General features: G+C 38.3%; 1 protein-coding gene and 1 non-coding gene across 2 annotated transcripts; both read left to right on the top strand.

Annotated features, from left to right (window-relative positions):
- Positions 1-3590: 3590 nt before the first annotated feature.
- LOC120515975 (polyadenylate-binding protein 1) lies at positions 3591-29526 on the top strand. Its single transcript, XM_039737377.1, has 15 exons — positions 3591-4300; positions 12172-12365; positions 16379-16494; positions 17114-17253; positions 17339-17433; positions 18124-18261; positions 18335-18430; positions 18522-18794; positions 19353-19443; positions 19551-19664; positions 20787-20935; positions 22370-22454; positions 22716-22846; positions 22991-23089; positions 29341-29526. Exons 1-14 carry the CDS (start codon positions 4108-4110, stop codon positions 23081-23083), a joined length of 1908 nt encoding a protein of 635 aa, XP_039593311.1. The 5' UTR covers positions 3591-4107; the 3' UTR covers positions 23084-23089; positions 29341-29526.
- LOC120516213 lies at positions 16524-16655 on the top strand. The gene has a single exon (XR_005630804.1). It is a non-coding gene; the product is annotated as a small nucleolar RNA SNORA5 (small nucleolar RNA).
- Positions 29527-72089: the final 42563 nt, after the last annotated feature.

Below are 72089 nucleotides of genomic sequence, written 5' to 3' on the forward strand. Positions count from 1 at the left end.
CTTCCAGCATTTGGTGCATAAAATGCCATGATCCCACAATTTCTTTTTTTTTTTTTTTACATTTTATTGATCTCTTTTAAAAGCAAGTAACATTTCGTACAAGCCAGTCAAACTTGACAAAACAAAATTAAAGTTTACCCCCACCCATAAGAAAGACAACAAGATCAACAGCTAGAGCAAAACTTAAAGAGTAGAAAGGGGGGGGGATTCTTTTCCTTAATTTAATTGCTTATTCTAAAATGTTATTGATTAGATACTGACAAGTTTTAAAAAGTATTGAACAGATCCTCTAAGTGAGAGTTTGATTTTTTCCAATTTCAAATAGTATATAACATCAGTTGCCTAATGACTTAAAAGTGGTGGGTTAGGATTCTTCCAGTTGAGTAAGATAAGTCTAAGTACTGTGACAGATAGGGGGCGCTATCGCTCCCTTGAACCCCTGTCCACGACTCCAGACACCAAGTAAAAGTCCAAACTTTGACTTTATTAAATCACCACAGTGCACAAAGCACCCTCTCCTCCACTATATTCATAAACCAATAACAAATACACAATAAATCAATCCTCCAACTTCCAGATGCATTGCCACCCTTCCACCCAGCTCAGCTTACCGTCTGGGAGCTCTCATAGTCCTTTTATATATCCTGACCCGGAAGTGTTCCAATCCCCTGTCCATGTGACTCTCAATCACTTCCGGGTCAGGTACAAGTCCTTTTCTTCTCACCCCGGAAGCACGTTGCTCATCCTCTGATGCACTTCCGGGTTATATGGCACAAAGGAATCTTCGGTCCTCCCTGCAGCTCCCTCTTGCAGCCCCTGTGGTATCCAGCAGGGCTGAGGATTAAAACTACAAAGTCCATGACCCCCTGCTGGTCTTCGGGGCACCTCCATACTGCAGGGAGGGCTCCATCTGGCGGCCTGGGGGTATTGGCCGGGATGACAAACCGGCCAGATACCACAGTACCAATAGTGAAGTAAAGGCAATTGCAATTTGTTTGTCTTTCTCCAATTTAAGCACATGTGGGAGTACAGCAAACACAGCTGTTAATGGATTAGGAGAGATTGTGACACCAAGGCTGTCTGAAAGGCATTTAAAGATTTTGGTCAAGAATTATGTTAATTTGGTGCATGCCCAAAATATATGGCCCAATGAGGCTGGAGCTCGATTGTAACATTCACAGGTTGGATCTTGCCCTGGAAACATTTTGGACAATTTTAAATGATACAAATGTACTTGATAAAAGATTTTAAGTTTATTAATTGAATGCTTTGCACATATGGAGCTTGAGTGAATTCTGTGCAAGGCTGCCTTCCACTCCTTTTCTGAAATGTTGAATAAGAGATACTTTCCCACTATACTCTGGGATCTTTGAAAGGAAGGGACTTTAAAATGTTTTTATATGTTACAGAAATTCCTCTAGACTGAGCGATACTTCTTCTGGAGTATCAAACACTCAATCTATCAAACACTCAAAAGTAACAGGCTTGTTTCATAAAATTAAAACACCACCATCTTTTAATGATTGTAAAGGCAGTTTTCTCCTTGGAGTCTGATGCAAGTGCCACCTGCCAGAAGCCACTCCACCAATCCAATGAGGTGAACCAGTCTGAGCCACGAATTGAGTTCAGTTTGTTGTCAACCCTGAGCATTGAATATGAATTGGGTTTTATGACTAAACTTAATTTAGAATTCTAAACAGAATTTCCTGCCTCTGTTCTTTTTTTAACGAGAATTGATGGTACCACTCTCATAATGCTTTCTGCTACTCTGGCATCTGCCATTTCCTTAATCTTCTGCTCAACAAATTGGTGTTTAGAAAGGGGTAGACAGATAGGTAGAGTGGCACGGTGGCGCAGTGGGTACAGCTGCCTCGCAGTTAGGAGACCCGGGTTCGCTTCCCGGGTCCTTCCTGCATGGAGTTTGCATGTTCTCCCTGTGTCTGTGTGGGTTTCCTCCCACACTCCAAAGACATGCAGGTTAGGTGCATTGGCAATTCTAAATTGTCCCGAGTGTGTGCTTGGTGTGTGAGTGCGCCCTGCGGTGGGATGGCGCCCAGCCCGGTTTTTGTTTTCTGCCTTGCACCCTGTTTTGGCTGGGATTGGCTCTAGCAGACCCCCGTGACCCTTTAGTTAGAATATAGTGGGCTGAATAATGGATGGATGGCTGGCTAGACAGAAAGGATTCAGGGGAATGGGAACAGTGTCCCTTATGTTGATGTTGTGTTTTTTTACCTCAGTTCTTAGTTCAGCTGGCCACAAAAACATCCATTAAGTCTTTTGAGTACAAGTACTGACTTTGTAATTCAGATTGACTCACAGATCTGTGTTACTTCAAACCATTACAGCAGTCGAGGTCGCATCCAACAGAGGCCATGCAAGAGTTGTTTCTTGAATTGCTGCCAAGCGCACTTTGATAGAGACAGACATGACAGATAACGCTGGCTACAAACTTCCTACTTTGGCGGATTGGTTTTGTAATTGTCTCCCGCCACTGCAGCTGGTTACACCCTCTCTTGCTACTGACACTGTTAACTATACGGAATTGCGTTTAGTGGTGTACACTGGTTGGCCCTTTTTTATAAAGTGCATTGCACTTCACCAGGAGGCAAGTGTACCATATCCAGAAAAGGTTGGGGGGAGGGGTTGAAGAAATGAAAACTTTAAAAGCATAGCTTATGTAAAATGCGTACAATTATTTAAATAACATTGTTATGTTGAAAGGAAAAAAACTGGTTGAAAACATGTCCGGTTTGCTTTGAGTTTCTATATATTACAATCATTGGTGCACTAAAAATGGAACAGTTTAAATAACACTTTAATAAGAGTGTTGATGCCTTAAGAAGGAGGTGAGTGACAAACCCATCCCAGTCTTGATTTGTTAGGTAAGAGTATTACAACTTTTCTTTAATACAACTATTTACCCGATTTGAATTTTCATGTCAGTTATCCTTTCAAAAGTAATCTGTATTTTTGGTGTCCTGAAAGCTTTGCATTATTTTGCAGTAATGTATCACGGCGCTACCTGTTCAGATTCATACAAATATTATGCTTTTCCGGTGTTTTAAATACCTGTATACAGAGTTTTAAACGTTTGCTATAGGTTTACAACGGTTTAATAACAAAGCACATATATATTCGAAATTGCAAATTTGAGCGGAATGATGTTGAATTTGGTCCTGTGACATCTTGTTTCAGTCTAGGGATCTGTAAAGTTATTTTCTTTTACGTGTGTTTTTTTTGTCTGTTACTCCGTGTAAGTGCATTCAACTTGAAATGAAAGCACCCGCAAAGTCTCTCGGTGCCCACTGGAAAAAGAAGGTTCAGAATGTGGCTCCCAAATGTAGTATTATATGTTGATTAATTCGCTTTCATTATGCATTTTATAACATAATGATAGCATTATTTAAAGACTTAGTTTAAACTTTTTTTTTTTTTTAGGTGTCACCCAACCAACCCTAAACATCTGCGCATTTCTGCGCTTCAAGAACGTCCTTGGTGGTATATTCCTTTCCACCCTCCTTTTTTTCCCGTTGGTAAGCAATGGTTCATTCGATGACGCAAGCGGAGTATAAATTAAGACGTATTTGAATGTACACCTCCCCTAAACCCCGGCTGTTAGTGCTGTGTGTGTGAGTGTGTGCTCCTGAGGTAGCCTCGGCACACATCTTATTTAAAAAAATAAAAAAAAATAAAAAAATTAATAAAAACAATAAAAACACAAAAATATTTCCTTTTTATTTTTTTAATAAAAAAAAATACGGTGAAGCATTTCCATCGACTGGTCAAGAAAGTAAAAAAGGAAAAAATCGCAGAAGAAAAACCCTGGTGACGGAAAGGCCTACCATTTTTGCATTTGATTTTTCATCTTCTCTTTTGATTTTACTCCAGTCGTTCAATTTGAAGACACAACTTGAGAAAGATTTTTAGTTTGACCATCTTATTTTTTCACTACTTTTGTCTATTAAGAAGTTGAGAATTACGACGCTAAAGACGCAGCATTGATCTACACGTTTAATTGGGACTCTTAAACAACTTAACGAATTCCGACGTCGTCGTATTTTTCATTTTTATTTATTTTTTTTGTTTTTGTTTTCGTGAATTACCGAGATGAATCCCAGCGCTCCGAGTTACCCGATGGCTTCCCTCTATGTTGGCGATCTGCACCCGGATGTCACCGAGGCCATGCTGTATGAGAAATTCAGTCCAGCAGGGCCTATCTTGTCGATCAGGGTGTGCAGGGATATGATTACACGTCGTTCTCTCGGTTACGCCTATGTCAACTTCCAGCAACCCGCCGATGGTGAGTATTAACCGGTCGTCTTGCTAGATATTTCCCCAAACATCTTAATTTAAGTGTGCGGGTTGTTGAAATATTCACTTAAACTCGTGATATTTTCAGGGTATGGTACTGAGTAGATATTAATATCCGGTAGCAGTGCTTCACACGAATTGCTTTTTAAAATGAAGCTTTGCCTTTGATTGAATTAAATTATAGACACACAATGTTTGCCTCCTTTAATTTTGGTGGGAAGGTGATTTGTGTGCCATTATGGCGTCGTGATATATAGGCCCTTCAACCACGCTTTAATGACGTTTCAGTGGGGTGGGCTGTATTTTGCGACAACAGTGACATCGGCTTAATTTTTTTCTGATATACGTATAAAAGTTTTAAGAGCAGTGTTAAGTTTGTTTCGAAGTGACTTTCGCGTTTGACTACAATGCATGGACTTTGTTGTAACTTTCTAATTAATTGTAATTCAGTAAAGATGGTGGCCATTGGGCGAAACCTAAATGCACGTGGATTTCGTCTTCCCATAGTTCTAAAGTGCTTGCGCAACTTGTTGCTAATGTGGGCGGGCTTATTCGACAACTAAAACGCAAGGTTTGCCTGCTGCAGGCTTGTTAGCGGTCCTGGTTCTCCCCACCTGGAGAAAACTGCTTAGGGCGGTTGATTTTCCGCCTATTGCAGTCACAGTCGTAGTTTTAGTTGCCCTTTAAATCAACCTTACATTGTCATGTCGTTCTTTTTGTAATTTACGGAGTACTTTTAAACTTAGGGGTTCCTTTAAGTGTAACGTTTTAAGCAGTATTGCAGTGTAAGTGTCTCCTCCCCCCATTTGATTTTTGTTTCATCTGCAAATCTGGATTTTTAAATAACATGGTTGGAAGAAAATTAATTGGCTTCATTTTGTTGGGACATTAAAGAAGTCGGGCAGATGTGCACTTTTCCTGGTTTCTATTATAGGGTGGTAGTTATCGGGCCAGTTGCCGTTGTGTAATGTTACAATAACTTGTCTTGAAATAGAAAAATCTCGTCGTTCTCCAAAAATAGTTTGTTTTCCTCTGATTTTAGTTTATATTTGAAGCAAGATTTACACCTGAATTATGGTAAATGTGTGCAAAGAGTTGCCCTGCCTTGCATTTTCACTTGCTGAAGGTAGTTTTTTTGCGCTTTTGTAAAATTTTGCAACTCTGGCGTTTTTTGGTTTAAGACGGTTTGGTTTTATATATTCATTTGTTACAGAATTCCCGTTTGATCCGTTATGACCCATGTTGTCTCATTTACAATAGCTACCAGATGGAGGAATATTTACATGACAGTGAATTGAAAGCAGCTTTCCTCCATAGTGCAAAAGCTCTATCGCATAGCATTTGCTATGTATTTTGCACATATTAAGTAATTTAAAATTTTTAGTTTTTGCTCAAGGGTAGGGTAATGGGGCCTCATGCATAACTCCGTGCGTAGACTTCACACTAAAACATGGCGTACGGACAAAAGTTGAAATGTACGTACCCACTAAAAAATTCAGGTGCATTAAACCAGTTCGTAAGCCTTCCGCTACGTAAATTCCGATCTGCGTGAAATGTAACAATCGTGCCCCCCGGATTCCTCCCAAAGTTAACGCTTCTTTGAATATGTAAATCAATATAAATTTAAATTTAGCATTATTAAAAAAACAATGGCAAAAGCACGGGGAAATATACGTTAATGCCAAGTGGGGGCAAGGAAGAACGTACTATTTGATGGTTTAAGCAGTTGTATAAACAACAAAAGGAAGTTTATCGAAAGTTCATAGTCGCAGAGTGCCCTAAATAAAGTTGTCAGATATCTAGCTGTGAAAAGGCCAGTCCTAGCCCAACAGTCTGAGTGTCATATGGAAGCTTAGAGTACAGAGGGAAAAAAGGGTTACCGTGGAGTAAAGGCTCATTTTCCAATTTAATCACGTGGTTTATTTTGTCATTAAGGTAGAACATCAGAAACTTAATCTAAAATCTTTTAATTTACTAGTTTCTCAAATCCTATCATATCTAAAGTAGCTCATTAAATTCTCCGTATTGTGCGTCGTTCTTTGTACTCTGTGTGAGTCACTACTAGCTTAAACGATAGAACACAATACATTACATATTACAGCACTCTGAACAATTCAAGTACTAAGATTTATACTTGATATCATTTTCATGATGAAGTAAATCAAAGCATGTATTAAACATGGGGCCATATTGGTGCAATGTTAGTGACAAGCTGTTGCCCCATCCAGAGATTGTTCCTGCCTCCCTCAAGATGCTTTCTTGTGCCTTTTGCAACTCTCGAAGAAATAAATTTATGCCATTCTGTCTCTTTCAAACGTTCCAATTTTTGTCCATCCTCTTCTTTCTCCAAGTAACCAATTGCTACACTATCAGCTCTGTAATAAATGTCAAGCCATCCGTAAGCTTGGAATGCAGATTCTTAAACTTGCAAGGACCATTGAAAAATCTTCGTAGTACATGTTTAATTATTCCATCCATCTCTCCATCCAGGGTTGCGCAGGTCCTAGGAAGCATGCAGTGCAAGGCAGGAACAAGTCACTGAACGGGCACTGTCCATTGTGTACATATGTTTAACAGTATACATTTTTTTAAACAAAGTTAATTTATCTGTATAATGTAATATACTTTTATTGCGTTTCATCTGAAAAGTGATAAGTGCATCAAGAAGATTGTGCCTGGAAATCTAAATCGTCTTAGAAGCCAGTTGTCATCTATTAGTACGTGCTCTCTTCTGTTGAATTAATTTCTTTTGGTTTTTGTATGGTACAGTGAAATTCAGTATACATATCCTCTATAAGCTTATTTTCCTATAAAATGGTAAAATAACAAATATGGATAAAATTCCATTAAAACAACTTTCATTACAACAAAGTGTTTTTATGGTCCCGACTGCTGTAGAAATCTCGTTACTAAGAAGTACATTCAGCAGATACATTCATTACAACAAAGTGCACAAAAGACCTTGAAATGCCTGAATGAGTCATCCACAGAGCAGTCAGTTCTGTGGCCGCCGCTCAGTTGTGCACAATGATCACCAAACAAATTTTTTTCCTTCGAACTTTAATCATACTTTTTTTTTTTCCCTTGTGGTTTTCAGTGATGCGTTTTGCTTATTACACGTAAACATTTGAAAAACATCCATTGGAATTTAACTCGCTGTCACCTTCCTATAGATACGGCATACATGATAAAATGATAACATTTCATATTAGAAAAAAACTAATTTTTTGCAGCTGTTGATTGCGGCAAAGAGAAAAAGGACATTGCCAGTGAATTCAGAATTTCGCCATTGAAACTTTCTTGAAAGACAGAACAAAAAAAGTATAAAAATCTTTGGTTGCAAACGTACATGAACTGCATTTGAAGACGTTGAAAAAGCTGTTTTTATGTGGTTCAGTGATGCTTGTTCAAGAAACATTATTGCGGCACTCATTTAAGAAAGTGTGAGGTTTGTAAACTCTCTTGCGACCTCCCCCAACTAGACAGCAAGCCGAAGAGCGTCCTGAAGTGCAATCTCCGCGTCTGTATGGAGCAACAGCATGCACAAAGATATGCTGCGTCTCTCCGCTAAAGTAAACAGAAAAGATCTCGATGGGTGATGCAGGGATAGGAGCACGTAAATTATAAATGCAGATAACCGGATTACTTAATCACTAACCTGGCCACGACCCTGCCTGACTGCTTTGTCTGTGTATAGCAGAGTGACAGATCACGCTACAATAAATATCTGCCGTTCCTGTTTCAAGCTGAATAAAGCTGGTTTTGCTAAAGTACTGAGACTAAACCTCATGTTTTGGGGTGCAAGACAGGGGCTTATATAGCACGAAAGTTCTTCTCGGCATAACTTGTAGGCAGGAGGAGATTAAAATTAATGCAAAAGAAGCTATTGAAATGATTGCAAACGCCTGGATACAAGTTGAAGAAAGCACTATAGTAACAAATACAGAATCTTATTACAAAAAAATATTTTTTAGGTCCCTGAGTTTTTTAACGGAATTTCACCTGTAATATGATTAATAAAAATGAAAAATACACAATATGAAAGCTACAACCGTAATGCAAGTTTACAGTGAGGTAATTGTACTTTATAATGATGCGCTTGATGGACTGATTGTGTGCGCTTGTATCTCTTGGGATGAAACTTGTTTGTGAACCGCTAGGTTCATGCAGGAAAGACTCTGAAGCCTTTACCAGATGGAAGAATTTCAAATAGACTGTGCACTTGGCTGAGGCAGCGTGTGCTAGAAACCGTACCCCAGCAATTCATTATGCTCTTGACTCAATCTGTGGTAGAGCTTTCCAATCAAGTGCTGTAGAGCTGATTCCACACTACGATACATGGGGTTAAAATACTCCGTGGTACACTAAGAATAACTCAAAAGCAGCTATAGTTTTTTGAATAGTTTGGCCATTCCATGCACCATTATATGGTTACATGTTGCTTACAGTCAGATGCCTTAAACTAAACAGTATGGGGTTAATGTCAGTGTATTTGATAAAGGCCATGTCAGGGATGTGATCCTAAAAAATAAAGGGAAGCCACCCAGGAACAGTAGCACTGCTTTGATGTCAGGTGCAGCCAGTTTGCAAAACTGAGCCGAAAATTTATGTACGGTATGGTTCGAGCTCATGTGCAAATGTGCCTGGCTTTACGTCAAGTTTAGTTTTCATACATCGTGATGTGAGCATGGAATCTGGCATTTTTGTGCGTACACACCATTTATGGATGAGGCCCCTGGTGTTTACCATTTGAGATATCAGTAAGATACTTGCCTTCAATTTTGTATGTTGATGGGGCAAGGTTAGTTGGATGTATTTAGCCTAATCCTACATCCAGACTTCACAAAATTGGCATATTCTTACCTAGATTGCACTTTCACACTTTCAGTCCAACCAAGCTAGCTAGTTCTCCTTTTAATTCTTCTGAAGTAACCAAAGTCAATTTTTTTTTTTATTAAACTACCTAAAGTCCTGCTGCATCACATTACTTGGTTGCTTATTCCTTGTGTCTCTGGCTGTGTAAAGACAAACCTCCTGTTTGTGTTAAATTTACCTTTGTTTCCAGCCGTGTTCCTGTGTTCTTGTTGAATTCATTTTACATTCTGTCCATGCACTTATTCTGTTCATAGTTTCTTTTGTAGCCTGTAGATTAAACATGTATGCAGTAATTCAAATGACTCCTCACCAGTGTGTCATAAAACTTGTGCTCTACACAACATGCTATATAATATAATATTCTGTTATCCTTCTTAATTGCTTCAGAACACTGTCTGGCAGTTGGTAGTTTTGAGCTAATTGCAACTTTTACATCGTTCTCCTAAGGTGTACTTTCGATACTCAGACCTCATTGTATATTCAAACCTAATATTCTTTCTTTAAATTTCATCTGTCACAAATCTGCCGAAGCCTGTATGCTGTCCAAGTCCCTCTGTAAGGATTTCACGAATTCTGCAGACTTGACCAGATTACTTGTATTCCAATCCAAATCATGAGGGTATGTGTGTGTTTTATATATTACAAACACACACTTGGTGATCAAAAGCAGAGAACAATTTATGAACACTTGGCTTTTTCTGAAATATTCATTTTCGTTGCTCAAAATTTAAAAACATTAGCTATGGATATATTGCTGCTGTTGCATATTTTACAAAATCAAGGGACTTCAACAAAAAAAACTTGAGCACAATTGCACCCGCAGGACATAACTAGTTTTTCTTGCTGATCTGGATTGATCTCGGTCTACTTTTTTCAGTTTGTTCCTCAGTTTGGTAACAGTTGTGGGTTTGTTAGCCTTCTCCCCAGACCCCCCACCCCACCGAGATTCTCTATCAGGTTTACATGTAGATCTGTATTTTGGGCTGGCCATTACAGGGTTTAATGTTTTGCATAAAATTATTGTGAACTGATTGTGAGCTGCTTGAAGGGGAGGAAATGGATGTTGCTGAAGGAGGTTCTGAGACATTTGCATTTGCTCAGCCATGTAGCTGAAATAGAGGCTTTCGGAAGTAGAAACTTTGCCACTATCAAACCATGGTACTTCCCCTTCCAAATGTAACTTTTTTTTTTTTGCACACTTTTTGGGTTCAGTCTTTACCCAGTTTTACACAGAGCATAATGTTTCCCATCAGACCCAAGGAAATAACTTGCTTTTTTCACTAAAGTGAACTCTGGACCAGTTCCCTCCTCTGTCCAAGCAACAGCAAAGGTTAGTGTAGCATTTTGATTCTTTCTGCTAATTACAGACTTGGTCACTGCAGAGTGAGCTTTCAGTTAGAATTTTAATTTGAATGGCGAGACACTGTATACTGTGACAGTCTTGGCCTGTTCAGCACTGGATGTAAGTGCAGTTCCAGCTGCAGTGTTAAAATGATTCCCAATTGAGTTTCCACATTATTGAATTAGTGTCATTTTAAGGCTGCAATATACTTGGAACAACCAAGTTCTCTTGCAGTGGTTGAAGTTTTAATGTTAAGTGTCTGATCCCTTCTGGTAGTAACAGGACTTGAACAGCAGTCTTCCTGATACCTGCACAGATACTTGTCATAAGGGCCACCACTTAAAATATGAATAAGCAGTGATTTATTTTTTTTTTTAAATTTAGGAAGTTTGAGTTCTTATTTGTATATATTTAATATCTTACTGATTGTGTGAAATTAGGCATCGTGTAGAATGCCATAATAGGAGATCAAAGTGTGAAAGCCTAGGGAAAGTATATAGCATATTAAAGTAACAGATATTTCATGGTTTGCTTAAAAAGTTGTGCATTCTATAGTTTTCCTAGGCATTATGTACAATACCTGTCTTTCACACATTGCTGGTAATGTATTTCAAATAGCAGTGGCCCTATCAATGACTCCTGTGGAATTCTCTTAACGTCTGGCAAGAAAGGGTTCATTGCACCCCTGTGACTGAGCCAATTCTGCACCCATCTACACACTACACCCTGAACTCCCACTTTTAGTTAGATGCCCACCCTCATGTGGCACATTATCCAATTAATCCAAGTCTAGACTTAGTAGAATTCTTAATTTCCTGATACTGAAGACTAGTTTGAGCTTTGCAGAAGTTTTTCTATGATTAGCAACTGAGGGCTTGTGCATCTTTTGGAATAACAAGACCCAGCTTCCAGCTGGACAACCAGACAGGTGGATAGTTTGAAGGTATAAAATACCATATATTAAATGGTTACACAGGAAAATTCAATGTGAAAAGATTAATTTTATGATACGCAGTGGTGCAGTGGGTAGCATTAGTGTTGTGGTATACAGTATATTGGGATTAAAACTTTACATCTTGCCTTTGAGTTTGTATGTTCACCCAGTGTCAGCTTTTACTCCAGTTTCTATCATCCCACTTCCCTAAAAGGGAAGTCTGGTTTGGTCCTTGGTTGAATATAGTCAGTTGTGGGAGAACATCTTTCAGAGTTGCTGCATGTTAAAAGTTGTTAAACTGAGAAATTGGTTGATATCTTGGTATATGTGAACAAGTGAATTATATCCAAGAATTCTGAAGTTGCATGTGAGGTAGTCACTTTTGGGGTATTTGTGTTAGATTCTACGTCCTTTCTACTTTTTCTGTTCTGTTTGACTAATTGTGATTAGTTACAGTTTATATTAAATGAAGTGTCTGTCAGCTTTAAGATAAGGTCACTGATTAAGCAAGTCTAAGCATACCTATTGTTTATATACAAAGTAATTGCACAATTTTCATGTACACAGCTGGGTACAGCACTTGACTAATGAAGCTAAACAAGTACAATACATAATAAAATTAACTGAAATTCATTTATGAACTGTTTTTGTTGAGCTCTTAAGAGATTGTAATCCTGCCTTAATTAGCTTTTTTTTTTTTTTTGTCTAGCTGAAAGAGCTTTAGACACTATGAACTTTGATGTGATAAAGGGAAAACCAGTTAGAATTATGTGGTCCCAGCGTGATCCCTCCTTGAGAAAGAGTGGAGTTGGTAACATCTTCATCAAGAATCTAGATAAATCGATTGACAACAAGGCTTTATATGATACATTCTCTGCTTTTGGGAATATCCTTTCTTGCAAGGTAAGTGTTAAATATTTTTTTTCGGGTAATATTTAATTACTGGTTTTGAGTTTGCAGTTTTATGTAAACAGACTAAATGGTAAGAGGGCTATGTTTAGGTAAGCTGGAATTCTAGCAGTTGATGATCTGGCCTAAAATGCATGTAACAAACTTGCCGCTTTAACCAATAAATGCATTAATCGTTACTTGTGCACAGAAGACATCCATATCACAATTTTAATGGACAACTGTTATGTTTTATTTCTTTTAGTGTCCAGGTACTTTTATGAGGTGCATTTGTGTATCAGTTTAGTTGTTATACCTTTACTGCCTTTATTCATGTTGTAGCACTCTAAAGGTGTTTTTGAAGGTAATGGATCCCTAACACCATATCATTTGCATATGTAACATGACCATCCCTTGGAGACTTGTTTGCATCTAGCTGAACAGATTATAAAGTTCTGACTTAATGGTGAAGGTATGGGTAGGAATTTATTTTTTTGCATAGATTGGATGTGTTTATCTGCAGTGTCTCTGAAGGCAGTCCAAGTGAATATTGGCGCAACAAATTTGAACAAGCTAATCCAAGTTGATTTGTACCACCAGATAATGAGGCATTACTCCATTACCTCCATTTGTTGTTTTTGGCTTTTTTAAAATTTTGAATAATGTACTGCTGAACTCAGTCAACCAGAGATGATACATGTTTAAAGGGGATCAGGGAGTTTACATTATGCTGTAGGTTTCACCAGGAACCTTGGTAAATTGTGAAGAATATTGAGTCTGATTTTAAAGTTTTCTCTTGTGTAGTTCTAGTGTTGACCTGTTGGTCAAATTAAAAACTACCAGCATCTAAATTGTACTGGGATTTTGTAGGGTACCAGAAGAAAACATTGGGTGGCCATAGCCGTCTAATTGCTTGTGAAGTATTTAAGCTTCAATGCGAGATCTAATAACATTTAAGTAGCCATGACTCTTCCAACATAACTGCAACTTTTTTTTTTTTTGGCTAAAACAATGACTTTTTTTATATTAAAAAAAAAAAAAAGATTAAACATAATAGCATGCAGTGTCTGTAGTGCAATATGGAGCCAAATGCTAATGTACTTGATGGTGCGAATCATCTGAGGCCAGCATTTTTTTGTCAGGTGTTTTTGGTTTTTCTCTTATGTACATAGGGAAATATCATTGCCACATGTTAAACTGAATACAGAAACCTCTGGTCTTTACAGTGTCCAACCTGATTTAAGTGTTTACTGGACTTTTTTTTTTCCCCATATGTAAAGTTACTGATTCACTATTGTACTATATACATTAAATTTGCATAGTACTGGACGGGTATGGCTTCATGCAATCGCCAACCTAATACTAGAGTATTTAGCAGAAAAGTTGGGGAAACTAGTCCACACTTAATAGAATTAATAACTACAATTAAGACTAGTACTTGAAGTTGACTGATCTACAGAGTGTCTTTCTCTTGTGCACTTGTACTGTTGTATTGTGCTGCGTGTTTCATCATATCCAAGAGTAGTGTGTAGCGGAACTGCAGTGAAGTTGCAAGGAAATCAAAACTGAAACTGGTGCAAAGTGTGATTTGTTTTGTTTAGTATGAAGATTTTGGATATATTGTAGAAGCCCTGCCAGTTTCCATAGAAGAAGTTATAGCACCATGACACAGTGGCGGTTTGCTGTATGGACAATTAAGCAGACTACAGCATGATACCTCTTGACACATTTTCAGTCTCCTAAAACTGTTGCAGCTTCACCCAACATTTTGCTTACTAAGAGCACTGCAATTCATGTAGTTAAATCTGTGCTCCACGTGTAAGATTTTTTTTTTTTACATAGCTTGTACATCTGGTGGCAAAGGCTGATAAGGTGAATTAGCACGATAAGATTTTTTTTTTTTTTTTGATTAACCATTTGTACTAATTCTTATCAGAACTTGCATTGATGGTGGTTTCAGTGAACAGATATCCTAAAACGTCAGCATAGGTTAAATTTTCCAAACAAAGGTAGAATTACAAGAAATAAAGTCTTAAATCATTTATCGCATATCCAAAGAAAGAAGTTTGCTTCATTGATTAGGCCAAGTGCATCAAGTCACTTTGTGAGCATGCACAGATCTAATAGATTTTTATTTTTATTGCAAATCTTTCTGAACTGTAATGTGTTCAAAGATTAGACAACTAAAACCTCAAAGTCATCAAAAATTGACTCTTAAGTGTTCCCCATCTAGTACTGTAAATCAGATGGTCAGTTATCCTGTGAAGCCTGACAAACAAACATTGAGTAAATGTGCAAGTATGCATGTGATAACCACTTACTATCTCGGGGACATATTGGAGCCAAAGAACAGAGGCAGGGTCATGGAAATTGTGTACCTTGTCAAACAACGATCAAGTGCACAAAGAGCTTATGATTTCATACTTAAGTTTGTTGAAGATGTTGCAGCATGTGCTGAATCCAGTATTCAGCTTGGGAAAATCTAGGAATTCCATCCTATTTAAATGTTGAAGGGCACTTTTCCAAATTTGGCAGAACTAGCTATGCAATGTTTGTAAGCTCAGTTGACCAGAACAGAGTTTCAGTAAGTGTAACATGGTAATTGCTGAAAATGGTTAGCATTAGGGGTGCGCCTGTGGTAAATGTCAAAACTTCATCCATGAAGACTCCTATAAGTAGAAAAGTGAACACAGGAAGTGTTTCCTTACCACTAGAATCTGTGAGAAACGTTTATTCCAGTTTACTTTTGTTGGCATAATCATGCCTCAATTGTGGAAGGTGTTTTTCTTTTAAATCCTAATTCTTTGCTGGTTCAAAGCCTCCACCTTACCATGATTGTGAAGAAAAACTTTTGACTTAAAAAATGCTTTACATATCCTTCATACTACATTTGTCTGTGTTTCCATACTTTGCCTATGTTGAGAAGCCAATAGAGGGGGTGGGTGTTCTTGAATTCTTTGCCCAGTCATGTTGCTTTTGTACCATTGTGTTGATAGAGGTAGCTTTTATTTTTGATGACTGCAGGACCTGTTACCTGCTGGGAAACTTGCAAAGCTTAGTTCTATAAATAGAACCTGCACTGTGTCTTGGGTTCACGCAAGGCCCCTTGCAAATTTGTCCAATCCAGCAGCTTGTTTTTTATATAATGTTACCCAAGATTAAACTTTAGCATGGGCAGGTTTACTAGGGAATGAAGTATTGTGGTCTAGATACCTATCCTATAAATTGCTCAATTTTAAACTTGTGGTCCATGGCCTAACACTACTATCCAATTTTTGATGCACAATCAACTTTGGCAGAATTATGTTCTGTGTTATATTTAAGTGAGTCTGTTTTGCCAGTAGTTTCTAGTGATAATTTAAATGAGAATTGAAACCTACCAAAAAAGCTCATCTTTGTGGAAATGCCACCAAATTGCTTTCAAGCTGGAAGGGATATATTGGCCCTGAATAAAAAATGCAGTGATTTTTAGGAAAGAAGTTTCCTACAGAGCCAAATTGTCCAGTCCTACATAAAAATGTAAACGGTACCTAATAAAATGTAAAGTGTCAATAAACTTGTGTTCATTGATTAAATTAGATATTTAGATGAGTAGTTACTAAGTAAAGATGTTAAACCTTTTTTAAAGCTAACAGTCCTTAGTTTAGTGCTCTTGTTTTGATTAGTTGTCTTGCTGTTAGCCAAAGTGTTTATGGGTTTTGTGTTCTAATGCATTTCTAGACAAGAGTGTTCTAATTACCCAAATTAGGGGGTGTGGGTTTCCACTACTAACATTCTTTCATGTTTATACTGTGCTAGATTTAGAGCTTCATGGGTGCAATCAAATAGTTTTACTAACTTGATATACATCAACATTTCTTGGTGAACTACCTCTTTAATTATTTGTAATATTGTCCAAAAGACTCACTACCATTAAAAATGATCAATATACAATATCTTAAAGCAACATGCCAAAATACCAGATTGGTGCCATCATTCTAAAGTGTTGCAACTGCAATTTCTAACCTGATGTTTCTCTAAACACTTAGGTGGTATGTGATGAAAATGGATCAAAGGGATATGGATTTGTGCATTTTGAAACACAGGAAGCAGCTGAAAGAGCAATTGAGAAGATGAATGGGATGCTTCTTAATGACCGTAAAGTGTAAGTCGTCTTGTTAGTTGTGGAGCTAGTGCAGCCTTGTCAAATTCAGTACAATTTTCCACAGACTGTACTGGCCAAAATGGCTGCTACATTATGTTTGTAGCACACAGTCTCCATATGCTAAAGTGCAAAATGGGGATAAAGTGGTGCCACTAACAGTTTTTTTTTTTTTTTCTTGAAACAGTGTACAGTTTGCATAATTACAAAAAATTAATACAGATCATTGTCTAGGATCAGACCCTTGGTTTGACAGGCTTATTTGACTGTTGGGACTGTGTCCTAACCCTTTGCTTGGCTATTCTTTAATTTCTAGATTAATTGGTAGATGTTTAGCTGCTGCAAAACATTTTCATTATAGAAACAATCAAATGTACTTGTGCATCTCTTACCCACTGACTGATGATGGCAGCATGTGGCGTTTGTTTCATACAGAATAGTGAGTGGCCATGGAAACAGTGTAACATTAATACTTACTTAGCCCAACCAGATTGAACCTGTGTTGCAGCAATATATAAGTGAAAAATATTCTTTACTATTTTAGTTTTAAAATTTTAATTTAGCAGTGAGTGAGTGAGTGTTCAGTTGTGATTTATGCCTTTTGGGTTTTTTTTTCTTTCAGGTTTGTAGGACGTTTTAAGTCTCGCAAAGAGCGTGAAGCAGAGCTTGGAGCTAGAGCAAAAGAGTTTACAAATGTTTATATTAAAAACTTTGGGGAAGACATGGATGATGAGAAATTAAAAGAGATATTTGGCAAATATGGTACATTTTTGTGTATGTTCTAGGTATTTTGTAGGTTGGTTTTCAGAATTTGACTGAACTATACACATTTCTCCCCCTCAATTAGGTCCTGCCCTGAGTATTCGCGTGATGACTGATGATGGTGGAAAATCTAAAGGTTTTGGTTTTGTCAGCTTCGAGAGGCATGAAGATGCCCAAAAGGTGATAACTTATTTGACCGCAGTAAATCTTTTAGTGGGTCTTTTGCTTCAAATACCTAATGTTTTCAAAACAAATTAACTTGATAAGGTGAAAAGCTCACTCATTTATGACTTTGGGTAATACCACATTTACATGTTGAAAATAAAGTACTTTATATAACTTGGAATGTGGAAGATCATGAAACGGTCAATTTCATCACAGTGGGGTGATTGCATTTCGCTAATGTTAAAAAGTAAGCAGTATGTACCTTAGATTCGAAAATGCACATTTGTTTTGTAAACAGATACTGTAGTTCTTTGCAATAAATCACTATAGAATGTTTTGCTGGTCAGAGTACTATACTAGGCTGCTATAAATTTAAAAATTACTGTGAGGGCATTGTTCAGCACATCTTTGTAGTTTGAGAAGGCATTGATAATAGTGGTTCGTAGTTTAACTACACTGTCTGGAAAAAGCCAAAATTAACTGTTACATGTTGAAACCAGGCTGATTGCCTCCTTCCATCATAACCATTTTGGGAACCAATAAGTCAAACTTGTACGTGTCCAAATTGGACCAGAGAAAATGGGACTTGCCACAGTAGAAGTCTTTGTTAAACGATTGTTCATCATGCTGGGCACACGGTGGTAAAACTTTAGTGAAGTCCTCTGAATGCTGAAGAGCCTTAATTTTTTTTCCCCCGTTTTATAGGCAGTTGATGAAATGAATGGCAAAGAGATCAATGGAAAACAGATCTATGTTGGCCGTGCACAGAAGAAAGTAGAACGCCAGACAGAACTAAAACGTAAATTTGAGCAAATGAAACAAGATAGAATGACTCGATATCAAGTAAGTTAGATGAATATCTTATATATGCACACATGCATTCTGTTTATTAATATTCAGTTTATGTTGTATGTAGGGAGTTAATTTATATGTGAAAAATCTGGATGACGGGATTGATGATGAGAGGTTACGTAAAGAATTTTCACCCTTTGGCACCATCACCAGTGCAAAAGTATGTATTTCTGGTTATCCTGCTTTTATTTTCAAATTTAAATATTTTGGCTGTTTTTAGGTTTTTCAAACAAAAATGTAATGTCTTTTAGGTAATGATGGAAGGTGGACGCAGCAAGGGTTTTGGCTTTGTTTGTTTTTCTTCACCTGAAGAAGCCACCAAAGCTGTGACTGAAATGAATGGTAGAATTGTGGCTACCAAACCTTTGTATGTTGCTTTGGCCCAACGTAAAGAGGAGCGCCAGGCCCATCTAACCAATCAGTACATGCAACGAATGGCAAGTGTCAGAGCTGTGCCCAATCCTGTCATCAACCCATACCAACCAGCACCACCTTCAGGTTACTTCATGGCAGCTATTCCTCAGGTAAATTCTATTGAGTTTTCATATTTGCATATGCTTCTAAATGCAGAATAAAGTAAAAGTTGTATATATTGAAATTTTTAGACCTTTTTTTTTCCCCCTGTATTTGCATTTAGCCTTTAGAAAGTTTCATGGAGTGTATCTGCTTAAAAGTTGTTTGCAACCTCCAAATAAGCCATTTATTTCTATAAGCTAAAGAGTTCTAGTCACTATCAGAGTGAGATCTGTGCATATTTCTCCTCTGCCATCGTGTGTTTATTTCTGGGACCCTGGCTGAGGTTACATTGGTTTAATCAATTGAATGTGGTTAGTGAAATACTGAAGTATAGGCTTACATGTCACATTTTTGGTGTAAACTTGGGTGTGGGTGTTTTCTGGGATGAGAATGTCCTATGGTTTTGTGCTGGATAAGGGGTAGAGGCATTATAAACAGCATTACCTTCATGCTAAATTATTGGGACTTAACGATTTTATCTGATTTTTCTTTATTTTGGTGTAGTTTACTAAGTGGTAAGTGCATACTTATTATGCTAAATGATTTTTAAAAATTGTCCCCTCCAGGCTCAGAATCGTGCTGCATACTATCCAACCAGTCAAATTGCTCCTTTAAGACCTAGCCCTCGTTGGACAACACAGGGAGTGAGGCCTCAGCGTGAGTATTTTTCTAGTATTTCAGCCTCCTTAGATTTAACATTAGTGTTCCTGTTCTTGGTGGTTTTTTATACAGTATATATGTTCAAAACTGTTTGCTTAATTTAGATTTCCAGAACATACCAAGCACACTCCGCCCATCTGCTCCAAGACCTCCTGCATTTGGTCCAATCAGAACAAATCCGTCCCAGGTGCCACGGGTCATGTCCACTCAGCGAGTTGGTATGTGAATTTGTCTTTCAGAGGTTTTATTACTCTTTCTCTAAGAGTTAAAATTAAGTCATGCAACCCCAAAAAGTGAAACAAATCTGCATTTAAACCACTTAACTGTCTTGTTTAAAAGTATGTCTTAGTCCAGATTTTAATGTATTCTAGTACACATAGCAACATTCATCACAGAACTGCACCTCTTGGTTTAAGGCTGGTTTGGTTTGACTGCTAAAGATGCAGAAAATTTAAGACTGTTCTTGCAGTTCTGAATAATGTGGACTTGGCAGTTTGCTGCACCAGCAGCCCTTGGGTTATGAATGCCTACAGGAACAGAATTAATGTTTCTTTGCTGCCATTGTTTGTAAACCAAGCTTGTATGCGAGTTGGAACTTGCTATATATTTAATTATTAACAAGTTTTAATCTTTAAGTGAAGCAATATTACTATGCTTTGAATTTGTGTTGTGATTTTTATTTTTTTTTTTAACTATTAAACAATGTACATACCCGTAGTTCAAGTACAAGATTAATATATTCTACATATTTCGATAATGACACAGTAACTCGGTTGGAATAGGCATAAGGATTGCATGAAAACTCACTTCTGATCCCTCGGCACAAATTCACACACTGTTAATCAAAACTTGGATGTCTGTTTGTTAAGGGACAGTTTAAGTTGTTAAAGAGGTGTATTATGACCTACCATTGTGTAGCTGTTGTCTCCCTTCCAGATCTTGTGCTTTAAAATCAATATCAATGAAAATTTCTTTGTAGAAGTTAATTCTAGTAAAATGTGATCCCACCTTAAAGTATATTTTGTCATTGTTTTAATATTTATCCTCTTATGCTCCTTGGCTGTAAAGTTCACCATATCAAATTACTTTTAACTGATCCATTGTCTGTTATCTACTTTGATAGTGTGTAGTCCCCCTGAACACTGTTTTCTTAATCTTGTTGGAGTAGACACCAGCTGCTATATCTCTGCACTGCATTAAGCTTGTTTTAGAAGTTGGTAAATGATACAATAACTCTGATTGTAACATTACAGTTTAAATAGTCTTAAGCACCAATTTAAATTGGTCTCTTTCAAAATCATCACTTTTTTAAAAAATCTTGCTCATTTTTCTCAAAACAGCTGCACAGACGATGGGCCCCCGCCCTGCCACGGCAGCAGCAACTGCAGCTGCTCCTGGGGTCCGTGGAGTACCACAGTACAAGTATGCTGCCGGAGTGCGCAATCCACAACAGCACTTGGGTGCTCAGCCCCAAGTTACCATGCAGCAGGTAGGCCTGAATCTTTTTTGCAGTTTGAATCGAAAGAAGTGTTAAGTTCTTTCCACTAGCATTCCGATTTGTTTGATCATTTCATTTAAGCTTTTATTTGTAAACACCTGGAGCATGGGAATTTTAAGAATGCTTTAAGGCTCTGTTCCATGAATATTGTCAAGCAACCAGAGTGGGAGAGGGAATAGAAATTCACTTTTTTTAGTAGTTTATTTCTTATATAAGATGGCTACAGAATACTGACCCAGCAGAGTCTGAGCAACACAAGGTTAAGGCCAAGGAGGTTAATCGATCTTGAACTTGATGGATCTTTACCGTGGTGACTACACCCACACCTTCACATAATGACTATGCCGGTACCTTTTTGTTATCTGGAGATTTTGGCTGTGCTGAATGGATGGTTAAGCTGCATACTTGTTGACACTTGTTTATAAAGCACCACTGACTATTTGTCCCATGAAACAAAATCACTGAAGATGTTCTGCTCAATGATTTCTTGATCCAATCAGTTTACTAGAATTCAAGCTGATAAAGCACCTTTCAAATACTCTGAGATAAGGGATTTTAAATTGCTTAGAAGTGTTTAGGGGCCATTTGTTACTTTTTTTTTTGTAAGCTCATTATTTGCAAATTTGATAAATATTGCACTGTTCCATTAAATGAAATTAGGAAATGTTTCTTGTATTGTTACATCAGGCCATTTATGCTATATTGCACCAAAGATTAATTTGATTAAATGAGAGGGTAATTTTTAATTTCAAAATATTAAGTTTGAATGTCATTTTATTAAGGCTTGAAGTGTGTGCTCACATTGTGGAATATTACAACGCATTCAGTTGGGGTTGAACAATTATGCCCTGTTTTTAGAATTAGGGATTGTGTTTTCATTATGCTAAAATGCTGGTGATGAGTCAAGAGCAGCTTTGATGCACTTTCATTCATGGCAGAAAGTATGGGGGGGGGAAAAAGACATTTTACAGTGAGAATGCATTTGTGGTGTTTATGGAACTGTGTCCTTGTCTTCTGTTTCGTGAAGTTTGCCATGACAAAGATGGAGCACCAGCATAGGCAGGTATTGGTGTTTTTACAGTTTGCAGAGTTCGGAACTGATCTGTTTGACTGAGAAAAGTTGGCTAATTACACATCTAGTCATTGTTTCCTGGATGCGTAGTAGAGCCATTGCCATACATGAAATGTCTGAGAGGACCATTGTGGGCCGCTTGCTACTGCCACAAATGCTTGCAAAGAAAAACATTATATAGTCTATATAACCATTTCATTTCCATGCAAAGTATCATGCAGTTGACCTCAACTAGGTAGTTCTTTGAACTCTTTATCATAGTTCTGGCAGGCCATTAAGAACATGAATTGTTTTAAAATTTCACTAAAACGGAAAAAACCTATATGGTTTTCATATACTGTTTGTATCTTCAGCCTGCTGTACATGTGCAAGGACAGGAACCTCTGACTGCCTCAATGTTGGCTGCAGCTCCTCCACAGGAACAGAAGCAAATGCTGGGTAAGGGTTTTCAGCATGTTTGAAGAAGCTTGATAGTGCATTGATCATAAACTGTATTGACATAACATGCATTTGTTTTAAAATGCATGCTCTTTCACTTATTTAAAAAAAAATGTATATGAGAGTACTTCAGGTGGTGCTCTGGCAGTTAAAGGTTTTTCTCATTCTGTATAACAATTAAAATGGCTTCATCCTTTACTGTAATTTTAAGTACATTAACAGTTGCAGATTGTACGAACATGTGACTTTTTCTTGTTTTAGGTGAGCGTTTGTTCCCTTTGATCCAAGCTATGCATCCCACTCTGGCTGGCAAGATAACTGGAATGCTTCTGGAGATAGACAACTCAGAATTACTCCACATGCTTGAATCACCAGAGTCTCTGCGTTCTAAGGTATGCTAACGTAACAGAATAGCCAGAGTAAGCACTATAATACTTGTGCATTTTTGTGTATATTGTCCTGTATGAATGCAAAGATGCATCTTGCTTCAGAATTATTGAAAAGCTCCATTTGCCAATTGTTAAATCTTGTTTCAGGTTGATGAAGCTGTAGCTGTGCTTCAAGCTCATCAAGCAAAGGAGGCTGCTCAGAAAGCTGTGACCAATTCAGCTGGTGTTCAAAGTGTCTAAGTCAAGGTAATGTGGGAGCCTTTCCTGGGAGACTGTAGTTACCCTGCCACAGTCCTCTTGTATAGAGTGCATTCTCTAGTTTTCTATGTGATTTACGTTTTCATACTTGTGCGCATTGCATGTATCTGTACCAAAAATTTCACCTCCTGCTGCTCAAGAACTATCTTGTAAATCGCTATCCGGCTCAATATGTATATTTTTGCTTATCTTTGTTTGTGGTGTCCAATCCAGTAGATGTTAGTGATGTTCCTGTTAAGACTTTCTGCTGAAAAATAACTTTACTGTCTCATATAAAATGGTGTGTCCTCTTTAACTGAAGTTGGTATCTTCAACACTTAAATCAGATATGTGAACTTAATACAGATTCAAAACGGTGCATTGGTAAAGAACTGGATAAAGGCAAAGCCTTATTGTAAGCTGTGCAACTCAGATGTTAATTGTAACACAACAAATTTGTGAAATCATTTTATCTCAATTTCACCCATAAATTTAATCTCGGTTGACATCCAAACAAGTAGAGCCTTAAACAGTCTGCACTGGTGACAGAGGGTAGTTCGAGGCTTCTTTATAATTCACCTTGTGCCCAAAAAATATTCTATAGCAGTTTGTCAAGTTTGAGACCCTACACCTTTTTTGAAAAATGGGGCTTTCGACTAAGGATACAGGTTTTTGAACTGCATTATGCTATACCAACCATAAAGCAATTGAGTGAAGTTGCTGTACCAAGGCTTTATTAAGATTTTGAACAAAGCATCATCAGATCTCTCAAGCCAGTGGGCACGGTAGTCCTAACTTGCAAAAGATGATCATCTAGGGCAGCAGGTTCCTATGTGACAATCGTACATTAAAAACTGGGCACCTGTGTCAGATGTGTTGCAGACAAGTGTTTTGCATGCTGGTCACAGATGTGTTGCAGACAAGTGTTTTGCATGCTGGTCACACCAGGAACAGCCTTGCTACCTATTTATAGAGCTGCTGAGGTGACTCACTTGTGTTCTAAGAACCTTTTCTAGCAGTTCAAATGCGATGTTCCATTGTGTGACCGCATCAATCAGAAGTTTGTGTTTCCAATTCCAATTAACATTGCTCCTCTAAGCATGCAAGCTTTTTCCACTGCAACAGTACAGCTACAATGTGCTCACTCGGTCAAGTGGGTAATTGTTGGAATTTTCAGAGCACCATGAGATGCAAAAGTGATATGTGCAGAAAAGCCTACAAAAATATTTGTAATGCCGCACCCCCTTAAATTGCCTCACACCTCTTTCACCAGTGTCTGTCTGTTATGCAAATGTGTCAATTGATGTGCATGGAAATTTAAGGTGGCCTGGTATTATTTTCGTAGGTTTCAGGGATTCTGTGGTTAATAGAGGCAATATAAGTCACAATGGCCTTTTTTTTTTTTTTTTCCCCTTTAAATGTTCCATTCATTCCATTCTGCTGTCAAGCATCCGCTGTAAATCCTGGTTTTAAAATGCTGCCTTTTATTGTCTGAGGACTGTGAGGACACATTTTCGAGACTAACGTGGCTGCCAAAAGAACTGAAGAGGTGTAATGTACAGATTCATAAAAGGACAGGAGTCTTCCAGCTGTGTAATCTTGAATGAGTTGAAATTAAATTTCTCATGTGGTAATGAATTTGGTTAACAGATGTGTGCTGAAGGGTTTCTACATGGAGAGACATAACACATGGATAGGTTATTGAATAGTGTTCATTATTCAAGAAGCAATATTTGATTATAATTGCGAGGTGATGTAGACCTTTTAAAAAGCAGATACCATTGCATTGTATTAAAACAAGGAGTTCCCCTATCTCCCAGAAAGGGTGGACAAATAACATGGGTGATTCATTTTTTTATTTTATTTTAAAGAGCAATGGTATTGTTTCATATCTTCCAAATACCAATGTTTAATTGTTCAATACAAATAAAGAATTTCTTAATGTAGATACCCTTCAAATAAGTGTTACTGGAATTTGTCACATTAATGTTCTCTATGCATTTTGAAGTGTGAGGGGTGTTCAATTTATCTACCTAAGTATGAAAGAGCATGTTGTGACATGTCTCAAGGTTACTTATGCACATAAGAAAATTCTAGATTTGTTGCAACGTTCAGTGATGATTTCTCGCAAAACAAGGGGGAAATGCTGAAGGAGACCCATGACTGCAGTTTATGGCGAGTCTTCCCCATAATCCTTCATTCAGTTGCCCTTTGTAAAGCTTAGCATCTTTAGTTTTGCCACCTCCACTTCTGTCTCTATAGCACTGACCAAAAAAATCTCCAATCCATATAAAAAGCAGGTGTCACTGCTGTCCTGTAGACCTTCCCTTTTACTCTTGGCTGATCTACCCATTTCACACTGCATGTATTTTTTTTTTTTCTTAAATCCTTTCTTCCTCAATCCCATCTACTGTTGATCCCAAGTAGTTAAACTCATCCACCTTTGTCCTGCATCATCACCATTCAACTGACCTCCCTCTTTTACACACATGTAATGTATTCTGTCTTGTTTCTACTGACCTCCTTTCCTCTCTAGTGCCGGGTCTCCTCAACCTTAGCCTGCTCCCTACTCTTCACTACAGATCACAATGTTATTAGCATACATAGTCTACAGGGACTCCTGTCTAATCTCCTCTGTCAACATAAACTGCTCGGAGCTGATCCTTGATGTAGTCCCACCTCCACGTTGAATGCATCTGTCTCCTTCTGCAGACCTCTCCACTGTCACACTTCCCTCATACATATCCTGTACAACTCCTCCTTATCTCTGCCACTCCCGACTTCCTCATTCAATACTACAATTCCTCTCGAGGCACCATGTCTTATGCTTTCTCCAGCTCCACAAAGATACAATACAACTCCTGGCCTTCTCTATACTTCAACACCCTTGGAGCAAATATCGTGTCTGTGGTGTGTTTTAAGGCGTCATGCTGCTCACTCATCGCCTCTTAACCTAGCTTCCACTACTTTTTTTCATAACTTTATGCTGTGGCTCATGAATTTTATCATCCTGTAGTTACTATAGCTCTGCACATCACCGTTATTCTTAAAATTCGGTACCAGCACACTTCTCCACTCCTCCGGCATCCTCTCACTTTACAAGATTCCATTAAACCATCTAGTTAAAAACTCTACTGCCAAAAACTCGAATGCCTCTATACTTTCACAGGTATGTCATCTGGGCCAGCAGCCTTTCCTTTCTTCATGTTGTTCTTGGCTGTCCTGGTTAACTTCTTTGTGCTTGAATATCCTAAAGAATTTATTGGGTTGCATTCGCCCGACCCTCGACTTTAACAAGGGCCCAGTCCCTGAACTAGCCACACAGCTCCACAGCATGATGGAACCTCCACCACATTTGACAATGGGTAACGAGTGTTTTTCTTGGAATGTGGTGTTCTTCCGCCATGCAAAGCGCATTTTATGACCAAATGTAATTTTTGTCTTGTCAGTCCATAGCACTTTGTTCAAAAATGAATCTGGCTTGGTAAATGAGCATTTGCATACAACAAGCGACTGTTTGTGGCGTGAGTGCAGAAAGGGCTTTCTCATCACCCTGCCGTACAGAGATTATTAATCCCAAGGCTAAATTCAGATGTTTTGTGCCAATTGCGCTGAATTGTAGAACGATGTACAGATGCACCATCTGCAGCAAGATGTTCTTGCAGGTCTTTGGAGGTGATCTGTGGGTTGTCTAACATTCTCACAATCCTGTGCATATACTGCTCCTGTATTTTTCTTGGCCTGCCAGACCTGGGTTTAACAGGAACTGTGCCTGTGGCCTTCCATTTCCTGATTACATTCCTTACAGTTGAAACTGACAGTTTAAACCTCTTGAGAGCTTTTTGTAGCCTTCCCCTAAACAATGATACTGAATCTGTTTTCAGATCTTTTGAGAGTTGCTTTGAGGATCCTATGCTGTCACTCTTCAGAGGAGAGTCAAAGGGAAGCACAACTTGCAATTGACCACCTTAAAATACCTTTTCTCACGATTGGACACATCCGTTTGAAGTTCAAGACTTAATGAGCTAATCCAACCAATTTGGTGTTGCAAGTAATCAGTATTGAGCAGTTACATGCACTCAAATCAGCAAAATTACAAGAGTACCCTAATATTTGCACAGCCAGTTTTTCACATTTGATTTTATTTCATACAACTAAATACTGCTTCACTAAAAATCCTGGTTCGGGAAAACACTCCAGTACTCTGATGTTCCTAGAAAATGAAAGACATACCACTGCTTTTTTCTTTGTTGAAAGTAAATTATTGTGTATATGTATATAAACTTTTTAAAAACAACACTTGTATTAAGTTCAGATGTGCTCTAAAAAGTAAAGTCTCATTCATCAATCAACATTCAAAAAACACTTCCTAAAATCTTAGCAAAAGCACCCATGCTTTTATTTTACGATTGATGTACGAGAGACTTAAGTTCACTAAAAAGAGTGGTTTTTAAAGTGTTTTTTTTTTTTTTTATATACGTCCCCATTCCACCACCAGGTTTCCTTTTTTTCTCTTTCCTCTGTCCAGGTATCATGCCAAGCACCCTTCTTGCAGTCACCCTTACTACTTATACTGTAGATGCCCAGTTGTCTGGTAACTCTTCACTCAGTGTCTGTCTTACCTACTACCTGAACTCAGCCTTGCAGCCTTCGTATTTCAGCTTCCACTGTCATGTTAATGTGGATTCCAGCAGCTGAGCCATCCACCCTACAGTCCTGAACCGGCTCCTTCAGAATATTTCCTGTTTTGAAGAAATCGGTAAAATTTGAAGAAATACAGTGGTTTACAAGAAATGGAGATATCAAGGCAGCTGTAATACCTTGGTTCGAAGGTCAAACAAGTCAAAAGTGGATGAAGTGTATGGTGCTATCAGGACTATTGGAAAAAAAAAAAAAATTATATATAATTTTTTATTTTTTTTAACTTTCCTACAGAGGTAGATTATTGAATGCCCCTCATAATTTCTAAAGAAGCCACCATTTCAAGTATACTGCCTGGTCAAAAAAAGTCTATTACATTGGACCCGCCATTAGCTTTGATTATGGCAAACATCCACCGTTTTTCAATAAGCTTATACAATGACACATTTATTTCCATTCAGTGTTTTTTCACTAAGATTTTATATTGATAATTGGAGATTTGGACTAGTGCAATCTAAAGATTGTCATTTGAGTAAGGTCTAAACTCTGGTTAGCCAATCCATGTGTGAAAATGTCTTGTGCTCCTTGAACCACTCTTTCACAATTTTGAGCCTGTTGAATCTTGGAAATATGCCTGTGCCATCCGGGAAGGGAAAAAAAATCTATTGAAGGAAAAACCTGGACATGTGGGCCCCATTGCAAAGAGACTTGCACACAGTAAATCTGGGAAGTATTGGTAAATATATTGTCCCAAAGATTTGCCACAGTTACATTTGGGTGGAAAGCTTTTGCATTGGCATCTTGTGACAGTTCTGTATTACCACAGTATTGATTCTCTAAAATTTAAATGTTAGCCCAGTGGTTCTCAAACTGTGGGGCGAGCCTCTCTAGGGGAGCGCAAAGTAACAAAGGGGGGCACGAAGATGTGAAAAAAGAGAACAAGAATCCAAAATATGAAAAATCTATTGAAACCAAAACAAATTAACTTAAAACTACCTTCTGATACTAGAAAAATAGATAAATGTCAAAAGTAGGCATAGTAAAATATGCATCTATGATATATATCCTTAAAGAACAAATTGGTATTGTTGGGCTCCTTTATATAAAAAAAAAAAACGTTAGGGGGGTATGATTGAAACTTATGAAAACTTGGGTCGCAAATACTTAAAGGTTGAGAAACGTTGTTAGCCCATTCTGTTCAGTTTAATCTGTAAAATTTTAGGATAAAATAACAGTTGAGTACATCAGAGGAACTAAACCTAGAGTAATGAATTGGGTGAAGTGCTAATTAAAACTTTGTAGACAAATGATGGTACATGAACTCTGGAGAATGATAAGCTCAAATCTTATAGGTATGAAGCTGTAACCAGTGAAAATAACTTGCAGTTCCAAAATAACTAGCAAGATGTGGTTTCCTTTCTATAAAAGTGCAACATAGTGTATAATATTTTCTAACAGCCATTAATATCTTATTCGTATGTTCACCTATATACAGTTGTGGCTTAAGTTGAAATTGTGTTCAGAATATTCTAGCTATGAAGATATATAACTATAGTCTTGCGTGTGTTTGCCATAATAGCATTGTTTTAGACTTGATTTTTTTTTTTTTCTTTTCACAGAGCTGAGGGAAGTTCAACAGACCAACTTGCTTCACTGAAGAAAAAAAAATTAAACATTGAAAAATGCTAAAATACTCAAAACATTGCAAAAAATAAAATTTATAAAAAGGAAAGGAACAAATCAATGCCGGGTCTAGAAAAGTTCATTCTAGTCCTAGATTAATGTTTTAAAAAAAAAAAAAAAAATGGAAAAGAGAATTAACCCGGGGTTTCAGTTTTCACCACAGTACATGAGAAAACCATTCCTTTCTTTTGTATTCCTTTACTGTGCAACTGCTCAGATTGTCAATCTTGTTGACAGTGTGATTTGGTAGCTGAGCAGTAGAAAATTTAAATGCTTGCTTTAATAAAAATGTTACATTAAGACTTGTTTCATAATTTTTTGTACAGTTTACCAGAGCTAATGCTATGTTTTTTTTGTTTTTTTTTTTCCCCATTTTATGTCATTGAAAGTAGTAATGCATAAGCTAGTGTGTCATTGCACCAATACCATAACATTTAAATGTGCCATCTTATTAGATAATTGCTGCTTTCGTCCTACGTCTGACCACTAGAGAGTAATCTCATTCCTTGTAATCTTCAGAGACCAGGCTTGAATAAATGCTACAGACATGTATGTGGTGGTCAGCCTCACTGAGCTTGCCATAGGTGGGGTGTGTGTGTGTGTGTGAAAAATGAAATGTGTATGGGCAAGACTTTATATAAACACAAGGACTTTTGTTCCTGTACTGTGAATGTTCACCACTTGAAGGAAATATGTTAAACCTACTAGGATGTGCATTGTTGAAACATTTTTTCTAGAGAGAGCATGTGGTAGGCTACTTATGAAAGAATGACGTTAGCGTCAAATCATAAGTATACTGGAAGGCGTCAATTAGGTAATTAGATGTGGAGTGTTTGCACTGAGCTGTCTTCAACCTTTGATCTTTCCATACATCCTCGAAGATGGTCGAGCAAAACTTTGTAACAGCCCTTCTGTCTAGCAGCTATTTTTAACCTCACAACTGAGAGCAAAGCAGAACATGTAGTTGATGTGTACCATGGATAGCCAGCACCACTTGGGGACCAACTTTGAGTCAATTTAAGTGCTGACCTAGAAAAAACGAAGTTGAGGGGTTTGCATGTAATGTGAAAGCAGATTTTGTACAAACCGGATTCCAAACAAGTTGGGACACTAAACAAATTGTGAATAAAAACTGAATGCAATGATGTGGAGATGGCAAATGTCAATATTTTATTTGTAATAGAAAGTAGATTGACAGATCAAACATTTAATCCGAGTAAATGTATCATTTTAAAGGAAACATATGTTGATTCAAAATTTCACGGTGTCAACAAATCCCAAAAAAGTTGGGACAAGTAGCAATAAGAGGCTGGGAAAAGTAAATTTGAGCATAACGAAGAGCTGGAAGACCAATAAAAACTAATTGGGTCAATTGGCAACATGATTGGGTATAAAGAGCTTCTCAGAGTGGCCGTGTCTCTCAGAAGCCAAGATGGGTAGAGGATCACCAATTCCCACAATGTTGCGCAGAAAGATAGTGGAGCAATATCAGAAAGGTGTTACCCAGCGAAAAATTGCAAAGACTTTGCATCTATCATCAACTGTGCATAACATCCAAAGATTCAGAGAATCTGGAACAATCTCTGTGCGTAAGGGTCAAGGCCGTAAAACCATACTGGATGCCCGTGATCTCCGGGCCCTTAAACGACACTGCACCACAAACAGGAATGCTACTGTAAAGGAAATCACAGAATGGGCTCAGGAATACTTCCAGAAACCATTGTCAGTGAACACAATCCACCGTGCCATCCGCCGTTGCCAGCTGAAACTCTACAGTGCAAAGAAGCAGCCATTTCTAAGCAAGATCCACAAGCTCAGGCGTTGTCACTGGGCCAGGGATCATTTAAAATGGAGTGTGGCAAAATGGAAGACTGTTCTGTGGTCAGATGAGTCACGATTTGAAGTTTTTTGGAAATCTGGGACGCCATGTCATCCAGACCAAAGGGGACAAGGACAACCCAAGTTATCAACGCTCAGTTCAGAAGCCTGCATCTCTGATGGTATGGGGTTGCATGAGTGCGTGTGGCATGGGCAGCTTGCATGTCTGGAAAGGCACCATCAATGCAGAAAAATATATTCAGGTTCTAGAACAACATATGCTCCCATCCAGACGTCATTTCTTTCAGGGAAGACCCTGCATTTTTCAACAAGATAATGCCAGACCACATTCTGCATCAATCACAACATCATGGCTGCGTAGGAGAAGGATCCGGGTACTGAAATGGCCAGTCTACAGTCCAGATCTTTCACCTATAGAGAACATTTGGCGCATCATAAAGAGGAAGGTGCGACAAAGAAGGCCCAAGACGATTGAACAGTTAGAGGCCTGTATTAGACAAGAATGGGAGAGCATTCCTATTTCTAAACTTGAGAAACTGGTCTCCTCGGTCCCCAGACGTCTGAGTGTTGTAAGAAGGAGGGGAGATGCCACACAGTGGTGAAAATGGCCTTGTCCCAACTTTTTTGGGATTTGTTGACACCATGAAATTCTGAATCAACATATTTTTCCCTTAAAATTATACATTTTCTCAGTTTAAACTTTTGTTCCGTGATTTATGTTCTATTCTGAATAAAATATTAGAAGTTGGCACCTCCACATCATTGCATTCAGTTTTTATTCACGATTTGTATAGTGTCCCAACTTTTTTGGAATCTGGTTTGTAGATACCACAATAGTCAGAACTCTGTTAATAAACTAATTTGTTGACTAAACTAGTCCCAAAACTAAGATTTAGTTTTCAACCAGTAGGTATGTAGTGAGAGGGCAAGCAAGCTTTCAAGGCAACTCCGGCCCCTTCAGGGAAGATGCAATCATGCCTTGATAACATCTTGCCTGAAGGAGCTGCCAGAGTTGCTGTGGAAGCTTGCTTATTGTAATCTTTTAGTTAGCCAATAAAAGGGTATTTTGCTTAAGCATACAATATAATGCCAGTTTTCATTATTTGTTTGACCTGACCTCCCCTACAGAATATCACTCAAAACTCCACATATGAAAAGTTAGCGCTTTGCATTTTTTTTTTGTTGCTTTACAAATTGTGCAGTATTAAGGATAATGAACTTTGCTGATGTTAAAGTATCTAATTGGATAGAATGTACATGTTGGGAATTGGTGAAATTTTAACATGCATCTTTAGATTTTTAACGGTGATGCACTTTTTCCTGAGTAGAGAATTGAGAGACCCAACATGCCATTGTTTTAAGTTTGTCTTGATTGAGTGTTGACTCCTGGAACCTTTCAGTTGGATTTAATTTGTGGCAGTGTTTAGATCAAAAGGGGCCAAGCCTAAAGTCCAAAAGAATGAATACATTTTTCATTGGTTGATTTCACACCTTTCATATCCTAGGAAAAAATCTGTTAACAGTGGTTTGCAAAGACTTATACTTTTACAGTGGTTTGAACCATAAATAACTTTTTTTTTTTTGAACTTGTGTGGATTCCCTCCAAAATGAGTTCAGGTATTTAATTGCCCATCATTAGGTACATGAATATCAATTGATCAATACTGCCAGTAGGAGGGTAAATGTGGCACTGTCATAGGATTCTACCATTACCACAAGTCTGTATGTGAAGTTTAAGTGCTCCTGTCTGCAAGTGAAGCTCTTGGGAGCAACAGCCATGCAAACTCTGCAAGGGGCGGAGCCCAGAAGTGCATAGTGCATAACAATAACATTGTAACATATTGCCTATGGAAGTAACATCAGCACAATAAATCTGCAGCTAGAGCTTAATGAAATAGGTTTCTATGATAGAGCAGCAACAGCACACTAGCCTAAGACCACAAATGACAAGTGTTGGCTAGAGTAGTACAAAGCATGCTGCAATTGGACCCTAATCTAGAGCAGTTCGTTCACACGCAAACTACGTTTTAGGTCCATGAAAATGAGGTTTTGGAAAAACACTACCCCAGGGAAAATGGAGTTTTTTGGTTTGTAATGTTAGTGTATGTGCCAGGTAGTGCTGGTGCAATCCTTGTTAAAACAGGACTCTTTTCATGGTTGTTTAAATGTACAATTGCTCATTTACTTTATTGAGCAACAGTTGTCAGGGTGCTACAGCAGTCACTGCTACATTGAACACTGTATAAATAAAGCATCCATTCATAAATTCCATGGATTATTTGAAAAGAACGGAGAGGTTTTCTCTTAACTTACAAGCCACCTGTGATTACAAGTGTTCATTTATTCACGTCATAGTGAAATGGACACCTGTATTTTTGTAAATTACATGTTGAATGCACATTTGGGGCAATGTATGTTAATCTAAATGAAGTTCCCTTTATCTATGCCTTTTTCATGCTCCAGACTGTGGATTTTTAGGTTTTCATGTGGATGGACATTAAGAAAAAAAATAAGAGAAATAGTACCAGGAATAGGTGACACAATGATTATTTCCAGATCCCTTTTGTTGCTTCAGAAACACAGAAGTGAAGTTTTCTTTTACTGAAGCTCAAAGAGGACGTATTTGCAAAGTTTTAAAAGATTTTACTTTCCAGTGGTGTTTTTTGTCGTATGGCCTCAATTGTAAAAGCACCAGTATGGGCAAGATATTTTTAAATGTATAGAACCAAATCTCAAAGCATATGCCAAAAAAAAAAATGTGTTTTTTAAATCCATGTAGAATGAGATATTTATAGTTTAGTCTACTAAGTATACAATTAAATTGTAGCTACAAAAATGGCAAGTTTTAAAAAGTGGGTTTTTAGGAATTTGTTTCAAATGATCCACTGTGTTAGCCTGGCATTTCTCTACTAGTAAATTATTCCAGATTTTTGTTGCATAACAGCCAAAGGCCACCTTGCCACTTCTGTTATATTTCCGTCCACCAACCATTTACCTATTTTCTTCAGGGAGAAATGTACTCGTCAGGTTTGTTACTGGGTTTGTCTGTCGCACCTTAACATTAACACACGCACACCGACCCCCAACAGTGCCCTATGAATAACACGCACAAAGCTGGTTAATCTCTAGCGTTTTAAAGCACTCAAGTGCCTTATGAATAACGCAACTTATCACTCTCTTAGCACTTCAAGAGACTTGTTAGTACGAACAAAAATTTTTTAAATATATCTCCAACCTAAATCTTTCTTTGGTCTCTAGGAATATATTCAAACATGCAAATGCTTGGCATCCTTTGGTATAGGCCGTTTATCGCCTTGCTTTATGTACTGTTTCCTACTATTGGATGGAGCTCACACCCTTGGCCCTTAATAAACCTCGGAGCATGGAGTGTATGGCAAACATCTGACTGCTCCAGGTGCCCTTAATTAAATGACCTTATTACCTCTATCATTCTAAATATGACGACAAAGTGTCAAAAGTTAAAAGCGGTTTGGTATTACATGAATAATACCAAATAGGACAAGGAATAATAGAAAATAAATCGTAAAGTCTGGATATGGTCTTTTATGTCAAGAATGAATGTCCTTGTAATCTAGCCCTCAGTGTTGTTCAATCAGATGGAAATGGCTGCACATTGCTGGCGCCCTCTTCTGACTTTGTTCTGTTCTGTTCTCCTGTTGCTCTTCACATGAGGCATGTTTTATTATAAAATTATACACGGGGGCTTTGCAACACATGATTGTTAGATATTCCAGTTGACTGGCTGTCAATGAATGAATTCACCCAAACTCTTTAATCTATTTGAGTATGTCCGTTTTCCCAATCAGCAAAGTTTTTTGTTTTACCAATCTCCTGTCTGAAGCTGTAAACTGCTTTGACAATTTCTAGTCCCACAGCATTTCCTTCAGGTTGTAAAGTAGTCAAGATACAGCTTCATAGCATGTCTTCCTTTCCCAGGCTGTAAACTAATTTAGTCCTGGAGCAACAGATGTCACTGTGCTTTGATTACTAGTACAATTCAGGATAAAAGATTGCCTTTGATGTGAACTGTCCATGTAAGTGACCTGTATTTAAGTTCATCTGCTTTGTCTTGAGCTAAATACAATGAAAATATAGCACATATTTGCAGAGTTTGCACAAAACTACTTCTAAAAGGCATCATTCAAGTCGTAAGGTAATAATGTGTCTGACTTCTATTGAAAATGCTATTTGGTGGAAAAGGCCTGTGCTTAAATTGTTTTCATAATGGCTCTGTCATGGACTGATGGTGTTTAATTTATAACTCACCAAGGGACAGGACAATATAATTAAAAATATGGTGCATGACACTGTGCCATTTCAAATACTTTTGTTACCAGGTTCTTCAGTTACTTAAGGCCACAGGTTCCCAATTTTGAATTTTTGGATTCTAAAATGTTACATCCCAGATGTCAGATTTATAAAAATTGCATAGACACAAGAAGAGGCTCAAACTGTGTGTGTTCAGTTTTCCAAGATTAGTTAAAAGAAAACTTAATGGAAAAGCTTGAAAATATTTACGACAACTCTGACTCATCTGTACTCAGCATTTTGTAAAAAATGGGAAATGATGACACCCTTGATCAAGCATAGAAATGCAGCCCAGCCATCTAAATCACCACTCACACAATATTCATATCATGAATAGAACATAGAACTATTATTAGAATGTGTGTTGACATGACAGACATGTTAAACCTCAAAAGCAAAGAATATGTATGATAAACTGACTATGTGAGTTCCATTTTAAGAGGGCCAATGCTGCTTTTTTTTTTGGTCAGTTAATATCTGCTACCTGTTGTCATATCTAAGGATTGGAAACCAAAATGCAGTAAAAGTTCTACTTTTAATTTCCTGCAGCCTATTTGTAGGCTAATGGTTTGATACTAACGTGGCAACAGGCACCTACCAGAAGGAGATATTCCTGTCTTGGTGCCCACTTCCACCAACCTTTAGGATCATCTTACTTGCTCTGCTTGGAGCTATAAAACAACTGATTAGGCACTCTACTCAGTGTCTTTATGATTTAGATGTACATGGAAACAAAAAGGAAATCTGCAGCAGTGTCAGGTTTTCCAGATGCAATCATGGTAATTAACGGCACTCGTATGGCAATAAGGGCATCTAGTGAGAATGGTGCTGCTTTTGTTAACCATAAGGAGCGACGTTCCATTAATGTGCAAGTCCTCTGTTATCCCAAGATGAGACTGACAAACATAGCGGCTCGGTTGTGTGGGTCCATCCATGAGACATTTATTTTGAGGTAAAGTGAATATTGATCTGATAACTTGCTGATGGTGCTGTACATGATGATTGTGATTTATAAAAGTAAATTGCATAAAAATGTGCACACACTAGGTTCTATAAAGCTGATTTGCACACATTTTTTAGTTTTTTTTTTGGTGTTTTGATGCTCCAAATAAAAACAAGGTTTTTATTGAGATCCCTGTAGTTTTACAGGGGTGTGGTTATTGGAAAGAAAATGCTGTGGTCAGCATTGAGTTTGGAGGGGGAAAAAAAAGCTACTCTACATTTCTTACACCTCCAAGCACCAAGCTTAAAGTGGTAAGGCGGCCTTTGCTATTATGTATAAAAGCTCAGGAATCCTTTTGTTTTTTTGTAACTTCAGTTTATTCCTACTATTAACACCCTAGAATAGAATTAACATAGATTAACAGAACTACCATTCTCTTCAGTGAATCTTCAATCAATTATTAATTTTTACTTTTCTCCATTTTATTTTCCGCTCCTAAACACCACCACCAATGGATCAAAATCCTGTGCCTGTGAAGGCTGACTGAATGCGGATACCCTAATGTGTCACAAGACATACCAAGTCGAATCCTCTAAGACGAAGCCTAAAAAAAAAAAAATAATAATAATAATGAACTTATTAAGACCAATCTCCACGGGGGGGCTGGGCCCCAGCCCTTTTGTCTGGAACCTATGGAAAATTTTTTCAACATCTTAACTGGAGTTTTTTAAAAAAATTCTGTCTGCCCTGGCCATCTGACCTTACATGTTCTAAAGCATTTTGAGTTACATCCTTTGCCTGAAAATGTACTATAGAAACAAACATTGCTGTTCATGTAGATGGGCTGCAAGTGTGCATCTGATGTCTGCAATGCACTTGAAAAGTTCTTCATTAGTGCAGTACACATTAAGTTTTTTTCCATAACACTTGGGAGTGTGGGCCCTGTCCACACTCTTAAATTATTGCAGGGCTACATAAAATGTCAATTGTATTTGTTTCATTTTTATAAGTGTGTTGTTTGACCTTTTACATGTATTAGGCTTGCATTAAGCTGACAGCTTAAGGGCCCAGTTGACCGACTCATAGCCCCTTCCCCATCCCCTGATACCATATCATACTTCACCATACACAACTTGGAATAATTAAGGCGGAGATTTCAGAAGAGGTTGGAGGTTTCAATGTTCTGACAAGCCAAATATTATAATGCCTGTTGCCGAGGGGCGGGAGACTTAGTCTGGACTAGATCCCACCATCTCTCGGATGATGCACACAAATTCTAAGTCAAGCTTGTGCCTTGTTGGGTAGGACCAGCAAAAGTAATTAAATGCAAAGGGCCAGTTAACTACTTTATTCAAAAAGGGACAGGAACAAATGTCAAAGCTGACATAACACATGTGGACAACGTCTGACCATACTATAGACCTCTCTTGTTCACAAATGGAGGTGGGAATTTGTAGCAGGGCTACATAAAATGTCAGTCGTGCTTGTTTAATGTTTATAGGTGTTGTGTTTGTCTCAACTTTTTTGTGTATAAAAACCATATACCTAAAGAAGAGTTTCCTTACTGCATCTACACGGTCATCACAAATTATGATGCTTGACCCTTTCAGAGGTGGGGTTTCCCGTTAGTTCCAGGTTGCATACATTGTAAGCTAGGACTGTGCATTTGAAGAACAAGATGGAAAGAGAAGCATTGAGAAAAGCTGTGATCCATCATATCAAACTTTATTTTTTCACCAATGGGAAGAAACCACAGATCATCGCTGTTCAGCCAGTTACATACGGCAGTAAGGGATTCAGGACTTTCCATCATCCACCTCCTAAGTCTGTCAGATTGCTATCAGAACTTGCTGTTGAGACTGTTTTGATTTATACTTCTTAATAGCCCTGTTTGAATTGTACTTTGCTGTCATAGTTGCCTATAGGACAGATGCAAATGTCCCTTTCGGCAGGCGGTTCGCCATCTTCTCCGACGAAAATTGCTGCAATATTGGTGTGTCATGTCTGGGCATTGTATTGTCGTAAATCCTGCCTAGGCTTTTCCTTGAAAAGCAGAAGCTGTTGGATTGGACTGAGTGATTTCATACATGTGTTTATATGATTTAGCGATGGGTTTGATGGTTCTGAGCATGGAATCTAGCTGGAGAAGTAAATTTTCGCTGCATGTAGAGTTTGCTTTATTTTGTAAGTGTACTTGAGAAGCTTGGCGAGAAATGCCGTGTCGGCTGCGTGTGGGCGGGACCGGTTTTGAAGAGGAGCTGCTGGCAGCATGGGGATGGGTTTGGAAGAGGACAAATAGGAATCGAGAAATGTTGTGTCGGCTGCGTGTGGGCGGGACCAGTTTTGAGGTGGAAGCAGGACAATGGTCCTAGCTTCCTAGCTCTGATGGTATGAATCAGGGTTTTGTAGACAAAGGTTTTCCCTGTTCCTTCAGGACCATCTAAGAAGAAGCATGTTTGTCGCGGATGGGAGTAGCTGTATGCAGTGTGTAAACAAGTGTTTGATGAGGTGTTGGGGGTGGGCACATTAGCAGGCAGTAAGCATGCCTCGAGATCGAGGGTAGACGTGGGAGGAGGGTTAGAGTTGGCGAGCGGGGCTCTGTCGTGCGTATCCTATGGTTGGGCGACTTAGTCAATTATATATAGAGATTTTAAGATGGTTATGAAATTTTTATATTATTTTTTTAATAATTTGGAAGAGAATTCCCATATTTCAATAAAGAAATGGCATCCCTTGCAAAGTTTAAAATATACCTAAGCAAATATATAAATAGACTTAAAATACATAAAGGTGGAGCATGATGTAGGTCTTTAGATCCATCCATCCATCCATTTTCTAACCCGCTGAATCCGAATACAGGGTCACGGGGGTCTGCTGGAGCCAATCCCAGCCAACACAGGGCACAAGGCAGGAACCAATCCAGGGCAGGGTGCCAACCCACCGCAGGACGCACACAAACACACCCACACCCACACACCAAGCACACACACTAGGGCCAATTCAGAATCGCCAATCCACCTAACCTGCATGTCTTTGGATTGTGGGAGGAAACCGGAGCGCCCGGAGGAAACCCACGCAGACACGGGAGAACATGCAAACTCCACGCAGGGAGGACCCAGGAAGCGAACCCGGGTCTCCTAACTGCGAGGCAGCAGCGCTACCACTGCGCCACCGTGCCGCCTAGGTCTTTAGATGTTTTCTATAATTGTGTTCTGCTTACATAACTGGGAATCTCACAGAACCAATCTTGAGATTTGATAACAATGTCTGAAGCATTCACTGTGCAGTGAGAAAATGCAAAAGATAAAGCCGACACATTTTTTTCTCCTGTCTGGATGAGAAGGTGCGGATGCTGGGTGAGCCCCCCAGTTGTTATTTTAAAAAAATCTCTATCTTTCTCTCCAAGTATTCTTGCTTTGCTTGAGAATACTTAAACTGCAAGAAAAGAACGCACCTGAGAGTGGAATAGCCATCAAGATATTTACTACTTTTTCCTGGACTGAATGAAGATTTAAAGCACTCAGGCTGTGCCATTCTATGTCAATACACAGTATCTGCTGTTATTGGTGTTAATGCAAACAAATGTGACTTACAAATAAAAACTTAAAATGCAATACTTTTGTCTAATTATCAGCAGCATTGCTCAGAGGCTAGACTGTCCATTTCTTGTCTAGCTGTGGCCCCATACGGGCACTTGATAATGCTTTGGTGAATCGTATTGGTGGTAAAACCGGGTTGAAGTAAAGGTTTGGCACAACATTAAAACCGCTGACAAGTAACATTGACTACCTTGTTACAATGGAACCTATCAAGGGGTGAGATATGTTAGCCAGCAAATGAACAGTTCTTGAAGGTGATATATTAGAAGTGGGAAAAATTGGCAAGTGTAAGGATCTGAGTGACCCTGACAAGAACCAAATTGTGATGGATAGATGACTGCATCAAAGCATGTCCAGAACAGCTGGTCTTGTGGGGTGTTCCCAGTATGAAATGGTTAGTACCTACCAATAGTGGTTTAAGAAAGGATAACCAGTGGACCAGTGACAGAGTCATGGGTGCCCAAGGCTTGATAATGCACATGTGGAGTGAAGGCTAGCTCATCCTGCCCGATCCCACAGAAGAGCTATTGTAGAATATATTCTAGAAAAACCTAATGCTGGCCATGAGCGAAAGATGTCAGAACATGCAGTGCATTGCAGCTTGCTGTGTAGTTACAGACCGGTCAGAGTGGCCATGCTGCCGAAAGCACCCACAATAGGCATGTAAGTGTCAGAACTAGACCATGCAACAATGGAGGAAGGTGGCCTGGTCTGATGAGTCCCAACTTATTTTTGATCATGTGGAAGGCCGGGTGCATGTGCATTGTTTACCTGTGGAAGATATGGCAGCAGTGTGCACTATGGGAAGAAAGCAAGACGGCAGAGGCAGTGTGATGGTCTGGGCAATCTTTTGGTGGGAAACTTTGACTCCTTTCATTCATGTGGATGCTACTTTCACATGTACCACCCACTTACTGTGCCTAAAGATTGTTGCAGACCACGTTCACCCCTTCATGGCAATGCCCTAATTCTGTATGATAATGCACTCTCCCCCACTACAAAATTTGTTGAGGAATTGTTTGAGGAAGGTGACAGAAAGTTTAAGGTGTTGACTTGGCCTCCAGATTCCCCAGTTCTCAATCCAATTGAGCATCTGTGAAATGATCTGGAAAAACAAGTCATACCCATGGAGGTCCCACTTTGTAACTTACAGGACTTTAAGAATCTGCTAAAAGCGTCTTGGCGCCGGATGCCACAGGACACGTTCGGAGGTCTTGTGGAGTCCATGCCTTGATGGGTCAGAGCTATTTTGGTGACACAATATTAGGCAGGTGGTTTTAATGTTTTGGGTAACTGGTGTATAATTGTGTGGCACAGGTGAATCAAAATAACAAAAAGGTGACTTTCTATAATAACTAGACTAATTTAGTAACCTAGTTAGGAGTACATAGCCCTGAAGATCGTTAAGACTCACAAGTTTCTCCCTACCATGCCATGGTCACAGTTCTAGAGAGGGCTCTGTACGTCTGTACAAAGTATTTCAGTTAATTTTACAAAATTGTTTACATAATAATTATGTTAATTAGAAATAGGATAAATTAATGAGGTGGCGCAGTGGTAGCGCTGCTACCTCGCAGTAAGGAGACCTGGGTTCGCTTCCCGGGTCCTCCCTGTGTGAAGTTTGCATGTTCTCCCTGTGTCTGCTTGGGTTTCCTCCAGTTACTCCGGTTTCCTCCCACAGTCCAAAGACATGCAGGTTAGGTGCATTGGTGATCCTAAATTGTCCCTAGTTGGTGTGAGTGTGTGTGTGTGCACCCTGTGGGGGGCTGGCGCCCTGCCTGGGGTTTGATTCCTGCCTTGCGCCCTGGGATTGGCTCCAGCAGACCCCTGTGACCCTGTAGTTAGGATATAGTGGGTTGGATAATGGATGGATGGATGGATAAATGAATCAAACTATTAACTGTAATTAGAATGTGTGTTTGAACTTGAATTAACTTGAAATTCTGTAAGTTGTTATAAATAATCAGCAATATTGTACTGCACATACAAGCCATCATTTTTACAATGATAGTGAAATTTATTTCCAGTAAAAAAAAAACAGTTTATTATATAAATATGAGTATTTCTGTAAGAAACAGTGTAACACATATGTGAAAATGTAGGCTAGTAATGAATGATAAATATGTCCCAGAGATCGTTGAACTTTCAGTTCATAGTGTTACAAATCATCCAGTATGTTCAGTAAAGAGAGCACAATCAGAAGTTTGGTATCATCTAATTCCTGGCCAGCCTATTTGGAGGCACAAAGCTAGCATCCTCAAAACAGAACTCTTCTTTGGCAAATCAATACTTTAAAGGCCAAGACTGCTTTGAGAATTTGTTGTTCCATCACTTGCTTGTGTTTTATTTTTTCTATACCTGCTCATTTACAAGTTGTTTTAAACTGGGGGTGAAATCACTAACACACTAAAGTCGTAAAAAGCCTCATTCACAATTACTCATCTTGACTCTGCCAAGTATAAATAAGCTGGAAGTTGCACAGCAATAAACCATAACTCTTAGTGTTGTGGGACTTTGAGTAAAATTTGTTTATAAGCATCACTGTGAAGGTAATATAAAGTGACTGTGAGAATTTCACAATTACTGGTCTAAATATACAGTATGAGTGCAGCTTACATTGCACTGTTCTCAGCATTTTCAGCTGATGAGGATTTTTTCTCTCACTCTTTCTCTCCACACTTCTAATGTCTGCCTGTTTTACATACCATGGCCTGGAACTTTCATTATTCTCTGGACTGCAATCACGAACGGACTTGAATCACGAGCCATGTATTCCAGCCTCTTTAACAATCAGGATGTAATATTGACAATGACAGGTGTTATCCTGTTCACAGAATGCCTTACTATCTGTAACCTTCCGCACAAAAATGGGTCAGAAAAGAGGGGGTATAAATAGCTACAGATATTAAATGACAGAGTGGAAGGGAGCCAAAATATATTTAAAAGACTACGTGAAAGGGAAATTCTGGCAATACCTACAAAAGACTGAAAGGTTTATAATTTGAGGCCTGTGTTTCAGTGTACCTAGTAATGGACTAAGGTGCCGTTCAGCACTGCTTTGTGCTTTACGGCTTTGGCCTTGAAAGGCTTGTGCTGAATAACATGATTTATGAAAATGGTAGATAAAGTTTGTTTTCAGTTCATTCTGCTCCCAACATAATCATTCCTCTACAATTAGTTACAGTTTTTCTTTTCAGAATGTTCTTGCTTGCACTTGGGCAAGGAGCACCTTCACATAAGTCACTTCATTAACTGTGTCAATAGCTCATCTCTAAGCGATTTTGCATTATTTTTATGCAACAGTCTGGAAATTAAATGAAGTACATTACTTTATGGCAAAGCAATATATTTAATTAGAGATGCCAGAGTCCCACAATGAGACTGCAATAATAAAGAAACATGAACGGGGTATTTTGTAGGAGGTGTTCTTCACAGGATGAGTTTGGTATGTTTCAATTCAAAATGATTTCTTCACAAACATAGTATATATTGGGTGGAGTGGTGGTGGCTCTGAGGCTAAGGATGTGCACTGGCAATCGGAAGGTTGCTGGTTCGAATCCCGTAAAATGCCAAAAGGGTCTCTGCTCTGTTGGGCCCTTGAGTAAGGCCCTTAACCTGCAATTGCTCCATCCTGGGTATGATGTTAATCTGCATCCATCCCTGCATGTAGGCCCATCAACCTGCAGGGAAAAACCTGGGGGTTGGTGGCAGAACTGGCGCACACAAGCCACCATAAAAAAACCTCACACTGTTCCACTACATCTGAACTAGTGTGGTGCTGAGGTGGCATGGCTGCACTCAGGTCCTAATCTGGATCCTGAGTTGGTTTGTTGTGTGGTGGGTGCGGCAATGCACTGTATCAGTGTGTGCTCCTAACCACATAGTATACACTCACCTAAAGGATTATTAGGAACACCTGTTCAATTTCTCATTAATGCAATTATCTAATCAACCAATCACATGGCAGTTGCTTCAATGCATTTAGGGGTGTGGCCCCTTAGTGCCAATTGGGCATCGTTTAAATGCCATGGGCTACCTGAACATTGTTTCTGACCATGTCCATTCCTTCATGACCACCATGTACCCATCCTCTGATGGCTACTTCCAGCAGGATAATGCACCATGTCACAAAGCTCGAATCATTTCAAATTGGTTTCTTGAACATGACAATGAGTTCACTGTACTAAAATGGCCCCCACAGTCACCAGATCTCAACCCAATAGAGCATCTTTGGGATGTGGTGGAACGGGAGCTTCGTGCCCTGGATGTGCATCCCACAAATCTCCATCAACTGCAAGATACTATCCTATCAATATGGGCCAACATTTCTAAAGAATGCTTTCAGCACCTTGTTGAATCAATGCCACGTAGAATTAAGGCCGTTCTGAAGGCGAAAGGGGGTCAAATACCGTATTAGTATGGTGTTCCTAATTATCCTTTAGGTGAGTGTATATTGTGAAATGAAACGCCAGAGCAGCCATCCGTATACTTGAATAAGGTTGCCAAAAGTGAAAACTGGTAGTGCAGTAGTGTATAGATCAAGTCCAAAACAGAACTGAATTCACAGAAGGAAGTTGTCTGGCTTTTAAGGCAGGTAGGCGGAAGTGACGTCAGCAGGTCCAGAACTGGAAGTGATGTCATCAGGCCCAGGCAGAATTTCCCATTTTTGGTCTGCAGTGAAAAAAGGGAAAGGTTTATTGTACCCTGCCACCCCCTGGCCTGGTGTGGAATTACCTTCTTTCGGCCCTTCTAGCTTCCTCCCATCCGCATGTGTGTGACAATATGCTTTTGCCACACAAAATTGTGTTATAAAGTGTTTAATATAAATTTTAAAGAATATCTTGACTAGTCTTGCGCTTTACAATGGAACATGAAACACCACCTGAAGATAAAATCCTAGAAACTTATCAAATACGTCCTCTTTGAGTTTTGACAAAAGATAAGTTGCCTTTTGTGTTTTTGACGTACATTTGTGACCACAAAACGGGTCTGGAAATGATAATTTTATTACATGTCCCTGGTACTATTTTTATTGAGGTAAGGAACGTGTTCTATTCACTTGTGTGAGTTCTCACTTAAATATGGAAATACATTAAAACCAAATCAGTCAAGCACAATCAAGCAGGATATTGCGGAAGAAGACAAGGGCTAATGTAGTGTGTACAGACAATCTTCCTTTAAAAATCTTATAATTCTGGTTTGTTTTTCTTTTTGTTCAAAAATGGTATGTATAAAAGCTGTTTTAAATGTGTATGTAGTTGCAAGATACTCAACAACTGTGTTGACTGTAAAAAATGGATGTATTCAGTATGTTTTTGCATGTCGAATATAAATGTTAGTGTTACCGCATTTGTGAAGAAATAACTTTGACTTGAAAGATACTGCAGTTATCCTTTAATGTCCTACAGCTGTTCGGTGAATGAGGGTTGGGTAGGAACCTTCAGAGACAGAGCATCTGTATACTAAATGACAAATCTGACCCCTCGGACTGGGGGCACAGGACAAATGGAGAGAGAGAGAGAGAGGGTTTTGTTCATTCCACCACTTAGCAGCCAAACTGAACATTCTTTGGTTTCATGTTCTCTCCAGTTAATGTTTAGGGTTAAGGCGCCACTGGAAATGCTGACCAGTCGAAATAGGGCAGTGGAGGTCATTACATGACACTGTGACTTCCAAATATACACTCCCCTCAAGGGCAGATTATTGACAAAAGCATATGTTGTAATGGAATAGCACGTACTTTTTAAAGATTAATATGCACAAAAAAAATATTTTACATTAGAAAAACCCAAACAAAGGGTATATCATTTTAAACACCAGACTTAGTGTGAATTGCCTAATTTTTGTTGAATGAAGTATTACATTTTAGTGACCATGTTGTTCTTAGTGTAATACATGTCCCAACAGAGCTGGGTCCTGCCTTGTGTTAAACTTCCTTGCAAGCATAAAAAGGAATAAATGAGTTCATAAACTGATGTATGAATGAGTTAAACAGAAAATTAAAGCATGTATTCCAGCACATCAGGTTAAATATACAATCCAGTTTCCAAAAAAGTTGGAACAGTATGGGAAATGCAAATAAAACAAATAAGAGTAATTTGTAAATTTACTTTAACTTGTATTCAAACAAAAACAGTATAAAGACAAGGTATCAGGGCTATGTTAACATATGGGCACAACGGGCACTGGCCAGGGGCCCCAGCTGCATAGGGACCCACGATGTTTCTGATGCCTATGTATGTTTATGTTTTGCTAACTAAACAGGGGCACCAGCGCACTATTTTGCCTGGGAGCCTATGAGGCTGTTAAGATGGCCCTGCAAGGTATTTCATGTTTTATTTGCCATTTTTTGGCGTTCTTTTTTTAAGGTATAGTAAATGTCTTTTGGGAAGATGAAAGTTTGATTTTAACTTTCTAGCTATTTAATGATTGGGTTGGAGCTGAGAAAAAAAAGAAATGGTATGAAAGAAACTGAATGAAAGCTATCATTGGTGTGAAAGGTAGCGGGATGCTAGAAAGGGCAATATTGGTCTAGCTGACCATCTCTACCAAGATCCAGGCCTTTAATGACCTCTTGGGCACAGCCATTAGCAAGTGTGTCTGTTTGCTGAGAGAGTGTCGAACTTGTTGAGAGGTTCACTTACCTTGGCAGTGACACTCATGTTTCTGGTGACTCTTCCTATGAAGTCAGTAGACAGATTGGGAGAGCATGGGGGTTCATGAGGTTGCTGTAAAGGGGTGTGTGGTGCTCCAGATATCTATGCAAAAGGACGAAGGTCCAAGTCTTTAGAGTCCTGGTGCTCTGTGTCTTGCTATATGGTTGCAAGACATGGACGCTATCCAGTGACCTGAGACAAAGACTGGACTCCTTTGGTACTGTGTCTCTCCGGAAAATCCTTGAGTACTGTTGGTTTGACTTTGCGTTGAATGAACGGTTGCTCATGGAGTTCTGAATGAGGCACATTACCTGCATTGTGAGGGAGCGTCAGTTACGGCACTATGGCCATGTGGCGCGTTTCCCTGAGGGTGACCCAGCTCATAAGATCCTCATTGTTGGGGACCCGAGTGGCTGGACCAGGCCAAAGGGGCGCCCATGTAACACCTGGCTGCAGCAGATAGAGGGTCATTTCTGGAGGGTGGGACTGGACCTTGTATCTGCCTGAGGGGTTGCCAACCAGGATCCCGAGTTATTTTGCCATGTAGTGGGTGCGGCAACACACTGTATGAGTGCATACTCCCTGACTTGACTTGACCATCTCTGCTGCATTCACATATGCAAGTTAAGGTTTTACAATACAAAGCTGAAGCCATACATCAACACAATCTATTAGCATCATGGCTTCCCTGGGCTTGGTCAAGTCTAAAAATCAGCATCTATCATGGTACAAATAATTTGCACATTTGTGAGGACACTATTAAAGCAGAAAGATACATACAAATTTTGGAGAAACATATGCTGCTATCCAAATGCTGTCTCTTTTAGGGGCATTCATGCATTTTCCATCAGAACTAGGGCAAGGCACACTCTGCCCAGATTACAAGTGCATGGCTGAATAGGTAGAGAGTATGGGCCTGAAGGCCTGAAGGCCTGACCTGTCTCTCATTGAGAATGTGTCATGCATTATGAAGTACAAATTATATCAATGAAGGCCTTATGTAATGGATGAATGGGGAAAAACTCTACTTGCTAAACTTAACCCATTTGTTTCTTGAGCCCATAACAATTAGTAAGTGTTATGAAAAGCAGTGGTGATGTTACAGAATGGAAAACGCTTGATCATCCCAATTGTTTTGGAGCATGTTACAATCATTGGATTTGACATGAGTGTATATTTTTAATGTGTATATTTTTAAAAAGCAAATAATTTGTTGTTAAACTGTTTTCAATATAGTATGGGATAAATAATATTTACAAATCACCCCTTTTTGTTTCTATTAGCATTTTCCATACTCTCCCAACTTTTTCAAAACTGGAGTTGTAGAACATTTATATATGAAATGTCAAAAATGTGTTTAGTAATAAACTGTATATTGTAAAAGAAGTCCTGGATAAACAGACAACTGGGATAGAATGGTTGGTGGCATCTTTACTAGACACGATGCTGATGCAATAGAGGGGATGGTAGGCTGGATGGCAGCATACCTCTGGTGCTGCTCCTGTCTGGATCCCCACAAGGCTGCAAGGAAAATTGTAGTTGGACTTTTCAGCCCTCCCTTCCTTCATCTGTCTGACCCAGAAGTTCTTCAAAGATATACTTGTGACATAATGGAAGTAATTCTAGGTCACACTTTAAAAGAAGCCCATCCTCTTTAGCCAGAGACGTTTGTAAGTCAGGAGTGTAGTGAGACAAAGCTCTCTTGGAGTGCAGGTGGAGGAAGGAAGAAAAGAAAAGTTATTGGATTATATTTAATTCAGTCAAATTATATTTTGATTAAAAAGTCTCATGCAATTATTTCTGAGGTTTGGGGTTCTGAAGCGCCACCAGTGGCCACAATAGGAAATGTCATCACGGTTGTAGACTAGTAATAAACATTTGGAAGTTGTCATGTAGGATAAATAATTAGCTTCCCTCAGTAATCTATCTTATTATTAATATGCTTATAACTGCCCACAGCTTTTTCTTAAGCATTTTTTTATATATAACTTCCCATTATATACATGCTGTAATTAATATTCTAGAATAATGTTACTTTTTATGGCATATGAAATTGTTATAAGGCCAGGAGCTGCGTGACTGTTTTTGAGTGGCTGGACCAATTGAGCCTGCAGTGTTTTCTGTTGAGGCCATACAGCACACACAAGCAAAGGTATATAAAGAGTTCAGTACCTTTTTTGTTTTCCTAAGGTCAATTTGATGTATTGATTTTCACCCACTGCCAAGGAAGCCTGTGACTGCTCCTTCTACTTTGTGGAGAAGAGGGCAACAGTGTTAAACTCTACATTTAAAGGAGTGCACAGTCCTGGTCTGGAAAGAACAGGGATGTATGCAGAAAATAGCTTTTTCAGTTGTTTGCTTGCCTCACACTGACCAGTGAACACCTGGCAGCACAGTAATCAGTGCTGCTGCTGAATGTGCGGAGTGCAGTTTGAGTTGGGCAGTGTGTGTAATCTGTTTATTCTTTCCACATTATTGTGGCTTGCTCTTTTCCACCTCAAAGTCGTTCGGAATTAAACTTTGGTGTTGCTGTTGAACCTCAGGCAGTTCAAATCCAGTGAAGTATTTAGGATTCACAACAATTTAACGACAATGAAGAATGCCCAGCAACTAGCATTCCACTGAGAAATCAGTTTTTTTGTGATATTAAAGGAAGAGGGATACATTGCATTAGTTAGGTGAGTTAAGGTTTATGTCAGGGATGCCCGTTCACATAACAGAACATTTTTATTCTGGCCCAACAGGTTGCCTAACGTGTTGAAATGAATTAATTAGTAATTGGAGTTAATCTTTCATGTTACTGTTTTGTTGAGCATCATCTTGTGGTTATAGTCCCTCATGCTTAAGTTTAGTTGTTATAGTGATTGCCCTCTGACCCCTTGGGAGCCATTTTGCTTACTCAGCACTAATTGATAGTGTGTGATTAGAGCTGAACAGCTACACATGACTTAATAAATGATCTTTCCAATCTTTCATGTACTCACATTCAGAAATACAAGTACAAGTAAGTACAAATGATATGTTTGTATCTTTTATTTTTGTTCATATTTGCTATGACAGTTAAAATAAATTCATAAAACAAATCTCATTCTGGAACAGCTCACACCCCTTTGTAAAAAAGTGCTCTGTTTAGTTGTGGCAGCCATTATGCGAGTATTCTTTTGCAATCTCTATATCTAACTAATGTTTGCTTTGATAATGTGTATACTAGATTATTTAAAGGGGTTTATGGAAGAACCCTCTTCGATGTTTACTTTCTTTATTTCCATTTTGCTCTGTTTCCGCCATTTTGTATTCTGAGGATGTGAAGCAATAAATCACCATTTCTTTCTACATATGCTTGGAAGGAGTTGTTTGTCTCTTTAGATGAAGAAAAGGGCACTTTTTCCACGATGGAAGAATAATTCTGGTATGGCCCCATTAGATTTTTTCTGACAAAAATTCCTCTGATGATAATAATCATGATAATAATTCTCCAACCAGATCAGCGTCCAATAGAAGACACAAACATTGTGCGATAAAAATAAACAATCAACACCACAGCATTACTGTAGCTAAGTGTCTCTAATCTATTCACTAATTTGTGTCGCAGTTCCAGTTTGTTTTTTTAGAGAATAACAAACAAACAAAAAAAACCCAGATTGCATTTTTACCACTTTTGCTTGTGGTATTAAATTCAGATGTGACTTGAACGTGACCTGCATTAGAATGTGTGAATCAAAATTGTCCCATGGCCCAGTGATATCCTTCTCCATTTGTGGAGGGCTGTCGGTTTTCCTTCCTTCTGTTTCATTTATCAGAGACCAATTTCTGCAGTTAATTGACTTATTTAAGACTCGGTTTTCTCCACTGCTTCTTTTTTCCTTAAATGGCAGGCAGACAAAAATTAAATATGATGTTTGTCAACAGATGACCATCGGAGTCAGAACATCACACTCCGACCAGCTTTTTAATTAGAAGCTGATTTTTGTTGTTAATTAAACCCATTATTTAATTCCATGGCTTGTTGATGCTTTCATTCAGCCTTATCAGAGACTTCCAAAACTGTTAATTTTCTTTTTTCTAATCTAAGAGCACCATCAAAATGTTTTGTGTACCTGAGCAGATCAACATTATAGAGACCTTCACCTTTCTTTATTTTCAGATATTGTATGATGGACACAGGTTAGCAAGTCATGAGTTGACTTGTTTTCCATCCATCCATTATCCATCCCGCTATATCCTAACTACAGGGTCACGGAGGTCTGCTGGAGCCAATCCCAGCAAACAAAGGGTGCAAGGCAGGAAACAAACCCCGGGCAGAGTGCCAGCCCACTGCAGGGCGCACACATACACACACCCACCACACACTAGGGACAATTTAGAATCGCCAATCCACCTAACCTGCATGTCTTTGGACTGTGGGAGGAAACTGGAGCACCCGGAGGAAACCCACGCAGACACGGGGAGAACATGCAAACACCACGCAGGGAGGACCTGGGAAGCAAACCCGGGTCTCCTAACTGCGAGGCAGCAGCGCTACCCACTGCACCACCGTGCCACCCTTGACTTGTTTTGTATCTCATTATTGTTTGAGTAAAAATTTAAGATAAAAAAACAATTAAGGGTCTGAGTTTTAAACAGAAAGTCAATTAAAATTAAGGCAAAACAGCACAAACTCGTCTCTAATTAAGCAAATGGTTAGGATACCTGCAGTCACTGCAGCCCTTCAGGATCACAGTCGGACACTCCTGCCATTGGCCCTGTCCTTGGGACAACACTAGCCTGTTTGCAGCACTCTGTGATCGCTTCCAGACAATACAGTACAGTATAGTTTAATTGTTATGTGCTTTCTGATGGAAATGACACGCATTCAAATGTGTATTCTTGCACAGGCATTGACATTTGTAATCAAATGTCCACTTCATCTTTCTGAAATTGTCAAACCACTGTTTTGCCTCAAAAAACTCCACATCCCACTCCCATGTCCATACATTTCTATATACAGATACAGAGCTACAGTGAATATGAAAATAATGTTGAATATAAAGATAGTTTTACCTCAGCAGCAAACCTCAATAGATTTCTTTATCTGCTTCTCTCCCTTCTCTGGCACAAGCCAACAAATTTGCAGATTACCTGCACACAAAAACAACAAGAATGACACAAAGTAGTGCAACACTGGTTTTCATGTCTAGTTGTGGGGGGTGCCATGTGTGACTGCACATTTTTTTCCAACCAGTTTAACAATCAGTAAGTAATTTATACCTTGAATTGATTTTGTTTTATTCACTGTCCTTTTTATTTCTTCTCTTATTTTGCATTTTGAAAAGTGCATTTACATTTATAGAAAATAAAGAAATATGTGTATTATTTGCCATATATTTCTTTTTAACTCACTCTTCCTGTAGATTTTGCTGTGTTAATTGTGGCTGGATACTGCATAGCCAAGCATAGCAGACACCAGGGTAAGTGACATTAACTGTGAAAGGGCATCTATTTTAGTGTTACTCTCTTGTGTCCTTATTAGTAAATAGCAAAAATCACCATAAAATAAGAAAATACAGAATACTAAGCTGAACAAAATATTCTTATGTATTTAAATTACTGTTTTATTCAGTAAAAACTTAGCATAACCAGTTTGTAATTTTTGGATTAGAAAACAAAAACAAAACAGTAGTAGGTTGCTTAATTAATGTTGGAATCAAGTTAAAAGAAGAAATTGGTTGGAATGAAAAGCTGTAGCCATGGTGGACCTTCAGGACTGAACCTGAGAACCACTGGTCTATTAGATTTTTATTTCTTTTGTACATTTAGGCATTTTCAGGATAGATATCTGTACACACTTGTATGTATTGTAATTAAATGCAAATAGTCAAATAAAAAATAAAATATGAGCTAAAAAATGGTAATGTAGTCACTTTTAGCTGCAGTTTGAACATAGCCTTAGTAGCTTGTAGCCATGTGTAGACTCAAATGCATTTATGACATGTAAAGATTTTTCAGTTCTGCCAAAAACTGTTTCTAAACATACACTGAGTCAAGAAACCAGGTTACTGAACAGGATCTTGAATTTGACTTAAATATAAAGTTTACATATGAAATTGTGTAGGTGCTAAATATCTATAATCTTCAAAGTGTGTAGATGTGATGGCAAGGCTGAATATAAGAAAAATTCCTTTACTTTTTCCCTTGTGCATCTTGTAATTTTATAATCTATAATTTAATATAATTTCTTGATTTGTCATAAGTTACTTTACTAGCCTGCACTTTGCAGCAATGTGAGCTAAACATTAAGAATCAAAAGTGAAAATCCTCACATTTAAGAAAACATTCACACTCCTTTCTTTGTTCTGTTGGTTGACAGGGTTTGCTTTTACAGGTTTGTGCTTAACAACAGGTTTCAGCATTTCATGTGCGTTTACTCCGTTTGGCTATTGTCTTAAATTGGACAGCATATGCAACAACCGAAAGGACAAGAACAAAAGAATGCCACTACAGTGGTATGCGGTTTGAAGATGAGAACAAAAAACCATTGTCGACAGAAATGCAGGTTTGAGGCAACAAAAGGGATGACTTAGTATTTTTTTAAAGTTTAGATCATTTCTAAACACGGCATTGGCATAAAAAATAGGATTAATAAAATATTACATATTGCTAAATAATTAAAATTTAAATAAGCAAAATATAGTAATTTAATATTTTATGTTTCTGATTTTGATTTCAGGGCTAAGTTATAAAAAATAAATATTATAAATAAAGGTCCAAAATCAATAAAATACAATTTGAAATATACAGAATTTTATGTTTTATTTTGTGCCTGTACATACAGTGGTGTGAAAAACTATTTGCCCCCTTCCTGATTTCATATTCTTTTGCATGTTTGTCACACAAAATGTTTCTGATCATCAAACCCACTTAACCATTAGTCAAATATAACACAAGTAAACACAAAATGCAGTTTTTAAATGATGGTTTTTATTATTTAGGGAGAAAAAATCCAAACCTACATGGCCCTGTGTGAAAAAGTAATTGCCCCTTGTTAAAAATAATCTAACTGTGGTGTATCACACCTGAGTTCAATTTCCATAGCCACCCCCAGGCCTGATTACTGCCACACCTGTTTCAATCAAGAAATCACTTCAATAGGAGCTGCCTGACACAGAGAAGTAGACCAAAAGCATCTCAAAAGCTAGACATCATGCCAAGATCCAAAGAAATTCTGGAACAAATGAGAACAGAAGTAATTGAGATCTATCAGTCTGGTAAAGGTTATAAAGCCATTTCTAAAGCTTTGGGACTCCAGCGAACCACAGTGAGAGCCATTATCCACAAATGGCAAAAACATGGAACAGTGGTGAACCTTCCCAGGAGTGGCCGGCCGACCAAAATTACCCCAAGAGCGCAGAGACGACTCATCCGAGAGGTCACAAAAGACCCCAGGACAACGTCTAAAGAACTGCAGGCCTCACTTGCCTCAATTAAGGTCAGTGTTCACGACTCCACCATAAGAAAGAGACTGGGCAAAACGGCCTGCATGGCAGATTTCCAAGACACAAACCACTGTTAAGCAAAAAGAACATTAGGGCTCGTCTCAATTTTGCTAAGAAACATCTCAATGATTGCCAAGACTTTTGGGAAAATACCTTGTGGACTGATGAGACAAAAGTTGAACTTTTGGAAGGCAAATGTCCCGTTACATCTGGCGTAAAAGGAACACAGCATTTCAGAAAAAGAACATCATACCAACAGTAAAATATGGTGGTGGAAGTGTGATGGTCTGGGGTTGTTTTGCTGCTTCAGGACCTGGAAGGCTTGCTGTGATAGATGGAACCATGAATTCTACTGTCTACCAAAGAATCCTGAAGGAGAATGTCCGGCCATCTGTTCGTCAAGTCAAGCTGAAGCGATCTTGGGTGCTGCAACAGGACAATGACCCAAAACACACCAGCAAATCCACCTCTGAATGGCTGAAGAAAAACAAAATGAAGACTTTGGAGTGGCCTAGTCAAAGTCCTGACCTGAATCCAATTGAGATGCTATGGCATGACCTTAAAAAGGCGGTTCATGCTAGAAAACCCTCAAATAAAGCTGAATTACAACAATTCTGCAAAGATGAGTGGGCCAAAATTCCTCCAGAGCTGTAAAGACTCATTGCAAGTTATCGCAAACGCTTGATTGCAGTTATTGCTGCTAAGGGTGGCCCAACCAGTTATTAGGTTCAGGGGGCAATTACTTTTTCACACAGGGCCATGTAGGTTTGGATTTTTTCTCCCTAAATAATAAAAACCATCATTTAAAAACTGCATTTTGTGTTTACTTGTGTTTTATTTGACTAATGGTTAAATGTGTTTGATGATCAGAAACATTTTGTGTGACAAACATGCAAAAGAATAAGAAATCAGGAAGGGGGCAAATAGTTTTTCACACCACTGTATAGGCCTAATAAAACTGAAGGTATTTTTTAACATGACTCAATTCTAAAGGTTTTTGTAATAACGAAACATATAACTCATTGTCACACAGGAATCCATAATACAGACCCTGCTGGAAATCTGCAAGGGGTAAAACCTTATTTGTTGAGCAAAACTATAGTAGAAACAAATACGGAGGCAAACTTCAACATGTTATAAAAACATTTAAAAAGCATTTTCACTCAGTAATAAGAGTAACAAATACAGCTGTGAAAAAGAAAAAAATCCAATTACAAAGTTAAGGACATTCATAAACTGGAGAAACAGCTCATTTCAAACTAGACATTATAACTTCCCAAAAGTCAAAATTCAAAATAAAAACCTCTGGAGGAAAAGAAAATAATTTTAATATGATTGGTGGCTTAGTAGTTTAAAGTGGGGTGGAAATGTTAATAGAAGAAAAGGTCATTTTAAAATCTAATTGATAAAGGCACTGAACATGTGGCATAGAATGGAATAAAACTATTGGCTGGTTATACTCTTCAGTTCCAGTTCACTAAACGGTGTACCAGGAAAAATAAATAGCTACTGAAATAAGAGAAAAATAAAAAATGATCCATTTCAATTAATTACGTAATTCATTCAAACAAGTTATGCAATGAATAAGTTAATAGTTCCTTCGAATTATTTTTTTGTTTTTTACCTGCTACTGAAATGGCTCCATAAAAACACTTCACATTAATCTCAAACATCATCATCCTTTCCTTCTGTGATGTCCAACTTTATATTCATCCAATTAAACAATGAGGTATATATATTTTTATTTTGATATAATTTATTAATACCAGGGAGTGAATTATCTTTTCGCATGACCTTTGGAAGTCATAAAGCAGAGTCAGCAATTGTACAGTGCCCGGAACAATTTTAAGGTTAAGGGCTGTGGACAGATGGAAGGACACTCATAGACATCAAATAAATGTTGGGGTGCAGGCTAGGTTGCCCCATTTAATCCAAAGTCAGATATTATACAGAACGCAGGTGCTAGATGGCACAAAACTCAAACAAAGTTACAGTAATAAGAAGTAGTCTTCACAACTCTCAAGGGTTAACAGCTTGGTAGAGCGGGTCTTTACCAGGAGACCCATTCTGGTTGTAGTTTGTGACCAGACTAAGATGACTCTCTCTGGGGTATCCAGTCTGTTATAGTGCTCTGACTGACCAGGGCAGAGTCAGTTACTCTTACATGGCATCTTCTTGCCTCTGTAGATGAAAATAATTCAGTTAGCAACAGTGTCTCTCACGCCTTGAGGTGTTATTGCTTACCTCAGATAAGTCTGAAAGGTGATTCTCTGATGCACATGCGTGACAGGGCTTTGCTCAAGGGTCCAAATGAGAAGGATCCCTTCTCCATAATTTGGAGACACCATTCCTGGTTGGGGTAAGCTTCAAGTACATCATAAAGCTAATAAATTCCTAAAAAAAATCATAAAGCTTTAAATAATAATAAGAAACAAAACCCAAACCTACACTGTCTCCCTTATTAGTTGAGGTTGGAAAGGGCTAAATCTTTATACTAAAATGCCAAAGTTCAAAATACCATGTTATTTGAAAATCTGAAGCAGTGCATAAAAATATTAGAATTTGAGTTGCACTAGTATTACGAAATTAATTGATGAAATAAAGACATGTTGTAAATATGACTGTTTTGACATTCACACACAACATACCAGTGGCTTAAAGTACCTTGGCCTGGAAGAATCTCAGAGTAGGCCAAGTCAACCCTGTACTCCACTCACAACAAGTGTACTAATCTTATTTCCCAATCTACAGTGAAAACTCACAAAATATACAAATAAGAAATAAATATAGCATAAAGAGAAGGGAATGCATATATAAACATAGATAATAGAAAGAGTCCAAAAATATACAGTGAATTAATATGTAAGAAAATGAAAAAAATTGTCCTCCCTTGTTCTCTCAGCTAATAAACATTATACAGTGATCCCTCGCTATATTGCACTTTGACATTCGTGGCTTCACTCCATCGCGGATTTTAAATGTAAGCATATCTAAATATATATCACAGATTTTTCAGTGGTTCACGGATTTCTGCGGACAATGCGTCTTTCAATTTATGGTACATGCTTCCTCAGTTTGTTTGCCCAGTTGATTTCGAACAAGGGACGCTATTGGCGGATGGCTGAGAAGCTACCGAATCAGAGCACGTATTACGTATTTTATAAAACTACCTAAAACTACCTGAAAGGCTACCTTCACATTGATCCCTTCATTGCGCCGCTTTATCGTGGTGCTTGCATACTTAAAAGCACAACAGCCCTATTGATTTTTGATTGTTTACTTTACTCTCTCTCTCTGACATTCTCCGCTCCTTACGCGCACTTTGAAGAGGAAGATCTGTTTGCATTCTTTTAATTGTGAGAAAGAACTGCCATCTCTGTCTTGTCATGGAGCATAGTTTAAACTTTTGAGTAAAGGGTGTTATTTCATGTCTAGGGGGTTCTAATGTTAAAAAAACATATTTAGAAGGTCATAAACATGTTTTCAGTGCTCTAACTGTGAAAATATTAGATTTATAAATAAAGAATCCTACTTTGTGGAAATTCATTTATCTGTCTGGAGCGGATTAACTGCGATAAACGAGGGTTTACTGTATAACTGTGCGGAGAATATTTATAAACAGTGTGGGAGAGTTTCTAAGGGCTTAAAATATATAAAAATAACCATACAAACATATGTTTTCTACTTCGCGTATTTTCACCTATCGTGAGGGGTTCTGGAACGGAACCCCCGCGATCGAGGAGGGATTACTGTATATAATTCATACAAAAAATATTCCCCACATAACCATTACACAAAATACATACAAAAACTACCAGAAACCCAACACACACAGTCAGGTTTGGAACTGTGACTGAAAAGATGGTGGAAATGATGAAGCCAGCCTAAATCCTTGAACTATAATAGGTGCAAAATGAGAAACAGTGATGATGGTACTACCCTGAAGTAAATAAATCTGAACAAAACCAGAATAGTCTCACCAATCTGAATTCTAGTGTCTTTGAATTATTTTCCAGGTTGAAACCAGAGTAAATGCCCTTCTGTCTAACTGTGGTGAGGTGGATTCTGGAAGTCCCTCAGCCCTGATAGCAGTCCTCAAGAACTGTTCAAGCATGTGCGATCAAGATGGCAGAAGCTGTGGATTGAAAACAAGATGGAGCGTAGGTTTAGGTCTCATGCCCTTTATTTATAGAAGAAGTCTGGAAATGTTGTTTACTGAGAACATTAAGTCCCACCTCAAAGGATCAAAGGCTGTCAATCAATGGGTTTTTTGCATCTACATAATGAATAACTCCCAGTTCTGTAAAAGGACAACAATCTGACAGAAACATTTAAAAAGACCAACAGAAATTACAAAAATCATGTGGTACCACTACACAGCAAATACCCTACAGTTTTTAACTCTTATAATAGAGTAGGTATTGTTTAATTTTTGCATGATAGTCTCTGTAATGTAGGCTCCAGTTCAGCACACAACCCAGGAGGACAGCCATAAATCATAAGCCAGTCAGCATAAGACAAAAAAATCCTTCCTACATCTGATAACTCACACCTTGCATAGCCTACCACACTGCTGTACAGCCCTAAAGAGGTTTGTGCATTGTGATGGCTTGTGGAGGACCGCACAACATAGTGCAGAAACATGGACTGCCTCTGCCACCTGAGATAGACCAAGGTGACTGCACGGAAAAGTCAGTAATAGCTCACATTCACATTCACATTGTCTGAAGTTTCATTTTCTGTGTTCTCTGATGGCTTGTTGTAAATATTTCACTCAGGAATGTGGTCAAATGTAATGGTGATACTTATTCAAATAAGGTGCTTTTTAAGCCATTCAGGGTTACTGGAGGGATGTGATAGGAACTGGATAAAAGTGTATGCACAACTGCGTAGTTTTAAGTGGATCTGAGATTTATAAAGATAGATAGATAGATAGATAGATAGATAGATAGATAGATAGATAGATAGATAGATAGATAGATAGATAGATAGATAGATAGATAGATAGATGGATACTTTATTAATCCCAAGGGGAAATTCTACTCCAGCAGCAGCATACTGATAAAGAACAATATTAAATTAAAGAGCGATAACAATGAAGGTATAACAGACAGACAATAACTTAATAATGTTAACGTTTACCACCCCGGGTGGAATTGAAGAGTCGCATAAAGTGGGGGAGGAACGATCTCCTCAGTCTGTCAGTGGAGCAGGACAGTGACAGCAGTCTGTCGCTGAAACTGCTCCTCTGTCTGGAGATGATACTGTTCAGTGGATGCAGTGGATTTTCCATTATTGACAGGAGCCTGCCCAGTGCCCGTTGCTCTGCCATGGATGTCAAACTGTCCAGCTCCATGCCTACAATAGAGCCTGCCTTCCTCAGCAGTTTGTCTAGGTGTGAGGTGTCCTTCTTCTTTATGCTGCCTCCCCAGCACACCACCACGTAGAAGAGGGCGCTCGCCACAACCATCTGACAGAACATCTGCAGCATCTTATTGCAGATGTTGAAGGACGCCAGTCTTCTAAGGAAGTATAGTCAGCCCTGTCCTTTCTTACACAGAGAATCAGTATTGGCAGTCCAGTCCAATTTATCATCCAGCTGCACTCCCAGGTATTTATAGGTCTACACCCTCTGCACACAGACACCTCTGATGATCACGGGGTCCATGAAGGGCCTGGGCATCCTAAAATCCACTACCAGCTGCTTGGTTTTGCTGGCGTTCAGTTGTAGATGAGTGAATATCGTTTCTTTCTCTCTAATAATATAAAGACTTTTTCGAATGTTTGTCCCTGTGGTTTGTTAATTGTCATAGCAAAAGCTATTCTAACGGGAAAGTGTAAACATTTTAATACGAATGGCATATCAAGATCTCCTTTGGTGTCTAATGTTTTCTTGCGAAAGATGTACTACATTACCTTTCTTGTCACCTGTTAAAATTTTATAAGAGCTGAGAGTGCAGAATCTATGTCTGACAAAAGCATTCACATGAATGAGAGGTGAGAGGACCGTGGGCGTGGGCCATTAAACATAAATGGTTGAGAGGAGATAGGGACATGATAAAATCTCATGGACAAAGTCTCGTCTCGTGGGACTTGAAAAAATCTCTTGAAAAAAGTCTCTCTTGTCCCAGGATTTTTTTATATAATAGATATCAATTTTAATATAAACACATTTCAGTTCCAGCTGGAAGCATTGTATTTAATATTTAAAATATATAATATATTTAAATCAGTCTTGGATATTTATAATACTGGTATGTCAGTTTAATCTGAAATTTTAAAATAAACCTTATCATTTGTCATTATCTAGTGGCAATTTGTAAGAGATTCAGACTATATGACAACTTATCTTAAAGGACAGATAGACAGACAATACTTTATTTGTAATTAAAATTTCACAGAGGCTCAAAAACTTCATATTTATGTATGAAAATCAATATATAGTATCTTTATGTATGTATATGTGTATATATTTGTATATATTCTAACCAGTAGGGATGCCACCAAGCCCAAACCCCAGACATCAACAAACTCAACACAGTTCTGGGTTCAGATAAAGAATTTGTTTATTCAGAGTAGTACCTGTACAAAATCAAAATATTACAATCGGAGATAATGTATAGGTGTTTGCTTTTATTCCATTCCTCCAGTTAACTGTTGCCCTCTGCCTCATAACTCTGAATTGCCCAGATGGGGTTGAGTGAGTTCTTTTTTAACCAACCCCAGGCACTTAACAGGGCTACCCAATCTAGCTACAACTCCCATTTAGCCCTGTAGGTGTGCACCTAGGAGGTCCACCCAAGAAATACTGCCATCTAGCATATTGGAGACGGAATTGTTCTGGATAGACAATCTCCCTTTGTTCCTCCGTGATGGCCTCCCAACCAGGAAAGGCACCAGCAGCTAACCCTGCTGGGAGGCCCATCCATCCACGTCCTTTCATTACAGTCTCCTACTCGGGTAAAGAACCACCCTCACTTCTGGTTGGAATGCCAGTCCACCCTCCCTGGCATGTACAATATATAAGATAAGTGCTGCATAAATACTGTTAAATGCTTGTGTAGCAAGATTTAAAATGTTAGTAGTGTTTAAGTTGAGCAATCATTTTCTAATCCTGTGACGTCAAAGGTTCAATTGACATGGCAAAAAAAATGTTATCATTTATCACATATCTGAAAGCTTCCAGTCTGAGGAGAAACACATTTTTTTAATGAGAATATAAATATTTATCTTAATGTTTTATATATCACCTTTCCCATTTGTTATCTGTTTAGGACCTTTGAAATCTAAATACCGCTTGTCACTTCCAAAATTGTAATATTTTAAATATCTAAAATATTTGAATCCAAATTTGCTTAGATTATTGTATTCTGAAATTAAAATTAACCCTGTAATGTTGCACCATCTGGTGGCTTTCAGGCTGCACTGCTATGTGTGAATTAGTACATTTGGGTATCTTATATTTTATATAGTGTATACAGCAACTGCTTGCATTACAATATTTAAATTATTTAAGGTCTTTAATAGGAGGCTCTATTGGGTTTTCATCCCAGGTCCTCCCTGAGTGGAGTTTGCATGTTCTCCCATGTCTTTGGTGGGCTTCATCCAGGTGCTGCGGTTTCCTCCCAAAGTCCAAAGATTTACAGGTTAAGTGTATTGGCGATGTTAAATTGGCCACAGTGTGTATTTATAATATGCATAAATATAAATTAATGTTAATTAATTAATGTTGTTAATTTGTTTTTCTGTAATGTTAACATTTTTTTTATAATTTAACTTATCATTTGACATCATGTTGTTGAGCAAGTGAGTCCTCTGAGAGTTTGTGATTAAGGCCCAAGAGATGAAAGTACCCTGATGGATAAAGCAAAACCTGGGCAAGACAAAAGGATCAAAACTCAGGTTGGAGATCAGAGGAGAAGTGGCTAAGCTAAAATACAAAATGAGTACAAGGGTGCACAGCAAAGTGACTTAAAAAGTGTTCTTCAAAGCAGCTTTTAGCTTTTTTGGATTCTGGAAAGACAGTCATACCTTTAAGGTTGTTTGATTCAAGGAGAGAATGTTTTGGGCATGCATGCTACGATCTTATATAGGGGGTCATACAATGATGTAATTAATCACAATGACACCTGATCATACACAGTGCTATACACAGTATGGCAGCAGTGAGGCAAAGACTTTTGGAGGATGGCCTGGTGTCAAGAAGGGCAGCAAAGAAACCTCTTCTCCCCATGAAAGAAATCAGGGACAGACTAATATTCTGCAAAAGGTACAGGGATTGGACTGCTGAGGACTGGGGTAAAGTCATTTTCTATGATGAATCCCCTTTCCAATTGTTTGGGGCCCCCGGAAAAAAAGATTGTCCAGAGAAAAAAAGGTCAGTGCTACCATCTGTCCTGTGTCATGCCAACAGTAATCCATCCTGAGACCATTCATGTGTGGGGTTGCTTCTCAACCAAGGGAGTGGGCTCACTCACAATTTTGCCTAAGAACACAGCCATGAATAAAGAATGGTACCAAAACATCCTCTGAGAGCAACTTCTCCCAACCATCCAAGAACAGTTTGATGAGGAACAATGCCTTTTCCAGCATGATGGAGCACCGGGCCATAAGGCAAAAATGATAACTAAGTGGTTTAGGGAACAAAACATCAAAATTTTGGGTCCATGGTTAGGAAAATCCCAGACCTTAATCCCATTTTAGAATTTACAATACAATACAATACAGTTTATTTTTGTATAGCCCAAAATCACACAAGAAGTGCCGCATTGGGCTTTAGCAGGCCCTTCCTCTTGACAGGCCCCCCAGCCTTGACTTTCTAAGAAGACAAGAAAAAACTCCCAAAAAAACCCTTGTAGGGAAAAAAATGGAAGAAACCTTGGGAAAGGTAGTTCAAAGAGAGACCCCTGCCAGGTAGGTTGGACGTCCAGTGGGTGTCAAAAAGAAGGGGGTCAATACAATACAATACACAGAACAGAACAAATCCTCAATACAGTATAAAAATAAAAATTTTAGAAGTACGGAGCAGAATTTAACAGTAGATGATATCACATAATATGACTTGGATTTCTTTAGAGTCCTGGAGACCTCATTCATCAAGCTGCCTCCACCATTTGGCCATTCCACAGCTGAAATAGCACTGGGCCAGCCAATCCAATGAAAGAACCCCTCTTTCCCACGATTCCTGTGATCCTCCATCAGGGATGACTTTACCTTTGACAGGCAAAACAACTTGGCAGGTGGAAAGTGGCACCGAGTGCTACATTTGAGTACCGAGAAGAGAAACAGAATAGGTGAGGGTTAGTATCCAATTATAACTATCATGTTACTTATGTTTTAGTGCTAACTACTAACAACAGAGATGCAATATGTACAGTTAATCAGCAGCTCTAGTCAGGATATGCTAAACTGAAGTAGTGAGTCTTCAGCCGAGATTTAAAAGCTGAGACCAAAGGGGCATCTCTTCTAGTGGCAGGCAGGCCATTCCACAGTTTAGGGGCCCTGTAACTAAAAGCTCGACCTCCCACTGTTATTTTATTATTCCTTGGAGTCATAAGCAGACCAGCAACTTGAGATCTTAATGTGCTCTCTGGTTTGTAAGTCATGATAAGTTCAGACAAGTAAGCTGGACCTTGGCCATTTAATGCTTTATATGTTAAGGAGGATTTTGAAATCTGCCCTAAACTTAACCGGGAGCCAGTGCAAAGATTTAAGAATTGGAGTTATGTGTTTGTATTTTCTTGTTCTTGTAATAATTCTTGCAGCAGCTTTTTGGATTAAATGGAGGCTGTATAAAGAACAATTTAAACATCCAGTTAACACCACATTGCAGTAGTCAATCCTACTAGAATTAAGTGCATGAATTAATTTCTAAGAATCCTGTTTATTTAGAAAGCACCTTAATTTCCCAACATTTGTAAGATGGAAGAAACATGATTTGGACAACTTTGTAATGTGTGCTTTAAATGACATGCTAGAGTCAAAGATAACTTCTAGATTTCGGGCTGATTCAGTAAAATTAATGGTGATTCCAACTGAGTTAAATGATGACAAAATATTGTTGTGATCAGCGTCATTCCCTCTCTGTTTTATCTGTGTTTAAAGACAAGTAGTTCTCATCCATCCAGTCCTTTAATTCACTAACACAAATAATTAAAGACAACATCTGAGAAACTTCATTTGATCTAAATGAAAGGTATAACTGGATATAACTATATATATATATATATATATATAGAGATATATATATATATATATATATATATATATATATATATATATAAGATATATATATATATATATATATATATATATATACTGTATATATATATACAGTATTATATATATATATGGGTATAACTGGATCTGCATACGAGTGAATATTAACATTATGTTTTCTAATGATAGATCCCAGTGGAAGCATGTAAAGTGAAAATAGTAAAGGTCCCAGTACTGAGCCCTGCGGGACACCAAATCTCACTTCTTTGTATAATGATGGGGTACTGTCAGCCCATTTCTGTACATACTGGAATCGATTTGATAAATAAGAACTGAACCAAGCGAGCTCACTGCCTGTAAAACTTAACATCATTTCTAGCCTGTGCAGTGAAATAGAATGGTCAGTGGTGTCAAATGCTGTGCTTAATTAAGTCTAAGAATATAATTAAGAGTGGAGTTTCCTTCATCAGAGGATATCAGAATGTCGGTTACAACTTGCGTTAGTGCCATTTCTGTACTATGACCAGTGCGGAAACCAGACTGGAATTTCTCAAATAAATTGTAATGCGTAAGGTGTGACTGAAGCTGATTGGTGACTACTATTTCTAGAGATTTTTATTTTTTATTTTAGAGAGAAAGGGTCAATTTGAAATAGGCCTATAATTATTTAATATGTGTGGGTCTAGGTCTGACTTTTTAAGTAAAGGTTTAATGACCGACACTTTTAGTGCATCAGGTACTGTGACATGCAATAATGAACTATCGATAATATTTAGAATAGGCAGTGCAAGAACATCCATTGCACTTTTTACTAGTTTTGTTGGCACTGGATCTAGGGAACAAGTAGTGAGCTTCATTTTAGAAATTAAAGTTAAGACTTCCTGCTCCGTTACAGGATTAAAATAATTAAAGTGCTGAATGCAAGTGAGACAGGGTCTGCTAAGCTAGTATTTAGTTTGTACTGTGATGCTGAGATCTAGGATCTTACATTTTTAATTTTCTCATTGAAGATGTTCATAAAGTCTGTACTGCTAATATATGTTGGTATTTTGCACTGTTGATCTGAATTTCCATTTGTTAATTTAGCCACTGTTCTAAACAGTACCCGAGGATTTTTTATTATTGCTATCTATTATTGTAGAATAGTATTCTGAGTAAGCTTTAAAAAGTTTTTTTAAATATTTTTTAACACTCTCTGTCCATGCAATTTGAAAGACATGTAGTTTTGTTGTTCTCCATCTGCGCTCCCACTTTCGACACTCTAATTTAAGAGCTTGAGTGTTTTCATTAAACCAGGGAGAGTTTCTATGTGCTTTGATCACTTTTATTTTAAGGGAAGCCACTGTGTCCAGAGCATCTCACAAGGTCACATTATAATGTGATGTTAGCTGATCTAAATTGTTTTCCACATTTACATTTGATGTTAACTGATCTAAATGGTTTTCCACAATTACACTCAATTTACTCAAAGTATCTATAAATTTTGAAGCAGAATTACAATCTAAATGTCTTTGTTTTAAATCTGTGAGTGCGCTGGCAAGGGCAGGACTAAATCAAATGTAATTAAGTAGTGAAATAACTTCATTAAATGGAGTAATATTTAAATTTTGAATTTCAACTTATGGTCATTCCTCAAGATGCGGGTGGACAAAAACCCACAAATTCTGACAAACTCCAAGCATTGATTATGCAAAAATGGGCTACCATGAGTCAGGATTTGGCCCAGAATTTGACTGACAGCATGTGAGGGTGAATTTCAGAGGTCTTGAAAAAGAAGGGCCAACACTGTAAATATTGACTCTTTACATAAACTTAATGTAATTGTCAATAAACATCTTTGAAATCTATGAAATGCTTGTAATTATACTTCAGTATACCATAGAAACATCTGACAAAAGATCTAAAAACACTGAAGCAGCAAACTTTGTGAAAACATATATTTGTGTCATTCTCAAAACTTTTGGCCAAGTGTGTAGAGGGTGGAGAACAACGGTGGCTCCTTGCAGTGTGGCTAGGCATTCCTCTATCTTTTGGAGTGGGTAGGCGTCCGTTAAAGTTAGTTCATTCAACTTGTGAGAGCCAATTCACCAGCTGACTCAACCATGCTTTTTTCCGAATGAGAACAACTGATGATGCCCATACAGATTTGGAGAGGATTACAACTCCTGCATCCAGCATTCCCTGTAGGTGTAGCTGCTCTTCTTCCTGGAATCTTAAGATAGTGTGTCTTGAGGACAGGTGTAAAGGTCAATGCAGTGTATGATGGTAGAGAAGTGTCCCAGTTTATTGTCACTGGCTGAAAAGATAAACTTGTAATCTAAAAGTAAGGTGATCAGCTATTCTTATTGGTCTAGTATGATACTTTCACTAGAGGCAATATACAGGCTTTGAAAGTATGAAGGCAGTTCCAAAACAGTTGGTGACTGGGTTTTCTGTACTTTGAAAGATACTGAGAGGTTTGTTCATTCAGTTTTGAATTGGTTAGTTTTGCAAGTACGAGTGGTTCAGTTTCTATGAGGACTCCCAGACATGTGCCCTGTGGAAGTTTTGCCTCCCAAACAGGTATACGGTATCCATCTGGACCAGCACACTAACTATAGATATGCCATCTGCTAATTTTATTGGCTCCAGTACTGCTGTTAGACTCAGCCTTGGATTTAAAAACAGTCACCAATACATCATGTTCACTACATGGCAGGATTGTTGATGTATACTCTAGATATACACACGATACAGCATACTCTCTCTTCCACTATATGAGTGGGCACTAATTCACTTCCAATAAAGACCTTACCTCTTACATGAATGGTCATGTTCATAGCTAACATGAAATCTAATCCTAGGATAAGCTGCTGTTGGATAGGAGCAACATAGACCTCCCATCTCCACGACTTACTGTGGATTTTTGAATTCAGTATCTTCACTTTTATATATTCCTTTCCTGACCCTGCATTACACAGCACACAGCAGTTCTCCAAATCTAAGCTTCTGATGTAGTTCTAATGAAATGATGGTGACCTCAGTACCATCCAGTATTAGATACCTCCAGTATCTACAACAGCTTGAATAGGCAAATTGTTTATGGTGACTGAAATATGTAGGCTGGGTTCTGGTGCTGCCATCCTTCCGACACTAGCAAAAGATGAATTGGTCAGCCTCTTGACACTTCCATCATGGCTCATGAATCATTTGGAATGGAGCTAACTTGTATCTTGGATTTGCTGCACTCTTGTCTTAAATGGCCTTCTTCACCATAGCAGTAGCTTTGCCAACTTTTGATGGGCTTGGTGAACTAAGCCAGGTTGTTCTGTTAGGGCTAGGCAGCTGGCTTTCACTGCTCCTTCCTCTGTCCATTGCAGGTTGAATGCTGGAAGATCTGTCTCTTGGGTATGGGAGTTGCACATGTGAAGTGGGCTCACTATAATTTAGGACATGATCCAGAGTTTCAGTAGTTGACGTCTCACCACTTTATAAAGTATAGCTTGAATCTGCTCCCTGGTCACAGGTGGCTGATTTGGGTTTTCTCAAGGATTTAAGGCAGAAATTGGACTAATATCCATGTCCTCATTGCACCAGTATACACATCTAAGCAATTCTCTTGCCTCAGGGTCTCTGCCAAGTACTGTTCTGTAATTGTGTTCATGCACCCTCAACCAACCTTTGGGCTTCAGACAGAGTTGCTGGATCATTATTCATGACTTCATAAGCTACACACTAGTTGTGAAACAACTTCAGGAAAATATCAGCAGCTAATTGGTCCTCTCGGATGTATTCAGGGAGCGAACAGACAAAACACTAGATGGTCCTCTGAGTCTTTCATATGGTCAATCCACTCATTTAGCACCAGTCCATGCATGCCCATGTGCTGCCCTCTCAAAAGGAATAAAAAATATCTCCCAATCTTCCTTCCCACCAAATGTGCCTGGCTTTGCATTAGTGAAGCATGATGTTGCAGGGTGCTGTACATGATGGAGGTAGCACCTGTTTGGACCATCCTGACAAATAGTGTTGTTATTATCTTCATGGCGAAGATGGCTGGGTATGCCATGCTTCAGAACAGGTGACTGATCTGTACTGTCAAGCCAACTATTGGTTGTGGCAGATGGTGATGCTATAACTCTCCTAACCAAGATACAGGGGCACACAATGGGTTCTGAAATAGGGTCCATGGCAGGACTGGAGATGTAGGATTGCTGGCAAATAACTTTTAATTCTAAAGCAAACTGCTGCTCTTCTGTCATGACTGCAGGTCTGGGTGTGCTTTCAAACTTGGACAGTGTTGGAGGAGTTGAAGGTCTGATCTAATTGCCTGGCAGACAGCAAGTTGAGTCTTAATTAAGATTTTCAGCCAAGCAGGCTCAGCACTCGCATTCCTTTCTCTGGTTTAAGATCAGCTTCTTCCATTATCTTTTATTTGGTTATTTATTAATCTTTATTGTTCATGTTGCCAACTGAAGTAGCAGTTCAAAGGTGCTCTCTATTTTTCCCCACAATACAGTCTCTGGAAGCTCTAAGTGCTGCCGACAGCAGTCTTCCTAGCTCTCAACTCTTTATTTATTTAAGTAAGTCCTTGTATCAATGTCCCCGCCTATGTGAACGCTCCGCTCCTCAATTTCGTTGCCACAGTAAGCAATTATTTCTTTGCAGCTGCTGTTTCATTTGCCTTCTACGTATACCTGTGAATCTATTCTGATGCCGACACCACTTGTCATGCTTTTCTGTGTGTGGGTAAACACTGGTCCACAAAAATATCCATCAGGAATCCTTTAACTGCCCATAAGATAAATGGTTGCACTGTTTTAGGAAAGATAGGCAAAACTAAAAATGTGTGGGGAGGGGTTGATATATATGTGAAACAAAATTTAAACGGATGTCTTCTTCAATTAGGTGATTAGCCGCATCTTAATGAGGGTGTCTGAATTCAGCTAGAAAACGTTAAGGACTGTGGCTGTTATTATTGGGTGGGGCGGGGGATTGGGTGGGGCTTATTAGGCTCCTCCCCTCCAAAGCAGACAGTAGTTTCATTGTGCATTTTTTTTAATTAAAAAGCAAATTTAGAGGGGAATAATATAGTTATGGGGGATTTTAACCAAATATTTACCAGGCTAGCCCTACAAGTAGGCGAGCACAAGAACAGGAGGTTTAAAATATAAACATCAATGAAATCCTAAACAATTAGGATAAACTGCAGGGTGTAGAGGTGAATGAACCATTAGAATCAAGTAACCATAATATAGTACATTTGATAGCATTTTGGCACATGCAAAAAAATTAAAACTCTAGTAGGGAAAATTATGAGTAGATGCGGCAAAATCTAAAATGGATAAACCAGGATAAATTTTTAAGCGCAGAAACAAGTGTATTGGGGCATGTTTAAAACAAGTTCATCCCAAAATGTATAAGCATTAAGTAATTTAAGAAAACTCTACAGTGGATAAATAAGGAGTTTTAAAAGAATCTGGAAAGAAAAATTCAACTGCGCAAGGCATATAAGACAAAACATTTCAGCATTAATTATGAAAGCATACTGTAAGAGCAAAGGTTAAACAGATATTAGGAAAGCTAAAAGGCAGTTAGAGGTAATTGTGGAAAAGGAGGAAAATGACCCAGTAATTTAGTAGTAAAAGGACAGTTAAGGAGGTGAAGAACATTGGGAACGACAGGCTCAAACTACTTGTAAATAATATAGACAGTGAAATAACAAATGCTATGAATGTGGCCTTTTCTAAAGTTTACACATGCGGAAATGTCAATATCTTCAAAACAGTAACAGGGACTATCAAAGTGCACATAGTGATTTGCACATTATAGGAGATGAAGTGCTGCTTAGATTAAAAAGGCTGACATCAAAAGTGTTTTGTCTTGGTAGAGTTTTATATTGCTCTACTTTCCTCTTTTGCATTATTAATTTCTAGCCTTTGTCAGAATGCCCCAAATCCCATAGACTTACCACTGTTTATAAGGTATTGTACTTTATAACTTCTCCCCACCTACCCTTTTATATCTATAACCTCAGGAAATTACATAAAGTAAAAGACAAGCAGTAGTTAAGTTACACTTTAAATAATGTATTATTGATAATATTCATAAAAAGAACAATAAGCAAAGTACAAGTGAGCAGTGGCAACCATACAACCTGATAAATGTTGATGTGTAGTTTCAGGAGGCAAACAAACTTGTTTGTTACCTAAAATGTCTCTAGTTAAGGCATCATTTTTGGTTAGCTTTCTTTAGAACTGGCCGCATGCCTGTCTCAATATGGCTGCTGAGCTGTGCACTTCATTGTGTTATCCTTTTCAGTTCATGGTGTGTGAGATGCTCCTTCATCATGGTGGTGTTGGGGTAGCAACCAAATTTATGCACTCTTTGTCCAAATTTGTACACCAATAGGGCACCGTGCTACAGAATGGCCTCTGATTCAGTCAATCCCAAACAGCCATACTTCAGACCAATGGTGGCACAAAATAACTTTCACACCTGTCCTCAAAACCATGTGTTGAGTGAAGCTTGCCAGCTAGGTAATTTGGCTTTCCTGTGGGGGTTGACAGAGAGAGTCCTGCAGTGAATCACTTGCCAAACTGGTTTTCAGCACTTCCCCTGACCCTGTCATAAAATTATTCACTATCCTGGCTCAGCCTAAAAGGGGGAAGGGGTTGTTAACCATTAAACCATTGCTGCTCTTATCAATCACATAACACTAATATTACATTGTTTTGTCTAAGTTACAAATAAAGACATACAAAATATTTATCAACTTGTATACAAAATGTCACACCACAACAAAAAGATTTGCCAGAGCTAGATAATATTTATAATCGAGTGCTTAAGGAGGTTATTAAATATTTCTTTACTGAAGTTTCAGGCATTTAGAATGACAGTTTGTAGAATGATCTGAAGAAGGCAGAATCTATTGTTAGGAGTTATTTTTATACCTTGAACTTCCACAACTTGCCTACCATTGTCTATGATATTCCTTATTAACAACAACCTTGAAAGCTAGTCGAGGCATCACAGTTCAATATAAGTTTGAATCAAAAACACAGTGTCCAGGTTGTTTAAGTAATAATATAAATTTGTAAGATGTGTGAGATTTAAGCGAGTAATTGTGAGATTTAAGACTTCAGCTTTTGCTTCTAAAGACAATAAGAACAATTTGGGGTATATCGTGGCATAAGCAAGAGAAAAAATAAAATATTGTAATGAAACAGTTAATCTGTTTTCTGTGTATTAGAATAAATTTGCACAAAGACAAAGTTTAGGGGTGGAACAGATGAATAAAACTGTTAAAACTGCTGTCTCACTTTGACCACTATCTGCATATTCTTCCTACTCTGTGTAGGTCACATGCTCCTTTGAACCTACACTGAATTTTATGAGTGAGTTTAAGTGTGTAAGTGTGCCATGTGATGGACTGGCACCTGGTTATCTAGGGTTAGTTTCTGCATTGCACCCAATGCTGCCTTGATAAGCTCAACTTGCTATGACCCTGAATACAAATATTTATATTTAATATATTTATTATGAATGCATATTTATTTGAAAATATTTAAGATGGGAGAAAGAATGCATAGAGGACATCAGAAAATATAATAATTTTTCTTTCAACTTGACTAAGAATCTTGAATAAGA

This window comes from Polypterus senegalus, chromosome 15, assembly GCF_016835505.1.
Source record: "Polypterus senegalus isolate Bchr_013 chromosome 15, ASM1683550v1, whole genome shotgun sequence".
NCBI classification, from domain to species: Eukaryota; Metazoa; Chordata; class Cladistia; order Polypteriformes; family Polypteridae; genus Polypterus; species Polypterus senegalus.

Bases quoted from the DNA above. Each gene is read 5' to 3' on its own strand.
- LOC120515975 (XM_039737377.1), top strand. From the start codon at position 4,108: ATGAATCCCAGCGCTCCGAGTTACCCGATGGCTTCCCTCTATGTTGGC. The intron at 18,795-19,352 runs GTAAATTCTATT...TGTCCCCTCCAG, and splicing joins TCATGGCAGCTATTCCTCAG to GCTCAGAATCGTGCTGCATA. The intron at 20,936-22,369 runs GTAGGCCTGAAT...TTGTATCTTCAG, and splicing joins CCCAAGTTACCATGCAGCAG to CCTGCTGTACATGTGCAAGG.